This window comes from Salvelinus fontinalis, chromosome 3 (genome assembly GCF_029448725.1).
Source record: "Salvelinus fontinalis isolate EN_2023a chromosome 3, ASM2944872v1, whole genome shotgun sequence".
NCBI classification, from domain to species: domain Eukaryota; kingdom Metazoa; phylum Chordata; class Actinopteri; order Salmoniformes; family Salmonidae; genus Salvelinus; species Salvelinus fontinalis.
Genome location: NC_074667.1, coordinates 71,018,442 through 71,090,159, shown reverse-complemented (window position 1 = coordinate 71,090,159; position 71,718 = coordinate 71,018,442). Strand labels below are relative to the sequence as shown.

Here is a 71,718-nt window from a genome sequence, read left to right as displayed (position 1 = left end):
TAAAGTTGTCTCTAGACACAGTAGCTCCGACTACGCCGTAGATTCTGAGGTTGTCTTGTCTCTAGACACAGTAGCTCCGACTACCCCGTAGATTCTGAGGTTGTCTTGTCTCTAGACACAGTAGCTCCACTACCCCGTAGATTCTGAGGTTGTCTCTAGACACAGTAGCTCCGACTACCCCGTAGATTCTGAGGTTGTCTCTAGACACAGTAGCTCCGACTACCCCGTAGATTCTGAGGTTGTCTCTAGACACAGTAGCTCCGACTACCCCGTAGATTCTGAGGTTGTCTTGTCTCTAGACACAGTTGCTCCGACTACCCCGTAGATTCTGAGGTTGTCTTGTCTCTAGACACAGTAGCTCCGACTACCCCGTAGATTCTGAGGTTGTCTTGTCTCTAGACACAGTAGCCCCGACTACCCCGTAGATTCTGAGGTTGTCTCTAGACACAGTAGCTCCGACTACGCCGTAGATTCTGAGGTTGTCTCTAGACACAGTAGCTCCGACTACCCCGTAGATTCTGAGGTTGTCTCTAGACACAGTAGCTCCGACTACCCCGTAGATTCTGAGGTTGTCTCTAGACACAGTAGCTCCGACTACCCCGTAGATTCTGAGGTTGTCTTGTCTCTAGACACAGTAGCTCCGACTACGCCGTAGATTCTGAGGTTGTCTTGTCTCCAGACACAGTAGCTCCGACTACGCCGTAGATTCTGAGGTTGTCTCTAGACACAGTAGCTCCGACTACGCCGTAGATTCTGAGGTTGTCTCTAGACACAGTAGCTCCGACTACCCCGTAGATTCTGAGGTTGTCTCTAGACACAGTAGCTCCGACTACCCCGTAGATTCTGAGGTTGTCTTGTCTCTAGACACAGTAGCTCCGACTACCCCGTAGATTCTGAGGTTGTCTCTAGACACAGTAGCTCCGACTACGCCGTAGATTCTGAGGTTGTCTCTAGACACAGTAGCTCCGACTACGCCGTAGATTCTGAGGTTGTCTCTAGACACAGTAGCTCCGACTACGCCGTAGATTCTGAGGTTGTCTCTAGACACAGTAGCTCCGACTACGCCGTAGATTCTGAGGTTGTCTCTAGACACAGTAGCTCTGACTACCCCGTAGATTCTGAGGTTGTCTCCAGACACAGTAGCTCCGACCTACGCCGTAGATTCTGAGGTTGTCTTGTCTCTAGACACAGTAGCTCCGACTACCCCGTAGATTCTGAGGTTGTCTCCAGACACAGTAGCTCCGACTACGCCGTAGATTCTGAGGTTGTCTTGTCTCTAGACACAGTAGCTCCGACTACCCCGTAGATTCTGAGGTTGTCTTGTCTCTAGACACAGTAGCTCCGACTACGCCGTAGATTCTGAGGTTGTCTCTAGACACAGTAGCTCCGACTACCCCGTAGATTCTGAGGTTGTCTCTAGACACAGTAGCTCCGACTACCCCGTAGATTCTGAGGTTGTCTCTAGACACAGTAGCTCCGACTACCCCGTAGATTCTGAGGTTGTCTTGTCTCTAGACACAGTAGCTCCGACTACCCCGTAGATTCTGAGGTTGTCTCTAGACACAGTAGCTCCGACTACGCCGTAGATTCTGAGGTTGTCTCTAGACACAGTAGCTCCGACTACCCCGTAGATTCTGAGGTTGTCTCTAGACACAGTAGCTCCGACTACCCCGTAGATTCTGAGGTTGTCTTGTCTCTAGACACAGTAGCTCCGACTACGCTGTAGATTCTGAGGTTGTCTCTAGACACAGTAGCTCCGACTACCCCGTAGATTCTGAGGTTGTCTTGTCTCTAGACACAGTAGCTCCGACTACCCCGTAGATTCTAAAGTTGTCTCTAGACACAGTAGCTCCGACTACCCCGTAGATTCTGAGGTTGTCTCTAGACACAGTAGCTCCGACTACCCCGTAGATTCTGAGGTTGTCTCTAGACACAGTAGCTCCGACTACCCCGTAGATTCTGAGGTTGTCTCTAGACACAGTAGCTCCGACTACCCCGTAGATTCTGAGGTTGTCTCTAGACACAGTAGCTCCGACTACCCCGTAGATTCTGAGGTTGTCTCTAGACACAGTAGCTCCGACTACCCCGTAGATTCTGAGGTTGTCTTGTCTCCAGACACAGTAGCTCCGACTACCCCGTAGATTCTAAAGTTGTCTCTAGACACAGTAGCTCCGACTACGCCGTAGATTCTGAGGTTGTCTTGTCTCTAGACACAGTAGCTCCGACTACCCCGTAGATTCTGAGGTTGTCTTGTCTCTAGACACAGTAGCTCCGACTACCCCGTAGATTCTGAGGTTGTCTCTAGACACAGTAGCTCCGACTACGCCGTAGATTCTGAGGTTGTCTCTAGACACAGTAGCTCCGACTACGCCGTAGATTCTGAGGTTGTCTCTAGACACAGTAGCTCTGACTACCCCGTAGATTCTGAGGTTGTCTCCAGACACAGTAGCTCCGACCTACGCCGTAGATTCTGAGGTTGTCTTGTCTCTAGACACAGTAGCTCCGACTACCCCGTAGATTCTGAGGTTGTCTCCAGACACAGTAGCTCCGACTACGCCGTAGATTCTGAGGTTGTCTTGTCTCTAGACACAGTAGCTCCGACTACCCCGTAGATTCTGAGGTTGTCTTGTCTCTAGACACAGTAGCTCCGACTACGCCGTAGATTCTGAGGTTGTCTCTAGACACAGTAGCTCCGACTACCCCGTAGATTCTGAGGTTGTCTCTAGACACAGTAGCTCCGACTACCCCGTAGATTCTGAGGTTGTCTCTAGACACAGTAGCTCCGACTACCCCGTAGATTCTGAGGTTGTCTTGTCTCTAGACACAGTAGCTCCGACTACCCCGTAGATTCTGAGGTTGTCTCTAGACACAGTAGCTCCGACTACGCCGTAGATTCTGAGGTTGTCTCTAGACACAGTAGCTCCGACTACCCCGTAGATTCTGAGGTTGTCTCTAGACACAGTAGCTCCGACTACACCGTAGATTCTGAGGTTGTCTCTAGACACAGTAGCTCCGACTACCCCGTAGATTCTGAGGTTGTTTTGTCTCTAGACACAGTAGCTCTGACTACGCCGTAGATTCTGAGGTTGTCTCTAGACACAGTAGCTCCGACTACCCCGTAGATTCTGAGGTTGTCTTGTCTCTAGACACAGTAGCTCCGACTACGCTGTAGATTCTGAGGTTGTCTCTAGACACAGTAGCTCCGACTACCCCGTAGATTCTGAGGTTGTCTTGTCTCTAGACACAGTAGCTCCGACTACCCCGTAGATTCTAAAGTTGTCTCTAGACACAGTAGCTCCGACTACGCCGTAGATTCTGAGGTTGTCTCTAGACACAGTAGCTCCGACTACGCCGTAGATTCTGAGGTTGTCTCTAGACACAGTAGCTCCGACTACGCCGTAGATTCTGAGGTTGTCTCTAGACACAGTAGCTCCGACTACCCCGTAGATTCTGAGGTTGTCTCTAGACACAGTAGCTCCGACTACCCCGTAGATTCTGAGGTTGTCTCTAGACACAGTAGCTCCGACTACCCCGTAGATTCTGAGGTTGTCTCTAGACACAGTAGCTCCGACTACCCCGTATATTCTGAGGTTGTCTCTAGACACAGTAGCTCCGACTACCCCGTAGATTCTGAGGTTGTCTTGTCTCCAGACACAGTAGCTCCGACTACGCCGTAGATTCTGAGGTTGTCTCTAGACACAGTAGCTCCGACTACGCCGTAGATTCTGAGGTTGTCTCTAGACACAGTAGCTCCGACTACCCCGTAGATTCTGAGGTTGTCTCTAGACACAGTAGCTCCGACTACACCGTAGATTCTGAGGTTGTCTCTAGACAAAGTAGCTCCGACTACCCCGTAGATTCTGAGGTTGTCTTGTCTCTAGACACAGTAGCTCTGACTACGCCGTAGATTCTGAGGTTGTCTCTAGACACAGTAGCTCCGACTACGCTGTAGATTCTGAGGTTGTCTCTAGACACAGTAGCTCCGACTACACCGTAGATTCTGAGGTTGTCTCTAGACACAGTAGCTCCGACTACGCCGTAGATTCTGAGGTTGTCTCTAGACACAGTAGCTCCGACTACGCCCTAGATTCTGAGGTTGTCTCTAGACACAGTAGCTCCGACTTCCCCGTAGATTCTGAGGTTGTCTTGTCTCTAGACACAGTAGCTCCGACTACCCCGTAGATTCTGAGGTTGTCTCTAGACACAGTAGCTCCGACTACGCCGTAGATTCTGAGGTTGTCTTGTCTCTAGACACAGTAGCTCCGACTACACCGTAGATTCTGAGGTTGTCTTGTCTCTAGACACAGTAGCTCCGACTACCCCGTAGATTCTGAGGTTGTCTCCAGACACAGTAGCTCCGACTACGCCGTAGATTCTGAGGTTGTCTCTAGACACAGTAGCTCCGACTACGCCGTAGATTCTGAGGTTGTCTCTAGACACAGTAGCTCCGACTACGCCGTAGATTCTGAGGTTGTCTTGTCTCTAGACACAGTAGCTCCGACTACACCGTAGATTCTGAGGTTGTCTTGTCTCTAGACACAGTAGCTCCGACTACACCGTAGATTCTGAAGTTGTCTTGTCTCTAGACACAGTAGCTCCGACTACCCCGTAGATTCTGAGGTTGTCTCTAGACACAGTAGCTCCGACTACCCCGTAGATTCTGAGGTTGTCTCTAGACACAGTAGCTCCGACTACCCCGTAGATTCTGAGGTTGTCTCTAGACACAGTAGCTCCGACTACCCCGTAGATTCTGAGGTTGTCTTGTCTCTAGACACAGTTGCTCCGACTACCCCGTAGATTCTGAGGTTGTCTTGTCTCTAGACACAGTAGCTCCGACTACCCCGTAGATTCTGAGGCTGTCTTGTCTCTAGACACAGTTGATCCGACTACCCCGTAGATTCTGAGGTTGTCTCTAGACACAGTAGCCCCGACTACCCCGTAGATTCTGAGGTTGTCTCTAGACACAGTAGCTCCGACTACGCCGTAGATTCTGAGGTTGTCTCTAGACACAGTAGCTCCGACTACCCCGTAGATTCTGAGGTTGTCTCTAGACACAGTAGCTCCGACTACCCCGTAGATTCTGAGGTTGTCTCTAGACACAGTAGCTCCGACTACCCCGTAGATTCTGAGGTTGTCTTGTCTCTAGACACAGTTGCTCCGACTACCCCGTAGATTCTGAGGTTGTCTCTAGACACAGTAGCTCTGACTACGCCGTAGATTCTGAGGTTGTCTCTAGACACAGTAGCTCCGACTACGCCGTAGATTCTGAGGTTGTCTTGTCTCTAGACACAGTAGCTCCGACTACGCCGTAGATTCTGAGGTTGTCTCTAGACACAGTAGCTCCGACTACCCCGTAGATTCTGAGGTTGTCTTGTCTCTAGACACAGTAGCTCCGACTACCCCGTAGATTCTGAGGTTGTCTTGTCTCTAGACACAGTAGCTCCGACTACGCCGTAGATTCTGAGGTTGTCTCTAGACACAGTAGCTCCGACTACCCCGTAGATTCTGAGGTTGTCTCTAGACACAGTAGCTCCGACTACGCCGTAGATTCTGAGGTTGTCTCTAGACACAGTAGCTCCGACTACCCCGTAGATTCTGAGATTGTCTCTAGACACAGTAGCTCCGACTACCCCGTAGATTCTGAGGTTGTCTCTAGACACAGTAGCTCCGACTACCCCGTAGATTCTGAGGTTGTCTCTAGACACAGTAGCTCCGACTACGCCGTAGATTCTGAGGTTGTCTCTAGACACAGTAGCTCCGACTACGCCGTAGATTCTGAGGTTGTCTCTAGACACAGTAGCCCCGACTACCCCGTAGATTCTGAGGTTGTCTCTAGACACAGTAGCTCCGACTACCCCGTAGATTCTGAGGTTGTCTCCAGACACAGTAGCTCCGACTACCCCGTAGATTCTGAGGTTGTCTTGTCTCTAGACACAGTAGCTCCGACTACGCTGTAGATTCTGAGGTTGTCTTGTCTCTAGACACAGTAGCTCCGACTACCCCGTAGATTCTGAGGTTGTCTTGTCTCTAGACACAGTAGCTCCGACTACCCCGTAGATTCTGAGGTTGTCTTGTCTCTAGACACAGTAGCTCCGACTACCCCGTAGATTCTGAGGTTGTCTCTAGACAACGTAGCTCCGACTACCCCGTAGATTCTGAGGTTGTCTCTAGACACAGTAGCTCCGACTACCCCGTAGATTCTGAGGTTGTCTCTAGACACAGTAGCTCCGACTACCCCGTAGATTCTGAGGTTGTCTCTAGACACAGTAGCCCCGACTACCCCGTAGATTCTGAGGTTGTCTCTAGACACAGTAGCTCCGACTACGCCGTAGATTCTGAGGTTGTCTCTAGACACAGTAGCTCCGACTACGCCGTAGATTCTGAGGTTGTCTCTAGACACAGTAGCTCCGACTACCCCGTAGATTCTGAGGTTGTCTCCAGACACAGTAGCTCCGACTACCCCGTAGATTCTGACGTTGTCTTGTCTCTAGACACAGTAGCTCCGACTACGCTGTAGATTCTGAGGTTGTCTTGTCTCTAGACACAGTAGCTCCGACTACCCCGTAGATTCTGAGGTTGTCTTGTCTCTAGACACAGTAGCTCCGACTACCCCGTAGATTCTGAGGTTGTCTCTAGACAACGTAGCTCCGACTACCCCGTAGATTCTGAGGTTGTCTCTAGACACAGTAGCTCCGACTACCCCGTAGATTCTGAGGTTGTCTCTAGACACAGTAGCTCCGACTACCCCGTAGATTCTGAGGTTGTCTCTAGACACAGTAGCCCCGACTACCCCGTAGATTCTGAGGTTGTCTCTAGACACAGTAGCTCCGACTACGCCGTAGATTCTGAGGTTGTCTCTAGACACAGTAGCTCCGACTACGCCGTAGATTCTGAGGTTGTCTCTAGACACAGTAGCTCCGACTACCCCGTAGATTCTGAGGTTGTCTCCAGACACAGTAGCTCCGACTACCCCGTAGATTCTGACGTTGTCTTGTCTCTAGACACAGTAGCTCCGACTACGCTGTAGATTCTGAGGTTGTCTTGTCTCTAGACACAGTAGCTCCGACTACCCCGTAGATTCTGAGGTTGTCTCTAGACACAGTAGCTCTGACTACCCCGTAGATTCTGAGGTTGTCTTGTCTCTAGACACAGTAGCCCCGACTACCCCGTAGATTCTGAGGTTGTCTCTAGACACAGTAGCTCCGACTACCCCGTAGATTCTGAGGTTGTCTCTAGACACAGTAGCCCCGACTACCCCGTAGATTCTGAGGTTGTCTCTAGACACAGTAGCTCCGACTACCCCGTAGATTCTGAGGTTGTCTCTAGACACAGTAGCTCCGACTACCCCGTAGATTCTGAGGTTGTCTCTAGACACAGTAGCTCTGACTATGGTCCAGGTCTAACCTCTGTTCTCTCTGTGGTTCTATGGTCCAGGTCTAACCTCTGTTCTCTCTGTGGTTCTATGGTCCAGGTCTAACCTCTGTTCTCTCTGTGGTTCTATGGTCCAGGTCTAACCTCTGTTCTCTCTGTGGTTCTATGGTCCAGGTCTAACCTCTGTTCTCTCTGTGGTTCTATGGTCCAGGTCTAACCTCTGTTCTCTCTGTGGTTCTATGGTCCAGGTCTAACCTCTGTTCTCTCTGTGGTTCTATGGTCCAGGTCTAACCTCTGTTCTCTCTGTGGTTCTATGGTCCAGGTCTAACCTCTGTTCTCTCTGTGGTTCTATGGTCCAGGTCTAACCTCTGTTCTCTCTGTGGTTCTATGGTCCAGGTCTAACCTCTGTTCTCTCTGGTTCTATGGTCCAGGTCTAACCTCTGTTCTCTCTGTGGTTCTATGGTCCAGGTCTAACCTCTGTTCTCTCTGTGGTTCTATGGTCCAGGTGTACCAGATGGATACGGGCCACTATCTGTGCAGGAACAAGTACTACGGCCGCAGCCTGTCCATCGAGGGTTTCCGCCACGCCCTCCACCAATACCTGCACAACGGGGCGTCGCTCAGGAAGGACCTGTTTGAGCCCATGCTGTGTAAACTACGTAGCCTGAAGGCCGTTCTGGAGAGACAGATCACCTACCGTTTCTACTCATCCTCCCTGCTCATCATCTATGAGGGGAAGGAGCCTGAGCTGGCCCACGTCTGGCAGAAAGCACCACGGCTTGTACCACAGCCAGCCGCTGAGATGCCCTCCGAGAAGGAGGAGGTGGTGCTGGTCAAACCAGGAGTTGGAATGAGTGTCCAGGGACCGGGGTTACTATTGGGTCTCCAAACGGTCCAGAGACCGATCGAAGAACCCCTCCAGCTCCCGCAGTCTCTCCTACCACCACCACACTGCCCCACCACCCCTCCACAGCCACAGCAGCCTCTCTCGGACCCTCACCGCCCACCTCGTCCTCAAACCCGCCCCTCCAGCCCTAGCATCAGTGTGGACGTCCGCATGATAGACTTTGCCCACAGCACCTTCAAAGGTTTCCGTGACGACCAGACGGTGCACGACGGGCCGGACCGAGGCTACGTGTTTGGTTTGGAGAGCCTCATCAAGATCTTGGAGGGCATAAAGGAGGAGAACCTGTAGCAGTAGAACCTGTAGCGGTAGAACCTGTAGCGGTAGAACCTGGGACTGACACATTGGATGTGTCTCAAAGGGTATTCCCTATTCCCTTTATAGTGCACTACTTTTGACCAGGGCCCACGGGGCTCTTTGACCAGAGCCCACGGGGCCCTTTGACCAGGGCCCACGGGGCTCTTTGACCAGGGCCCACGGGGCTCTTTGACCAGGGCCCACGGGGCTCTTTGACCAGGGCCCACGGGGCTCTTTGACCAGGGCCCACGGGGCTCTTTGACCAGGGCCCACATGGCTCGGGTCAAAACAAGTGCACTGTGTAGGGAATAGGGTACCATTTGGAACGTACCAATGGCCTTCGTTCAGGAGAAGAGAACCCGTAGCGGTAACCTGACACATCTTCATCCTGCGTCTTCAGATCTGTCCACCCTCCTCATCCTCCTCCTCTCCTAAAGTGCTACTACCCCTATCCTTGATGATGACATTTGGAGAAGGAAAGAAAAGGTCAGAATGAATATGAAAACAAGAAGAACCTGGGTGATGGAGTGGAGTCTGACTGTAAAGGTTAAAGGTCATGACCGTAGGCTGTAAAGGTCACTCCTCTCTGACTGTTGTGCTCCTTCTAGATTAGACTCATGAGAAACGTACAGGGAGCATCTACAGTCCTGTTATATCCTCTCTGCTAGATTAGACTCATGAGAAACGTACAGGGAGCATCTACAGTCCTGCTATATCCTCTCTGCTAGATTAGACTCATGAGAAACATACAGGGAGCATCTACAGTCCTGTTATATCCTCTCTGCTAGGTTAGACTCATGAGAAACGTACAGGGAGCATCTACAGTCCTGTTATATCCTCTCTGCTAGATTAGACTCATGAGAAACGTACAGGGAGCATCTACAGTCCTGTTATATCCTCTCTGCTAGATTAGACTCATGAGAAACGTACAGGGAGCATCTACAGTCCTGTTACGTCCTCCTGCACAGAGATGGCTGCCATTCCTCTGAAGGAAAAACAGAGGGAAAATGTCTGTTTGCCTTGTGGGTTTGTCGCCGCTATGTGGCCAGCTGAAGTATTGCAGGGTTTGGTTTGAAAGTAAAGCAGCTACTGCTCAGGGCAAGTCCAGGTCCAGGGCCTTTTCTTTGTCTCAAATGTCAACCCTATTCCCATTATAGTGTGCTACTTTGGACCAGGGCCCATAGGGAAACCCATAAGGCTCTGGTCTAAAGTAGTGAACTATATAGGGAATAGTGCCATTTTTGCCCGTCTCTGGTGTGGGACTGGTACAGGGAAGAGGTACCCGTCTATCTGTGTGTGTTGAGGGTTGGTGGGGACAGTGGGTGGGTGGGTTGGGTTAGCGTGGGGTCTTGGGGAAAGGGACTTAGCTAAGTCCCTTACAGCAGTATTCCTATCAGGGCTTAAAAAGAAAAAGGAGCTTTCTTACAGGCTGATGTTAGAGATAAGAGCTTTACTGTAAAACAAAGAAAGGAGCTTACAGGTTGCTGTTAGAGATGAGAGCTTTACTGTAAAACAAAGAAAGGAGCTTACAGGTTGCTGTTAGAGATGAGAGCTTTACTGTAAAACAAAGAAAGGAGCTTACAGGTTGCTGTGAGAGATGAGAGCTTTACTGTAAAACAAAGAAAGGAGATTTCTTACAGGCTGCTGTTAGAGATGAGAGCTTTACTGTAAAACAAAGAAGGGAGCTTTCTTACAGGCTGCTGTTAGAGATGAGAGCTTTACTGTAAAACAAGGAAAGGAGCTTTCTTACAGGCTGCTGTGAGAGATGAGAGCTTTACTGTAAAACAAGAAAGAGCAGATTTCTTACAGGCTGCTGTGAGAGATGAGAGCTTTACTGTAAAACAAAGAAGGGAGGTAAAGGGTTAATACTTGGCTCTGCCTCTGGATAAAATAAGTTTAAAAATAAATACAACCCATGTGTGGCTGAAATAGCACCCTATTCCCTATCTAGTGCACTACTTTTGACCAGAGCCCTATGGGTTTCCCTATGCCCTATGGGACCTGGTCATAAGTAGTGACCTACATGGGTAATAGGGTGCAATTAAGGGACGCAACCTTCAGGCTGAAATACCACACTGCTCTGTCTGTCTGCCTGTCTGTCTGTGTCTGCCTGTCTGTGTCTGTCTGCCTGCCTGCCTGTTTGTCTGTCTGCCTGTCTGTGTCTGTCTGTGTCTGTCTGTCTGTCTGCCTCTGTCTGTCTGTCTGCCTGTGTCTGTCTGTCTGTCTGTCTGCCTGTCTCTGTCTGTCTCTGTCTGTCTGTCTCTGTCTGTCTCTGTCTGTCTCTGTCTGTCTGCCTGTCTGCCTGTCTGTGCCTGTCTGTCTGTGCCTGTCTGTCTGTCTGTCTGTCTGTCTGTCTGTGTCTGCCTGTCTGCCTGCCTGCCTGTCTGCCTGTCTGTCTGTGCCTGTCTGTCTGTCTGTCTGTGTCTGCCTGCCTGTTTGTCTGTCTGCCTGTCTGTCTGCCTGTCTGTCTGTCTGCCTGTCTGTCTGCCTGTCTGTGTCTGTCTGTGTCTGTCTGTGTCTGTCTGCCTCTGTCTGTCTGTCTGCCTGTCTGTCTCTGTCTGTCTGTCTCTGTCTGTCTCTGTCTGTCTGTCTGTGCCTGTCTGTCTGTGCCTGTCTGTCTGTGCCTGTCTGTCTGTCTGTGTCTGCCTGTCTGCCTGCCTGTCTGTCTGCCTGTCTGCCTGTCTGTCTGCCTGTCTGTCTGTCTGCACACGGTCATCTAATTTAGAAACTGGTCTGTTATATGTTGTTGCTTTTTATACTCATCTCTCTTATTCCAAAAGAGTAACCGACCGTTTCATTTTAAAGAATATTATTATTTAAATATATTTTCTTCCTGATCTTGGTCAGTCCCTCCCTCTACCAGTGTCTGGTATTTAGGCCGGTCCCAGCCCAGGTATGCCATTGGGACTCCGTCATCTTTACAACTTTCTCTGATTTTATGATCCTGAAAATATCAAATATCTCTTTCCTTTTTTTTCTTTCTTTTTTTCACTGTTGAAGGTGAATTGAAAGCATCAAAGCATGATTATTTTAATATATTTTTTTAAATGTTATAGTACTTATTTTCTTCTGGGGGCGTTTAAGTCACGTCAAGGGGCGGATTTATCGCCAGACCTGGGTTCAAATGATTTCATATACTTTAAGCAGGGCTTGATTGAGCTTGCATGGTAAAATTAAACAAATAGAATAGTCACAAAAGTGCAAACCCTACCCGTGATCTGGAACAACAGGCAGACTGAAGTAAACACTCAAAGCATTTAAAATATTTTCAAGTAGTATATGAACCCAGGTTTGCTAGTCTCTCACCACCGATACACAGTGAACCCTTGTCCTCCATTTTAGTGTAGCAAAAAGTTAGTAAGAGACTGTCCACTCTTCCCTCACCACTCTCTCTCTCTTCTCGTCCTCTTCTGTGTCCTCCCTTTGTCCCCCAGCCTACTCACCATGGAGTGTGAGGCAGTCATTTGGTTAGGATGTCTCTCTGTCTAGATTGGTTGTAGAATGTTGCACTGTAGCCATGAATCATAACAGTTCATGTGGATCATTGTTCGCCCTCTGCTCTGGCAGGATGCAGGTCTGGTCTTTTTTCAGTTGAATATCACTGATAGGTGTGTACATTTCTGGTAACTTTCCCCAAATGTGTGAAGAACAGGAAGGCCCTCACACACTGTTGATGCTCCCACAGCTTTATTGACAACGTTTCAATCCGACACAGCCCAGCAACGACGGTTTAAAGACGTGCGTATGACCACAAACCTTTCTAATAAACGTTCCCAAAATTCCCAGGTTTTCGAGAAATTCCAGTTGGAAGGTTCCCAGAATCAAGATGGCGTAAGCAGGAAATCAGGAATCCTCCTATCAATAGTTCTGGAAAAACCTTTGGGTTTTTTGAGGAAGTTACCAGAACTTTGCAAACCCTACTGTGACTAAAAGCACTACTGTGCTATAATATTTTATTATTAAGTCTATCTATGCTCTAATTCTACACAAGCACATGATCTGACTTTTTGATGTGGCCAGAATTGTAAAAAGCACTTATTACTACTGCAGTAGTAACAAAACAGAACTGTTGAATCACTGACTAAGGTTTAGAGATGAATATACTACATTCTATTCTGATTCTAGAACCAATTCTATCTACTACATTCTATTCTGATTCTAGAACCAATTCTATCTACTACATTCTATTCTGATTCTAGAACCAATTCTATCTACTGCGTTCTATTCTGATTCTAGAACCAATTCTATTGGGTTCTATTTGTGTTTAGATTTGTGATCCCTTGTTTCTGGATAATGCCATTTAAAGTCAAGTCACTCTCCGCCACAACTGTTTAAAGAGCTGCGTCATCGTCTGCTGACCCCCAGAGTTCCAAACTCATTCTTATTTATTCAATACCTTTTTTTCTTCATACTCTTATTAATATGGGAAAAATATGATAATGGCATTTCCACCTGTTGGTGAAGGAAGACCTGTCTATCAGTCTACTTGGCAGGGCTTTGTAATGTGTTATCGTCCAGAAACACATTGTTCTGGTTCATTAACCCAAAGAAATGCTTTGGGGGAATAACATGGGTTTAGATGGAAGGAAAAAACAATTTCAAGATGCCCAAAGAAATGTATTTTCAAAGCAGCTTGCTAGACATATATTACCATCTTCCAACAAAAAAAAAGAAAAGGAAAAAGTGTTATCTTAATTTGTTTTAACCTTTTAAAAAAGGGGGTATTTGCCTAAAATGAAGTTTCCTCAAGGAAAATGTGTTTTTAGTTTGCAGCCAAACAAACCACCAGAGACGACTTCTGCGTCCCAAATGGTACCCTATTCCCTATATAGTGCACTACTTTAGACCAGAGCCCTATTCCCTATATAGTGTACTACTTTAGACCAGAACCCTATTCCCTATAGTGTACTACTTGTATTTTATTTATTTAACCTTTATTTAACTAGGTAAGTCAATTAAGAACAAATTCTTATTTACAACGAAGGCCAAACTCGGACGACGCTGGGCCAATTGTGTGCCGCCCTATAGGACTCCCAATCACGGTCGGTTGTGATACAGCCTGGAATCGAACCCGGGTCTGTACTGACACCTCTTTAGCACTGAGATGCAGTACCACTCGGGAGCCCAATGGTCCCTGGTCTAAAGTAGTGCACTATATAGGGAATAGGGTGCCCATTTAGAACAAAGATAATGGAATATACTAATCAAAAATGTTATAAAAGAATGTAAGAAGAATCCACATGAGTCTATAAAGGGATCTGGAAGAAGTAGTGAGAATTCTTCCTCTGTGGTTGATGTTATCAGTGTTTCCATAGATCTGAGAAATTACTTGTAGAAGAAAATATATATATATTACCCGAGAGTATCTTTTTCCTTCTGTTGTTGTTGCATGGATGGATATTTTTTTAAGAATTATAATATGACCTCTTTATGACAACATTGAATGTGAGCTATAAAACATTTATTTAAGAAACAAATGTTTCTGTGTCGTTTTTTTGTCTCTTATTTTGTATTTCATTCTTACTGTCTAAAAACAACTGCTACACGTTTCAACTGCTAGAGTCTTCTTCGTGCTGCTAGAGTCTTCTTCGTGCTGCTAGAGTCTTCTTCGTGCTGCTAGAGTCTTCTTCGTGCTGCTAGAGTCTTCTTCGTGCTGCTCGAGTCTTCTTCGTGCTGCTAGAGTCTTCTTCGTGCTGCTAGAGTCTTCTTCGTGCTGCTCGAGTCTTCTTCGTGCTGCTAGAGTCTTCTTCGTGCTGCTCGAGTCTTCTTCGTGCTGCTCGAGTCTTCTTCGTGCTGCTCGAGTCTTCTTCGTGCTGCTCGAGTCTTCTTCGTGCTGCTCGAGTCTTCTTCGTGCTGCTAGAGTCTTCTTCGTGCTGCTAGAGTCTTCTTCGTGCTGCTAGAGTCTTCTTCGTGCTGCTAGAGTCTTCTTCGTGCTGCTAGAGTCTTCTTCGTGCTGCTAGAGTCTTCTTCGTGCTGCTAGAATCTTCTTCGTGCTGCTAGAGTCTTCTTCGTGCTGCTCGAGTCTTCTTCGTGCTGCTCGAGTCTTCTTCGTGCTGCTCGAGTCTTCTTCGTGCTGCTCGAGTCTTCTTCGTGCTGCTCGAGTCTTCTTCGTGCTGCTCGAGTCTTCTTCGTGCTGCTCGAGTCTTCTTCGTGCTGCTCGAGTCTTCTTCGTGCTGCTCGAGTCTTCTTCGTGCTGCTCGAGTCTTCTTCGTGCTGCTCGAGTCTTCTTCGTGCTGCTCGAGTCTTCTTCGTGCTGCTCGAGTCTTCTTCGTGCTGCTCGAGTCTTCGTCGTGCTGCTCGAGTCTTCGTCGTGCTGCTCGAGTCTTATTCGTGCTGCTCGAGTCTTATTCGTGCTGCTCGAGTCTTATTCGTGCTGCTCGAGTCTTATTCGTGCTGCTCGAGTCTTATTCGTGCTGCTCGAGTCTTCGTCGTGCTGCTCGAGTCTTCGTCAGGCTGTCTTATTCATGCTGCTAGAGTCTTATTCGTGCTGCTAGAGTCTTCATCATGCTGCTAATCTTCACGCTGCCTGAAGACTAGCAGTCAAAATGCATTGCAGTTGTGTGTCCTGATTTGAAACATACCATAGGCTGATCTGAACCTTCTATAAGTACAGTTGAAGTCGGAAGTTTACATACACCTTAGCCAAATACATTTAAACTCAGTTTTTCACAATTCCTGACATTTAATTGAATGGTCAGTTAGGATCACCACTTTATTTTAAGAATATGAAGTGTCAGAATAATAGTAGAGAGAATTATTTATTTCAGCTTTTATTTCTTTCATCACATTCCCAGAGGGTCAGAAGTTTACATATACTCAATTAGTATTTGGTAGCATTGCCTTTAAATTGTTTAACTTGGGTCAAATGTTTCTGGTAGCCTTCCACAACCTTCCCACAATAAGTTGGGTGAATTTTGTCCCATTCCTCCTGACAGAGCTGTTGTAACTGAGTCAGGTTTGCAGGCCTCCTTGCTCGCACACGCTTTTTCAGTTCTGCCCACAAATCTTCAATAGGATTGAGGTCAGGGCTTTGTGATGGCCACTCCAATACCTCGACTTTGTTGTCCTTAAGCCATTTTGCCACAACTTTGGAAGTATAATTGGGGTCATTGTCCATTTGGAAGACCCATTTGCGACCAAGCTTTAACTTCCTGACTGATGTCTTGAGATGTTGCTTCAATATATCCACATAATTTTCCTTTCCTCATGATGCCATCAATTTTATGAAATCAAATCAAAGTTTATTTGTCACGTGCGCTGAATACATCAGGGTAGACCTTAGAGTGAAATGCTTACCTACAGGCTCTAACCAATAGTGCAAAAAAGGTGTTATGTGAACAAAAGGTAGGTAAAGAAATTAAACAACAGTAAAAAGACAGGCTATATACAGTCGAGAGGCTATATACAGTAGAGAGGCTATATACAGTAGCGAGGCTATATACAGTAGCGGGGCTATATACAGTAGCGGGGCTATATACAGTAGCGAGGCTATATACAGTAGCGAGGCTATATACAGTCGAGAGGCTCTATACAGTCGAGAGGCTCTATACAGTCGAGAGGCTCTATACAGTCGAGAGGCTCTATACAGTCGAGAGGCTCTATACAGTCGAGAGGCTCTATACAGTCGAGAGGCTCTATACAGTCGAGAGGCTACATACAGTCGAGAGGCTACATACAGTAGAGAGGCTACATACAGTAGAGAGGCTACATACAGTAGAGAGGCTACATACAGTAGAGAGGCTACATACAGTAGAGAGGCTCTATACAGTAGAGAGGCTCTATACAGTAGAGAGGCTCTATACAGTAGAGAGGCTCTATACAGTAGAGAGGCTCTATACAGTAGAGAGGCTCTATACAGTCGCGAGGCTCTATACAGTAGCGGGGCTCTATACAGTAGCGGGGCTCTATACAGTAGCGGGGCTATATACAGTAGCGGGGCTATATACAGTAGCGGGGCTATATACAGTAGCGGGGCTATATACAGTAGCGGGGCTATATACAGTAGCGGGGCTATATACAGTCGAGAGGCTCTATACAGTCGAGAGGCTCTATACAGTCGAGAGGCTCTATACAGTCGAGAGGCTCTATACAGTCGAGAGGCTCTATACAGTCGAGAGGCTCTATACAGTCGAGAGGCTACATACAGTCGAGAGGCTACATACAGTCGAGAGGCTACATACAGTCGAGAGGCTACATACAGTCGAGAGGCTACATACAGTCGAGAGGCTACATACAGTCGAGAGGCTACATACAGTAGAGAGGCTCTATACAGTAGAGAGGCTCTATACAGTAGAGAGGCTCTATACAGTAGAGAGGCTCTATACAGTAGAGAGGCTCTATACAGTAGAGAGGCTCTATACAGTAGAGAGGCTCTATACAGTAGAGAGGCTCTATACAGTAGAGAGGCTCTATACAGTAGAGAGGCTCTATACAGTAGAGAGGCTCTATACAGTAGAGAGGCTCTATACAGTAGAGAGGCTCTATACAGTAGAGAGGCTCTATACAGTAGAGAGGCTCTATACAGTAGAGAGGCTCTATACAGTCGAGAGGCTCTATACAGTCGAGAGGCTCTATACAGTCGAGAGGCTCTATACAGTCGAGAGGCTCTATACAGTCGAGAGGCTCTATACAGTCGAGAGGCTCTAGACAGTCGAGAGGCTCTAGACAGTCGAGAGGCTCTAGACAGTCGAGAGGCTCTAGACAGTCGAGAGGCTCTAGACAGTCGAGAGGCTCTAGACAGTCGAGAGGCTCTAGACAGTCGAGAGGCTCTAGACAGTCGAGAGGCTACATACAGTCGAGAGGCTACATACAGTCGAGAGGCTACATACAGTCGAGAGGCTACATACAGTAGAGAGGCTCTATACAGTAGAGAGGCTCTATACAGTCGAGAGGCTATATACAGTCGAGAGGCTATATACAGTCGAGAGGCTCTAGACAGTCGAGAGGCTCTAGACAGTCGAGAGGCTCTAGACAGTCGAGAGGCTATATACAGTCGAGAGGCTATATACAGTCGAGAGGCTATATACAGTCGAGAGGCTATATACAGTCGAGAGGCTACATACAGTCGAGAGGCTCTATACAGTAGTGAGGCTCTATACAGTAGAGAGGCTCTATACAGTAGAGGCTATAGACAGTCAAGAGGCTATATACAGTCGAGAGGCTAGATACAGACACTGGTTAGTCAGGCTGATTGAGGTAGTATGTACATGTAGATATGGTTAAAGTGACTATGCATATATGATGAACAGAGAGTAGGTAGCGTAAAAGAGGGGTTGGCGGGTGGTGGGTGGGACACAATTTATTTTGTTTTTTTATTTCACCTTTATTTAACCAGGTAGGCTAGTTGAGAACAAGTTCTCATTTGCAACTGTGACCTGGCCAAGACAAAGCATAGCAGTGTGAACAGACAACAACACAGAGTTACACATGGAGTAAACAATAAACAAGTCAATAACATGGTAGAAAAAAAGAGAATCTATATACAATGTGTGCAAAAGGCATGAGGTAGGCAATAAATCGAATAATTACAATTTAGCAGATTAACACTGGAGTGATAAATCATCAGATGATCATGTGCAAGAAGAGATACTGGTGTGCAAAAGTGCAGAAAAGTAAAATAAATAAAAGCAGTATGGGGGTGAGGTAGGTAAATTGGGTGGGTAGTTTACAGATGGACTATGTACAGCTGCAGCGATCGGTTAGCTGCTCGGATAGCAGATTTTTAAAGTTGTTGAGGGAGATAAAAGTCTCCAACTTCAGAGATTTTTGCAATTCGTTCCAGTCGCAGGCAGCAGAGAACTGGAAGGAAAGGCGTCCAAATGAGGTTTTGGCTTTAGGGATGATCAGTGAGATACACCTGCTGGAGCGCGTGCTACGGGTGGGTGTAGCCATCGTGACCAGTGAACTGAGATAAGGCGGCACTTTACCTAGCATAGCCTTGTAGATGACCTGGAGCCAGTGGGTCTGACGACGAACATGTAGCGAGGGCCAGCCGACTAGGGCATACAGGTCGCAGTGGTGGGTCGTATAAGGTGCTTTAGTAACAAAACGGATGGCACTGTGATAAACTGCATCCAGTTTGCTGAGTAGAGTATTGGAGGCTATTTTGTAGATGACATCGCCGAAGTCGAGGATCGGTAGGATAGTCAGTTTTACTAGGGTAAGTTTGGCGGCGTGAGTGAAGGAGGCTTTGTTCCGGAATAGAAAGCCGACTCTAGATTTGATTTTGGATTGCCCGGTTAGCCAATGAAGTGCACCAGTCCCTCCTGCAGCAAAGCACCTCCACACCATGATGCTGCCACCCCCCTGCTTCACGGTTGGGATGGTTTTTTTCGGCTTGCAAGCCTCCCCCTTTTTCCTCCAAACATAACGATGGTCATTATGGCCAAACAGTTCTATTTTTGTTTCATCAGACCAGAGGACATTTCTCCAAAAAGCACAATCTTTGTCCCCATGTGCAGTTGCAAACCGTCATCTGGCTTTTTTATGGCGGTTTTGGAGCAGTGGCTTCTTCCTTGCTGAGCGGCCTTACAGGTTATATCGATATTGGACTCGTTTTACTGTGGATATAGTTACTTTTGTACCTGTTTCCTCCAGCATCTTCACAAGGTCCTTTGCTGTTGTTCTGGGATTGATTTGCACTTTTCGCACCAAAGTACGTTCATCTCTAGGAGACAGAACGCGTCTCCTTCCTGAGCGGTATGACGGCTGCGTGGTCCCATGGTGTTTATACTTGCGTACTATTGTTTGTACAGATGAACGTGGTACCTTCAGGCCTTTGGAAATTGCTCCCAAGGATGAACCAGACTAATGTCTCTAAAAACATTTCTGAGGATTTGGCTGATTTATTTTCATTTTCCCATGATGTCAAGCAAAGAGGTACTGAGTTTGAAGGTAGGCCATGAAATACACCCACAGGTACACCTCCAATTGACTCAAATTATGTATATTAGCCTATCAGAAGCTTCTAAAGCCATGACATAATTTTCTCGAATTTTCCAAGCTGTTTAAAGGCACAGTCAACTTAGTGTATGTAAACTTCTGACCTACTTGAATTGTGATACAGTGAAATAATCTGTCTGTAAACAATTGTTGGAAAAATTACTTGCATCATTCACAAAGTAGATGTCCTAACCGACTTGCCAAAACTATAGTTTGTTAACAAGAAATGTGTGGAGTGGTTGAAAAACGAGTTTTAATGACTTCAACCTAAGTGTATGTAAACTTCCGACTTCAACTGTATATCACATTAAATATACCATAGGCTGATCTGATCCTTCTAGAAGTATCCTGATTAAGCAATAATACATGAAGCCATTCATGAAATGTCATTCTTTCACCAGAAGATAAGCAGGTTTTAGGAAAGGTCAGTCAGAGTGACCCGTAGGGGCTTTGTTTTTGATTCCCTGCATCTCGACAGAGCAGAAGAAGAAGCATTGTGGCTTTATAAATGATCAGGATCTGAATCAGAGAGCTTTGATAAAAGCAAAGCACCAATAAAAGGTGTTCATATCTGGAGTCTTGTTGGACATTGTGATTAGTTGCATCCGTAATGGGTTTGCAACCAAACGACCACCCCTCATCACTGTCAAACGCTCCCTACAACACTTCTGCGAGCAGGCCTTTCTCATTGACCTGGCTGGGGTATCCTGGAATGACAATGACCTCATCCCGTCAGTAGATGATGCCTGGCTATTCTTTAAAAGTGCCTTCCTCACCATCTTAAATAAGCATGCCCCATTCAAAAAATGTAGAACTAGGAATAGATATAGCCCATGGTTCACTCCAAACCTGTCTGCCCTTGACCAGCACAAAAACATCCTGTGGCGCACGGCATTAGCATCGAATAGCCCACACGATATGCAACTTTTCAGGGAAGTCAGGAACAAATATACACAGGCAGTTAGGAAAGCTAAGGCTAGCTTTTTCAAACAGAAATTTACATCCTGTAGTACTAACTCAAAAAAGTTCTGGGACACTGTAAAGTTCATGGAGAATAAGAGCACCTCCTCCCAGCTGCCCACTGCACTGAGGTTGGAAACACAGTCACCACCAATAAATCCACAATAATTGAGAATTTCAATAAGCATTTCTCTACGACTGGCCATGCTTTCCACCTGGCTACTCCTACCCCGGTCAACTGCCTGGCACCCCACACAGCAACTCGCCCAAGCCTCCCCCATTTCTCCTTCACCAAATCCAGATAGCTGATGTTCTGAAAGAGCTGCAAAATCTGGACCCATACAAATCAGCCGGGCTAGACAATCTGGGCCCTCTCTTTCTAAAAATATCTGCCAAAATTGTTGCAACCCCTATTACCAGTCTGTTTAAACTCTCGTATCGTCTGAGATTCCCAAAGATTGGAAAGCTGCCGCGGTCATCCTGCTCATCAAAGGGGAGACATTCTAGACCCAAACTGCTACAGACCTATATCTATCCTACCCTGCCTTTCTAAGGTCTTCGAAAGCCAAGTTAACAAACAGATTACCGACCATTTCGAATCCCACCGTACCTTCTCTGCTATGCAATCTGGTTTCAGAGCTGGTCATGGGTGTGCACCTCAGCCACACTCAAGATCCTAAACGACATAACTGCCATCGATAAGAGACATTACTGTGCAGCTGTATTCATCGACCTGGCCTAGGCTTTCGACTCTGTCAATCACCACATTCTTATCGGCAGACTCGACAGCCTTGGTTTCTCAAATGATTGCCTTGCCTGGTTCACCAACTACTTCTCAGATAGAGTTCAGTGTGTCAAATCGGAGGGCCTGCTGTCCGGACCTCTGGCAGTCTCTATGGGGGTGCCACAGGGTTCAATTCTCGGGCCGACTCTTTTCTCTGTATACATCAATGATGTTGCTCTTGCTGCTGGTGATTCTCTGATCCACCTCTACGCAGACGACACCATTCTGTATACTTCTGGCCCCTCTTCGGACACTGTGTTAACTAACCTCCAGACGAGCTTCAATGCCATACAACTCTCCTTCCGTGGCCTCCAACTGCTCTTAAACGCAAGTAAAGCTAAATGCATGCTCTTCAACCGATCACTGCCCGCACCTGCTCGCCCGTCCAGCATCACTACTCTGGACGGCTCTGACTTACAATACGTGGACAACTACAAATACCTGGGTGTCTGGTTAGACTGTAAACTCTCCTTCCAGACTCACATTAAGCATCTCCAATCCAAAGTTAAATCTAGAATCGGCTTCCTATTCCGCAACAAAGCCTCCTTCACTCATGCTGCCAAACATACCCTCGTAAAACTGACCATCCTACCGATCCTCGACTTCGGTGATGTCATTTACAAAATAGCCTCCAACACTCTACTCAACAAATTGGATGCAGTCTACCACAGTGCCATCCGTTCTGTCACCAAAGCCCCATACACTACCCACCATTGCGACCTGTACGCTCTCGTTGGTTGGCCATCGCTTCATACTTGTCGCCTAACCCACTGGCTACAGGTTATCTACAATTCTCTGCTTGGTAAACCCCCTCCTTATCTCAGCTCACTGGTCACCATAGCAGCACCCACTCGTAGCACGCGCTTCAGCAGGTATATTTCACTGGTCACCCCCAAAGCCAATGGTTGTCTTTCCTTTCAGTTCTCTGCTGCCAATGACTGTAACGAACTGCAAATCTCTGAAACTGGAGGCTCATATCTCCCTCACTAGCTTTATGCACCAGCTGTCAGAGCAGCTTACAGATCACTGCAACTGTACATAGCCCATCTGTAAACAGCCCATCCAATCTACCTCATCCCCATACTGTTTTTATTTATTTATATATCTTGCTCCTTTGCACCCCAGTATCTCTACTTGCACATTCATCTTCTGCACATCTACCATTCCAGTGTTTAATTGCTATATTGTAATTACTTCGCCACCATGGCCTATTTATTGCCTTAATTGTTTATGGTTCATTGAACAAGCATGGGAAACAGTGTTTGAACCCTTTACAATGAAGATCTGTGAAGTTATTTGGATTTTTACGAATTATCTTTGAAAGACAGGGTCCTGAAAAAGGGACGTTTCTTTTTTTGCTGAGTTTATTTGTCTAGCCATTTAACTGCATGAGAAATTCATAAAACTGTTCTAAGCATTCTTTGGCTTTTATAAACGGACAGTCAAGCTTGCTAGTTAAATAGCTAGCAAACTTAGAAGGTGAACCTTAGCGTTCTTGATGTGTCATTTAGCAGACACTCTTATCCAGAGTGACTTACAGGAGCAATTAGAGTTAAGTTTACTTACTCAAGGGCACAGACAGATTTTTTCACCTAGTTGGCTCAGGGATTCAAACCAGCAACCTTTTTGATTACTGGTTACTGGGGGTGCCTGAGTCTCATCACCTTTCAACTAGGGGAGGTACTTCCTCCATATTGCTGTCCTCTGGTTGGCTTGGAGGTGTTTCCTCCATATTGCTCTCCTCTGGTTGGCTTGGAGGTGTTTCCTCCATATTGCTGTCCTCTGGTTGGCTTGGAGGTGTTTCCTCCATATTGTTCTCCTCTGGTTGGCTTGGAGGTATTTCCTCCATATTGTTCTCCCCTGGTTGGCTTGGAGGTGTTTCCTCCATATTGCTGTCCTCTGGTTGGCTTGGAGGTGTTTCCTCCATATTGCTGTCCTCTGGTTGGCTTGGAGGTACTTCCTCCATATTGCTGTCCTCTGGTTGGCTTGGAGGTATTTCCTCCATATTGCTGTCCTCTGGTTGGCTTGGAGGTGTTTCCTCCATATTGCTGTCCTCTGGTTGGCTTGGAGGTACTTCCTCCATATTGCTGTCCTCTGGTTGGCTTGCAGGTACTTCCTCCATATTGCTGACACCTTACCCTTCCTTTCAGATCTACACAAGTGTCCAAGGATTAGAGGCTAGCCAGGCCACACACACTGTAACCACACGTTTACACATACGTCCCACCAGAGGGCGCCTCAGGACAAGCAGAAGAACAGGACTTTACACGCAGTAGGAATCCAGAGCATCAGCTTTGCCTTTTAGATCAAAATTAATAAGATTCTATGGACAGGACCTGATCCTAGATCAAGTTTATGAATACATGCCCTGTTCTAACCTGATTTAAATGGACAGGACCTGATCCTAGATCAGGTTTATGAATACATGCCCTGTTCTAACCTGATTTAAATGGACAGGACCTGATCCTAGATCAGGTTTATGAATACATGCCCTGTTCTAACCTGATTTAAATGGACAGGACCTGATCCTAGATCAGGTTTATGAATACATGCCCTGTTCTAACCTGATTTATATGGACAGGACCTGATCCTAGATCAGGTTTATGAATACATGCCCTGTTCTAACCTGATTTAAATGGACAGGACCTGATCCTAGATCAGGTTTATGAATACATGCCCTGTTCTAACCTGATTTATATGGACAGGACCTGATCCTAGATCAAGTTTATGAATACATGCCCTGTTTTAACCGGTCATTGCTCTGTGTACATTTACATTTTACATTTAAGTCATTTAGCAGACGCTCTTATCCAGAGCGACTTACAAATTGGGTCTCTCCAGGACCTTACAGCCAAATTGGGTCTCTCCAGGACCTTACAGCCTCGGGCCCAACTTGACCATCGGGGTGGGGGGTGGTTCTGGAGGAACGAGGTCAGGATAAAGACATGTACGGTACTGAAGGGGTCAAGGGTCAGGTCACACTCCTGGCTAGAGTCCTGCGTCGTAGGGTGGCGCTCCTCCTTAGGACAGTGGGTAAACAGAGAAGGACACACTCACTCTAATATATTTAGTTTGATATGGTCATATCATAAGGCAAAAGATTATTATGGTGAGTAGAGGACATACTGCCTTATCATCACGGTTCACTGCTCTGATGGGAATACATAGTGTAGCCTGGAGGCAGATATCATCGCACAGTACATGACACAATGGAATAGTCCCAAATGGCCAAATTAAGCGTACCTCAAACATGTTTTTAATAGTATTTCACAAACAAACGGAGTGTACAAAACATTTAAGGACACCTTCCTAATATTGAGTTGCACCCCTTGTTTTCTGTCAGAACAGCCTCCATTCGTCGGGGCGTTGGGACTCGACAAGATGTCGAAAGCGTTCCACAGGGATGCTGGTCCATGTTGACTCCCAATGCTTCCCACTGTTGTGTCAAGTTGGCTGGATGTCCATTCTTGATCAACACGGGAAACTGTTGAGTATGAAAAATCCAGCAGCATTGCAGTTCTTGACCCAAACCGGTGCGCCTGGCATCTACTACCATATCCCATTCAAAGGAACTTAAATCTTTGGTCTTGCCTATTCACCCTCGGATTGTATATGTGTCCCCTTCAATGTCTCAAGGCTTAAAAGTCCTTCTTTAACCTGTCTCCTCCCCTTCATCTACACTGATTGAAGTGGATTTAACAAGTGATATCAATAAAGGATCATAGATTTCACCTGGATTCACCTGGTCAGTCTGTGTCATGGAAAGAGCAGGTGTTCTTAATGTTTTGTCCACGATGTACATACAGCATGTGAGCCAGGTCTGATTGATCTATAACTGAATATCTAGTCAAATAAAACAGAAAATATGATGTTTCTTCCTGTCTTAATCATGTCTGTGTAGCGCTTTCTGTCCCTCACTGTCCTTGAAATCATTTTGAAAGTATTTCTCGTAATGTCCAGTAGCGCGACCCAGATCGGGGAGTAATGATTACTCCAACGTCAAGCCAAATCATCAAATGCACCTCTGCTCGATTGAAATATATTCTATCAATATATTGAATGTATTTTCCATTTCTACAGTATGTGACCCAGGTGTATGTCTTCTCTCTCAGGTGCGTATGGAGAACGTGACGGTCCTGGGGGAGGCTGTTATCGGGAACGATGAGCTCTACTTCAACGGTGCAAACGTGCAACGTAGGACCTCGGCACTTCAGTAGATCAGAAACAATTGGATGTTACAAGAAATATGGCGTCAGCTCCACCCCCGGACAATATGGCTGTACAGAAACCCAGCCTAAAACCCCAAACAGCAAGCAATGCAGGTGTAGAAGCACGGTGGCTAGGAGAAACTCCCTAGAAAGGCCAGAACCCAGGAAGAAACCTAGAGAGGAACCAGGCTCTGAGGGGTGGCCAGTCCTCTTCTGGCTGTGCCGGGTGGAGATTATAACAGAACATGGCCAAGATGTTCAAAATGTTCATAAATGACAAGCATGGTCAAATAATAATAATCACAGTGGTTGTGGAGGGTACACCAGGTCAGCACCTCAGGAGTAAATGTCAGTTGGCTTTTCATAGCCGGTCACTCAGAGTTAGAGATAGCTGGTGCGGTAGAGAGAGTCCAAAACAGCAGATCCGGGACAAGGTAGCACGTCCGGTGAACAGGTCAGGGTTCCTGAGGCATGGTCCCAGGGCTCAAGTCCTCTGAGAGGAAGAGAATTAGAGAGAGCATACTTAAATACTTAAATTCACACAGGACACTGGATAAGACAGGAGAAATATTCCAGATATAACAGGCAATACTGTGGTTATATAGTGTCTGAGAGGAGAGAGTTATATACAAAACATTAAGAACACCTGCTCTTTCCATGACACAGACTGACCAGGTGAAATATATGATCCCTTATTGATGTCACTTGTTAAATCCACTTCAATCAGTGTAGATGAAGGGGAGGAGACGGGTTAAAGAATGATTTTTAAGCCTTGAGACAAGTTGCCTTGGGGAGTTTACTGTTCAAATGTTCCTGTTGTCTTTATTGTCAGCTTCCCAAATGGCACCCTATTGCCTATGCACTACTGTTGGGCCCTGGTCTAAAGTAGTGTACTATATAGGGAATAGGGCCCTGGTCAACAGTAGTGCACTATATAGGGAATAGGGCCCTGGTCAACAGTAGTGCACTATATAGGGAATAGGGCCCTGGTCAAAAGTAGTGTACTATATAGGGAATAGGGCCCTGGTCAAAAGTAGTGTACTATATAGGGAATAGGGCCCTGGTCTAAAGTAGTGTACTATATAGGGAATAGGGCCCTGGTCTAAAGTAGTGCACTATATAAGGAATAGGGCCCTGGTCTAAAGTAGTGTACTATATAGGGAATAGGGCCCTGGTCTAAAGTAGTGCACTATATAGGGAATAGGGCCCTGGTCAAAAGTAGTGTACTATATAGGGAATAGGGCCCTGGTCTAAAGTAGTGTACTATATAGGGAATAGGGCCCTGGTCTAAAGTAGTGTACTATATAGGGAATAGGGCCCTGGTCTAAAGTAGTGCACTATATAGGGAATGTGGTTCTGTTTAGGATGCGTTCTCTATGCTCTGATGCCAACCTCTTGTTCGGTTGCCAGTTTCTTTCCTCTGTTGATTTGGACCATCATTGGTGAAAACAATAGAAGACTGTTTTGATCGTATGTCTTCTGTTGAGCTGGTGTTTTAGTCCAACAGTGTCTGAAACCGGCGCCTGCCAGACATTCTCGTGAGCCATTTCCATTTCCTGATCCGAAAAGGATGCATCTTATAAAAAGTCCTTCCTCCAATTTCCTCTCGTCCTGTCTCGCATAACGTCTGACATTTTTGAGAAAGAGCTGAGAAGAGGAAGTGAGAAAGAGCTGAGAAGAGGAAGTGAGAAAGAGCTGAGAAGAGGAAGTGAGAAAGAGCTGAGAAGAGGAAGTGAGAAAGAGCTGAGAAGAGGAAGTGAGAAAGAGCTGAGAAGAGGAAGTGAGAAAGAGCTGAGAAGAGGAAGTGAGAAAGTCCAGGAACGCCGTTTGAGATTCATCCCGTCTCAACATCTTTTTAGAAGCCAGTATTTTTTGGGGGTTTGTCTCTTTTAGATGTAATGTTTTCAGATCTTATTGTCCACCACACCTAAATATATAAATCAATCTTTCAGGGTGCCTCTTGGGATGGGTAACTATGTGACTAGAGCATTCCTGGGGCCTGATATTGCATCCTCACTCACCAGTGAGGTCATGTCTCTATCTGTTCCAGACAATGGGTGTTCCCAATGCGTAGGAAAGAGAGAGGGGAAGAAGAAGGAGGGGGAAAAAAAGTGGGAGGAGGAGGGAAAATACCACTTGAATTCTATTGGTTGTGGGGTGTTTTTACTTTTGCTGTGATTGGGTTGGCACGAGTGTTCCAGGGAATCCCAGCGGCCAGTCATTTAAGCCTTCTTTGTCAGACTCGTGTGCAGCAGAAAACCATAGTAGTGGAGTTGACCACAGTTCTCTGAAGAGAGCAGAGCTATCCAAAACACTCCTTCAGGATAGGCTCCATTTCTCTCTGGAACTGTTTCTCAGCCCTTCAACTTGAGGACTATGGATTTGACCTCTGGAATAGAGAAGGTGAGTGAAACGCACTTTGTAAATGTTTTCGTAAAAAAAAAAAAAAGTGTAGCAGCAACCATAAAAAAATCTATGCATAATCTTCCATATTTCCTGTAGTGTTTTCCACTGCTGTCTGTACTAGTCTGTTAGTGTAACCTGTTCACTTCTTGAACTCTGTCAGTTTTTGTATGGAACGGTGGTGATTGCTCTTCTTATAGGAATGCAAAACTTTATATTCTGACCAGTAAATCCTCCAAACCCCTTTTTTTAAACATCAGTCTGTCTCCCTAAATATATATATGTGTGTGTTCAGAAATATATATATATATATATAATGTACACACACACATATATATATAATGCATTCAAAAAGTATTCAACCCCTTTCCCTTTTTTCCACATTCTGTTACGTTACAGCCTTGTATTTTTGTCCCCCTCATCAATCTCAACACACTACCCCATAATGACAAAGCAAAAACACAGAAATACATTTTTATTTATTCAGACCCTTTGCTATGACACTTGACATAATTGAGCTCAGGTGCATCCTGTTTCCATTGATCATCCTTGAGATGTTTCTACAACTTGATTGGATGAGATGTTTTATACAACTTGGAGTACACCTGTGGAAAATTATATTGATTGGACATGATTTGGAAAGGTCCAGACACCTGTCTATATAAGGTCCCACAGCATGTCAGAGCAAAGACCAAGCCACGGTGAAGCATGGTGGTGGTGGTGGTGGTCGCAGCAGCATTATGTTGTGGGTTAGTTTTTTCAGGGACTGGGAGACTAGTCAGGATGGAGGGAAAGATGAACGGAGAAAAGTACAGAGAGATCCTTGATGAAAACCTGCTCCAGAGTGCTCAGGACCTCAGACTGGGGTGAAGGTTCACCTTCCAACAGTACAAACGACCCTAAGCACACAGCCAAGACAATGCAGGAGTGGTTTCAGGACAAGGCTCTGAATGCCCTTGAGTGGCCCAGCCAGAGCCCGTACTTCAACCCGATCGAACATGTCTGGAGAGACCTAAAAATAGCTGTGCAGCGACTCTCCCCATCCAACCTGACAGAGCTTGAGAGGATCTGCAGAGAAGAATGGCAGAAACTCCCCAAATACAGGTGTGCCAAGCTTGTAGCGTCATACCTAAGAAGACTTGAGAATGTAATCGCTGCCAAAGGACTGAGTAAATGGTCTGAATACTGATATCTGTTATTTTATAAATTTGCAGAAATCTATAAACTTGTTTTTTTTCTTTGTCATTTATTGGGTATTGTGTGTAGATTGATGAAGTGGGGGATAGAAACAATTTAATCCAATTTTAGAATAACGCTGTAACGTAACAAAATGTGTAAGTCATGGGGTCTTAATACTTTTCAAAGGCACTGTAGTGCATTTATTTTGACCAGACCTCTATGGGTCATTTCAGACACAGCTTAACTATTTAATGGAAGACCTACTAAAAGAAAGGGAAAGAATTTGTCTGGCCACGGTATGCATGTGTTGAATGGTGACATCTTAGTCTGATATTGGAACAGCGGGAACGAGCAACACAAAACATAGACCCAGACACATGCATACTATACACACGATAACACACGCACTATACACACACACACAACATACGCCCACACACACACAGCACGACACGCACGACACACACACACAACATACGCCCACACACACACAGCACGACACACACACACAACATACGCCCACTCACACGCACTATACACACACGTACACATGGATTTAGTGCTGTAGATATGTGGTAGTAGAGTATGGGCTTAAGGTCACACAGTATGTTGTGAAATCTGTGAATGTACTTTTTTTTAAATTGTAATAACTGCCTTAATTTAGCTGGACCCCAGGAAGAGCAATGGGGATCCCATAATAAATACAAATATTGAACGCAGTGGTCCTCTAACAAAGCCTGTTCACTGGCTACGGGTATTGCGCGTGTTGAAAGGTCTTAGTCTGATCTTGAAAGCCGTGTCCTCTAACAATCACCTGTCTATGGTGAGCTGCTTTAGACGGTTTTGAAATACCAAAACTAAACCCTCGACCTTTCTGAAACGATCTCTGAAATAGCTTGACCGTCTCTCTTAAGCTTACTTGACCGTCCCTACGGCTTTATCCTGAATTCACACATTGTTGCACTGCAGATGATTCCAGCCAACAATACCTCCGCCTCCCTGTGAGAGGTGTCCTACTGTTGACTAGAGCCCTATGCCTCCTGGTTAAAGAAGTAGTGCACTAGATAGGGAATAGGGTTCCATAGGGCTCTGGTCTAAAGTAGTGCACTAGATAGGGAATAGGGTTCCATAGGGCTCTGGTCTAAAGTAGTGCACTAGATAGGGAATAGGGTTCCATAGGGCTCTGGTCTAAAGTAGTGCACTAGATAGGGAATAGGGATCTGGTCTAAAGTAGTGCACTAGATAGGGAATAGGGTTCCTTTTGGGGATGGAGTCTTGGTCTGTTTCTGTGTCACAGCTATTCCTCCTGTCACACTAAAGAGAGACGAAGACGGATCGCATCAATCCAATAGGACAGGCCCGTTTTAAAATACTTGACTACATTTCAACAACAAACCCACAACCCTGTTCCTGTACTCCCACAATGTTGTCATATTGACGAGGTGAGGCATTTTTTAACAAACTCAAACGGTTCTGAACCCTACGCTGAAGTACTCGACTCTACACTAGGGAAGGAAGGGTTAACGAAAGACCACAGTGTTTTCAGAAACAAACTATTCCACAGTCAATAAACTGAGTTTGAGAAGTAAATTATAATGTTATTACAAAAAAAGGACAGTATTTTATTAATCTACAATCGTCTATTTATAGTTGATTGGATGTGTCAACGTGTGCTTATTGAAGACGAGAGAGGCTCTTGAGCTGACCCACTTCAGTTTAGCTGTGGCCTCCTCCATCCAAGTCTTTCCCAGAGCTATTAGGCCCTTCAGTTCCCCTCCCGGCTCTGGCTGAGTTCCTAACTTCATACTTAACGTGTTTAGAATGACAGAGCCGTTACAACGTTACAGCCCTTATCCTTTTTACAATGAAAAATACATCCTCCACACTTCCTTTTGCTTTGCTCATTCTTCCCGTCCGACTAAAGCAACATTGGTTTTTAAGGCAGCAGCACACTTTCTTATTTTCACACCCTAATGTGGTTGCAATGAAAGACTATTTACTTTGTATTTATTTTCATAGCAACACTATTTACGGAGAAATATGTAGCTAGCATATCTCACTATTTATGGAGAAATATGTAGCCAACATCTCATTATTTAGGCAGAAATATGTAGCTAGCATATCTCACTATTTACGGAGAAAAATGTAGCCAACATCTCATTATTTAGGCAGAAATATGTAGCTAGCATATCTCACTATTTATGGAGAAATATGTAGCCAACATCTCATTATTTACGCAGAAATATGTAGCTAGCATATCTCACTCGTTATGTATTTATATTCTAAGCATAAAGACTGACTGGGTGATTGTGGCTCTATAAATCACACCATTTTGTTTTCTGGTTTGAGAGAACCTGCAGCTTCTCGCGTGTGATCGTCTGTGAGGCGTTAGTGCGCCACCTCTTGAGTGAACAACATGGTCATTCAGACAGTTGTTTACTTGGGCGGTCTCATTAGTGCATAACAGACGTGGAACAGTCTGCCAAGCCGACTTGGCTGTCTCACCCTGCCTGGGTTGACACCTATTTACCCTGATCGACGGCCATCAGAGCTGTGGATTACAAAGGGATTTGATACCATGGTTGCCCTCCTAGTTTGTTTTGTTTGCTCTCCTGTTTCTAATGCTCTCTGCTTAACCTTTTCAACAGACACTTTCAGAACAGAAGTGCTGCTTGGGGAATGGCACCCCTATGAGCTCTGGTCAAAAGTAGTGCCCTATATAGGGGTTAGGGTACCATTTTGGACGGGCCTTCCGTCCTTTGTGTCCTTGTCTCTGTCATGTCTCTTCTCTGTATTCCTGTGAAGGACAGCGTGATCGATGATGGTGCTTTGTACATAAAGCAGAGCTGGCTTTGGCAGTCTACTCTGCAACATCATGGATTATAAATAGGCCGGGACCAGAGGGAGGGGAGGGGTCAGGCGCACCATGCTCTACTCATTGGTCCATCTTCAGAAAAGCCTCTCCGAGTAGGAGATCAATCTCAATGAATAGGATTAGTGGCTTGCGAAAGTATTCACCCCCTTGGCATTTTTCCTATTTTGTTGCCTTAAAACCTGGAATAAAAATTGATTTTGTTTTTATCATTTGATTTAATCAACATGCCGACCACTTTGAAGATGCTAAATCTTTTTTTGAGAAACAAACAAGAAAATAAGAACTTGAGAATGCATAACTATTCACCCCCTTAAAGTCAATACTTTGTAGAGCCACCTTTTGCAGCAATTACAGCTGCAAGTCTCTTGGGGTATGTTTCTATAAGCTTGGCACATCTAGCCACTGGGATTTTTGTCCCATCTTCAAAGCAAAACTGCTCCACCTCCTTCAAGTTGGATGGGTTCCGCTGGTGTACAGCAATCTTTAAGTCATATAACAGATTCTCAATTGGATTGGCCATTCCAAGGCCATTCCAAGACATTTAAATGTTTCCCCTTAAACCACTCAAGTGTTGCTTTAGCAGTATGTTTAGGGTCATTGTCCTGCTGGAAGGTGAACCTCCGTCCCAGTCTCAAATCTCTGGAAGACTGAAACAGGTTTCCCCCTAGAATTTCCCTGTATTTACCGCCATCCATCATTCCTTCAATTCTGACCAGTTTCCCAGTCCCTGCCAATGAAAAACATCCCCACAGCATGATGCTGCCTGATGCTGGGATGGGGTTTTCGGGGTGAGGAGAGGTGTTGGGTTTGCGCCAGACATAGCATTTTTCTTAATGACCAAAAAGCTACATTTGTGTCTCATCTGACCAGAGTACCTTCTTCCATATGTTTGGGGAGTCTCTCGCATGCCTTTTGGCGAACACCAAATGTGTTTGCTTATTTTTTTTCTTTAAGCAATGGATTTTTTTCTGGCCACTCTTCCGTAAAGCCCAGCTCTGATTAATGCCCTCCTTGCCTGGTTCGTGAGTTTTGGTGGGCGGCTCTCTCTTGGCAGGTTTGTAGTGGCGCCATATTCTTTACATTTTTTTTATAATGCTCAGTGGGATGTTCAAAGTTTCGCATATTTATTTTATAACCTCCACAACTATGTCCCTGACCTGTTTGGCGTGCTCCTTGGTCTTCATGGTGCCCCTTGCTTAGTGGTGTTGCAGACTCTGGGGCCTTTCAGAATAGGTGTGTTATTTATTTGTATATATTACTGAGATCATTTGACACTTAGGTAGCACACAGGTGGACGTTATTTAACAAATTATGTGACTTCTGAAGGTAATTGGTTGCACCAGATCTTATTTAGGGGCTTCATAGCAAAGGGGGTGAAATACATACGCACACACCACTTTTCAGTTGTTTTTTAATTACATGAAATCCATTCAAATGACAGGTTGTAATGCAACAAAATAGGAAAAACACCAAAGGGGGTGAATACTTTTGCAAGACACTGTATATGGGGGGAGGCCTGATTCTAGATCAGCATGCTTTTGGCCATAGTCTCTCAGAACAAGGACCCCCCCCCCCCCCCCCCCCCCCCAAAACAGGCTTTGTCCAATAGAGAGAGACCAAAACAACCTGGCTCTTGTCCCAAGTTAAAATAAACATCTTAAAGTCTCTAAGCCGTTCATTCATGAGCTTGTTGTTTAGACTGAGTTGAAGCATTAGGGAAGAGTTGGCTTATAGTCAGACACACACACTACAGAATTATATTGGAGGATCACGCAGTCAGACACACACACACACACACACACAGGATACACAGGACAAGGCTGCTTCATCACAGGGATCGTCCCTGTACAAACGGCACAAACACACACACACACACACACACACAGTTTGTAGGTAGTTTTTTTTTCTCTCAATGCTTTTAGGTTACTATTGGATATAATTGTGTCCTCAAATGTCATGAAGAATTTTTTGTTTTTTTTTAGCTGTCTCAATGACATCATTCTAGTCGTGGGAGAGTTTCGGCACAGTGTATCTGTAATCCGTGACATCACTCTGCTCAAACTTCTAATGTTTTAGGAGTCTGAAATTGTGGCTATTTGAGGAATCTCAAATGTAAAATATATTTCGATTAACACTTTTTGGGTTACTACATGATTCCATATGTGTTATTTCACAGTTTTGATGTCTTCACTATTATTCTGTGTGTGTTTGTGTGTGTGTGTACGGCCCTGTCAGTGTGTTTCTATATGATGTTCTAATGATCTGCCACTGGTGTTAAACAAAGCATGTGTGTCCGTGTACGCTGATGATTCAACCACATACACATCAGCAACCACAGCTAATGAAGTCACTGAAACCCTTAACAAAGAGTTGCAGTCTGTTTTGGAACGGGTGGCCAGTAATAAACTGGTCCTGAACATCTCTAAAACTAAGAGCATTGTATTTGGTACAAATCATTCCTTATTAAGTTCTAGACCTCAGCTGAATCTGGTCATGAATGGTGTGGCTGTTGAACAAGTTGAGGAGACTAAATTACTTGGTCTTACCTAAGATTGTAAACTGTCATGGTCAAAACATATAGATGAAATGGTTGCGAAGATGGGGAGAGGACTGGCCGTAATAAAGAAATGCTCCGCTTTTTTTTTTTTTTGACAACGCATTCCACAAAGAAAGTCCTGCTCTAGTTTTGTCTTATCTTGATTATTGTCCAGACGTGTGGTCAAGTGCTGCAAAGAAGGAGCTAGTTAAGCTGCCGCCGGCCCAGAACAGAGCGTTTTGCTCTTCATTGTAATCAGAGGGCTGTACATCAAGGAAACGTACAGTATTATACAGAGACATGAATGCAAGGAGCTCCTTTACAGCGAACCTGGTTTTACAAGTAAACGGATAAAGCAACACGACAACGCCTCTCCTCATGTTACCTACTTGTGTGTGTTTATACTGCATGTTCATGTTTTTAAATGTACGTAAAGTATTTTTGTCTGTCTATTTCGTTATGTGACCTCGGTAAGACTAGCCGTTGGCTTTTTATTTATTTCACTTTTTTTATTTTTTTTACCAGGTCGGCCAGTTGAGAACAAGTTCTCATTTACAACTGAGACCTGGCCAAGATATATAAAGCAAAGCAGTGCGACACACAACAACAAGAGTTACACATTGGAATAAACAAACCTACAGTCAGGGCTAATGAGGATCCTAATAAATCGCATCAAAGAGGTGTCTGTATGCTTTATGAGTTGAGGATACGGAGCTTTCAAAGGGCTCTGAGGCTCAGGTCTGTGTCCACGGAGTGTTTCCCTCCCTGTATATTCCTTGTCTAATAAATTGTCCCCCTTTCTGTCTGTCTCCTCTTATCTCTCCTCCTCTCCTCTCTCCCCAGATGTGGTCAGCAGCTCTAGTAGGGAAGGGTGCAACGTGTCTGTCATGTAAAGGGATCTGCTCTGGATTCCTCCCACATTCCTGGAGGTAATTTATCCCCAACGTTAACACACAACACAGTGGTGTAAAGCAGGACTGCGTCCTAACTTTTCCTAGTTCCCTTTAGTTCTCCCCTAATGGTTCTGGAATGTTTTGCTCCGTTTGCCTCGACTGCTTCTCTGCCGCCGATGGCCATAATGGAGTGTTTTTATTTGGAGTGATATATATATATATATAATGTCTAGTGGAAGATGAATGGTCCTGAAATATTGTCCTTATACCAAATGGCACCCTTTCCCCCTTCTGACCAGAGCCCCCCCAAGGGTCTGGGCTAACAGTGGAACCCCCCCAAGGGTCCAGGCTAACAGTGGAGCCCCCCACCCCCCTACCCCCTAAGGGTCCAGACTAACAGTGGTGCATTATATAGGGAACAGGGGCTATTTGACACTCAGTCACTGACTAATTGATGATAAACACACCGTTCTAAAACTACCCAGAATCCACTGCTCCCATTCAACTCTTCCTAAGATAAGTTCCAGTATTTTATGTGTTTTCATTTTTTAGCTTTAGGACTAAACACAACTTTTGATAGTTGTTCAGCTGAACCAAACAAAAATGATATTTTGTTTTATTGCTGTGGATATGGAGAGGTACTTCCTGTAGATATTGTAGTTGGAAAACTTGAAGGTTGAGTCCAGAATGCTTCTAATATCCCATAACTCTTTACATAAATGAGGAAAGTTCTAGACATGAATCAGTTTATTTTCCAAAAAGCTTGTGAATGTGACTTGTTCTAACCTATGTCTTCAACCTAGGCCAGGGGTATTGAAATCCTACACTATGAGTTCCGGAGCACTGCTGGTTTTCTGTTCTACTTGATAATAAATTGCAGACACCTGGTGTCCCGGGTCTAAATCAGTCACTGATTAGAGGGGAATCACCCACCTGGTGTCTAAATCAGTCCCTGACTAGATGAGAATCACCCACCTGGTGTCCCAGGTCTAAATCAGTCCCTGACTAGAGGGGAATCACCCACCTAAACCAGTCCCTGACTAGAGGGGAATCACCCACCTGGTGTCCCAGGTCTAAATCAGTCCCTGACTAGAGGGGAATCACCCACCTGGTGTCCCAGGTCTAAACCAGTCCCTGACTAGAGGGGAATCACCCACCTAAACCAGTCCCTGATTAGAGGGGAATCACCCACCTGGTGTCTAAATCAGTCCCTGATTAGAGGGGAATCACCCACCTGGTGTCCCAGGTCTAAACCAGTCCCTGACTAGAGGGGAATCACCCACCTGGTGTCCCAGGTCTAAACCAGTCCCTGACTAGAGGGGAATCACCCACCTGGTGTCCCAGGTCTAAACCAGTCCCTGACTAGAGGGGAATCACCCACCTGGTGTCCCAGGTCTAAACCAGTCCCTGATTAGAGGGGAATCACCCACCTGGTGTCTAAATCAGTCCCTGACTAGAGGAACAAAAAACAGATACATTGGAGAGATCAAGTAGATCCAAAGGTTGCTGGTTCTGATCGAAGGACCAATCAGAACCGAGCACACACCCACCCATCGCAAAGAGTGGAAGTGTTTTGTACAAGAATGTTTGTTAGCTATTTTGTATCAACTGCCCTGCTCTGCCCTGTTCTGCTCTGCCCTGCCCTGCCCTGCTCTGCCCTGTTCTGCTCTGCCCTGTTCTGTTCTACTCTGCCCTGTTCTGCTCTGCCCTGTTCTGCTCTGCCCTGTTCTGTTCTACTCTGCCCTGTTCTGCTCTGCCCTGTTCTGCCCTGTTCTGCCCTGTTCTGCTCTGCCCTGCCCTGCTCTGCCCTGTTCTGCTCTGCCCTGTTCTGCTCTGCCCTGTTCTGCTCTGCCCTGTTCTGCTCTGCCCTGTTCTACTCTGCCCTGTTCTGCTCTGCCCTGTTCTGTTCTACTCTGCCCTGTTCTGCCCTGTTCTGCTCTGCCCTGTTCTGCCCTGTTCTGCTCTGCCCTGCCCTGTTCTGCCCTGTTCTGCTCTGCCCTGTTCTACTCTGCTCTGCTCTGCCCTGTTCTGTTCTACTCTGCTCTGCCCTGTTCTGCTCTGCCCTGTTCTGCTCTGCCCTGTTCTACTCTGCCCTGCTCTGCTCTGCCCTGTTCTGCTCTGCCCTGTTCTGTTCTGCCCTGTTCTGTTCTGCCCTGTTCTGCTCTGCCGTGTTCTGCCCTGATCTGTTCAGCCCTGATCTGTTCAGCCCTGATCTGTTCAGCCCTGTTCTGCTCTGCCCTGTTCTGCCCTGTTCTGCCCTGTTCTGCCCTGTTCTGTTCTGCCCTGTTCTGTTCTGCCCTGTTCTGTTCTGCTCTGCCGTGTTCTGCTCTGTTCTAATCTGCCCTGTTCTGCCCTGTTCTGCTCTGCCCTGCCCTGTTCTGCCCTGTTCTGTTCTACTCTGTTCTGCTCTGCCCTGTTCTGCTCTGCCCTGTTCTGCTCTGCTCTGCTCTGCCCTGTTCTGTTCTACTCTGCTCTGCCCTGTTCTGCTCTGCCCTGTTCTACTCTGCCCTGTTCTACTCTGCCCTGCTCTGCTCTGCCCTGTTCTGCTCTGCCCTGTTCTGTTCTGCCCTGTTCTGTTCTGCTCTGCCGTGTTCTGCTCTGTTCTACTCTGCCCTGATCTGTTCAGCCCTGTTCTGTTCAGCCCTGTTCTGCTCTGCCCTGTTCTGCCCTGTTCTGCCCTGTTCTGCTCTGCCCTGTTCTGTTCTGCCCTGTTCTGTTCTGCCCTGTTCTGTTCTGCCCTGTTCTGTTCTGCTCTGCCGTGTTCTGCTCTGTTCTGCTCTGCCCTGTTCTGCCCTATTCTGCTCTGCCGTGTTCTGCTCTGTTCTGCTCTGCTCTGTTCTGCTCTGCCCTGTTCTGCCCTGTTCTGTTCTGTTCTGCCCTGTTCTGCTCTGCCCTGTTCTGCCCTGTTCTGCCCTGTTCTGCCCTGTTCTGCCCTGTTCTGCCCTGTTCTGCCCTGTTCTGCTCTGCCGTGTTCTGCTCTGTTCTACTCTGGCCTGATCTGTTCAGCCCTGTTCTGCTCTGCCCTGCTCTGCCCTGTTCTGCCCTGTTCTGTTCTGCTCTGCCCTGTTCAGCCCTGTTCTGCTCTGCCCTATTCTGCCCTGTTCTGCTCTGCCCTGTTCTGTTCTACTCTGTTCTGCTCTGCCCTGTTCTGCTCTGCCCTGTTCTACTCTGTTCTGCTCTGCTCTGCTCTGCCCTGCCCTGTTCTGCCCTGTTCTGTTCTGCCCTGTTCTGTTCTGCCCTGTTCTGTTCTGCTCTGCCCTGTTCTGTTCTGCTCTGCCCTGTTCAGCCCTGTTCTGCTCTGCCCTGTTCTGCCCTGTTCAGCCCTGTTCTGCTCTGCCCTGTTCTGCCCTGTTCTGTTCTGTTCTGCTCTGCCGTGTTCTGCTCTGTTCTACTCTGCCCTGATCTGTTCAGCCCTGTTCTGCTCTGCCCTGCTCTGCCCTGTTCTGCCCTGTTCTGTTCTGCTCTGCCCTGTTCAGCCCTGTTCTGCTCTGCCCTGTTCTGCTCTGCCCTGTTCTACCCTGTTCTGCTCTGCCCTGTTCTGTTCTACTCTGTTCTGCTCTGCCCTGTTCTGCTCTACTCTGTTCTACTCTGCCCTGTTCTACTCTGCCCTGTTCTGCTCTGCCCTGTTCTGCTCTGCCCTGTTCTGCTCTGCCCTGTTCTGTTCTGCCCTGTTCTGCTCTGCCGTGTTCTGCCCTGTTCTGTTCTGCTCTGCCCTGTTCAGCCCTGCTCTGCCCTGTTCTGCTCTGCCCTGTTCTACCCTGTTCTGCTCTGCCCTGTTCTGTTCTACTCTGTTCTGCTCTGCCCTGTTCTGCTCTGCCCTGTTCTACTCTGTTCTGCTCTGCCCTGTTCTACTCTGCCCTGTTCTGCTCTGCCCTGTTCTGCTCTGCCCTGTTCTGCTCTGCCCTGTTCTGCTCTGCCCTGTTCTGCTCTGCCGTGTTCTGCTCTGTTCTACTCTGCCCTGATCTGTTCAGCCCTGTTCTGCTCTGCCCTGTTCTGCCCTGTTCTGCCCTGTTCTGCCCTGTTCTGCCCTGTTATTTTCTGTTCTGCCCTGTTCTGTTCTGCCCTGTTCTGTTCTGCCCTGTTCTGCTCTGCCGTGTTCTGCTCTGTTCTGCTCTGCCCTGTTCTGTTCTGCTCTGCTCTGTTCTGCTCTGCCCTGTTCAGCCCTGTTCTGCTCTGCCCTGTTCTACTCTGCCCTGTTCTGCTCTGCCGTGTTCTGCTCTGTTCTACTCTGCCCTGTTCTGCTCTGCCCTGCTCTGCCCTGTTCTGCCCTGTTCTGCTCTGCCCTGTTCAGCCCTGTTCTGCTCTGCCCTGTTCTGTTCTACTCTGTTCTGCTCTGCCCTGTTCTGCTCTGCCCTGTTCTACTCTGTTCTGCTCTGCCCTGTTCTACTCTGCCCTGTTCTACTCTGCCCTGCTCTGCTCTGCCCTGTTCTGCTCTGCCCTGTTCTGCTCTGCCCTGTTCTGTTCTGCCCTGTTCTGCTCTGCCGTGTTCTGCCCTGTTCTGTTCTGCTCTGCCCTGTTCAGCCCTGTTCTGCTCTGCCCTGTTCTGCTCTGCCCTGTTCTACCCTGTTCTGCTCTGCCCTGTTCTGTTCTACTCTGTTCTACTCTGTTCTGCTCTGCCCTGTTCTACTCTGCCCTGCTCTGTTCTGCCCTGTTCTGCTCTGCCCTGTTCTGCCCTGTTATTTTCTGCTCTGCCCTGTCATGCCCTGTTCTGCCCTGTTCTGTTCTGCCCTGTTCTGTTCTGCCCTGTTCTGCTCTGCCGTGTTCTGCCCTGTTCTGCTCTGCCCTGTTCTGTTCTGCTCTGCCCTGTTCTGCTCTGCCCTGTTCAGCCCTGTTCTGCTCTGCCCTGTTCTGCTCTGCCCTGTTCTACTCTGCCCTGTTCTGCTCTGCCCTGTTCTGTTCTGCCCTGTTCTGCTCTGCCGTGTTCTGCTCTGTTCTACTCTGCCCTGATCTGTTCAGCCCTGTTCTGCTCTGCCCTGTTCTGCCCTGTTCTGTTCTGCTCTGCCCTGTTCAGCCCTGTTCTGCTCTGCCCTGTTCTGCCCTGTTCTGCTCTGCCCTGTTCTGTCCTGTTCTGCCCTGTTCTGTTCTGCTCTGCCCTGTTCAGCCCTGTTCTGCTCTGCCCTGTTCTGCCCTGTTCTGCTCTGCCCTGTTCTGCTCTTCCCTGTTCTGCCCTGCCCTGCTCTGCCCTGTTCTGCCCTGTTCTGCCCTGTTCTGCTCTGCCCTGTTCTGCTCTGTTCTACTCTGCCCTGCCCTGTTCTACTCTACTCTGTTCTGCCCTGTTCTGCTCTGCCCTGTTCTGCCCTGTTCTGCCCTGTTCTACTCTGCCCTGCCCTGTTCTACTCTACTCTGTTCTGCCCTGTTCTGCTCTGCCCTGTTCTGCCCTGTTCTGCCCTGTTCTGCTCTGCCCTGATCTGTTCAGCCCTGTCCCCCCCCCATCAGGGAAGCATGCAGGGTGTCCGGACCCTGGAGGATGACTCTACCTTTTTATATGATCTATTCCCTGCCTCCAGAAAAGCCTGTACCCAGTGTGGCTGCAGTGTGGAGGACCACGGTCACAGCTCAGACCTAGAGGACGATCACAAGATGGGTCGTCTCCTCGCCGACTCCAAATACGTCCACCTGACCGCCAAGGTGATCTTTTGATTTGACCATTTAAAAAAAAAACACAAGTCAGGTGGATACACTGCATTTCATATCACATCAAGGAGATAAAGTTATTCTGCATCCCGGGTAAAAGAGGTCTTCTGACGTCAATGGGACTTCATCAAGGTTAAATAGTAATTATTTTATTGGATAGAATAGAGCAGGCCTGGGCAATTCCAGTCCTCGGGGGGGGGGCTGATTGGTGTCACCCCCCCCCATCCCTAGCAAACACACCTGATTTTAAACTATTTGCATTTTCAACTAAAGATCATGATTAGTTGATTATTGGAGTTTGGTGTGTTAACTGGGGCTTGGGGGACAAAAAGCGTGACACCAATCAGTCCCCCCGAGGCGTTGCCCAGACCTGGTATAGAGTGACATGAAAGATAGAGGAGAGAGTGAAATAGCAGAGGGGCCCGGCGTTGAGCCCAGAATGCATCAGCTTCGACCCTCTGACCACCCGAGGCCATAAATACTGTACATTTCCATTGTGTTACAGGTGAAGGGCATCCGAGTGTACAAACGTAACCGCATGGTCATCACCACCCCTGTGGTGTCCAGGAAGGACCCCACCTTCAATACCATCACCTACGACTGGGCCCCGCCAGGACTCACACAGAAACTGGTGAGGGGGAAGGAAGGAAGGAAGGAAGGAAGGAAGGAAGGAAGGAAGGAAGGAAGGAAGAGAGACTACTTTACCTGATTGAGTTAATAAAAGTGCGAAGCTATACTGCATTGAATTTAAATGACCACTTTGCCTGTGAAGTTCAAATTCCATGGTGGAGGACAGATGTCTGTCCTATTCTGGCGCTCGGAAAGGAAAGAGGAAATTTTAAAAAACACAGCAGCTGAAATTAAATAATAATTCCACGTCCCCATGAGAGAGAGGGGGGGGGAGGGGGGAAGGTTTTACCCTGACACACAGTGGGCACACTTCCTGCCTGTCAGCCGACGGAAGAATCACAAGGTTTATTTCCAGACCTTATGTGTTTCTGTCCCGCTAACGCGCTCTGCTCTGACACGAGGCGCCAAGGGTCCCTGTGGACAAAAGGCCCGGTCAGACCTGGTCCAGCTCCTACATTTTAAAGATTTGCTCTCTTCCAGAATAGGACCTGACGGTAACAGCACAGTGAGCCTCAGCCAGAGGCAGCATTGAGGTGTGATGTAGTAGAGGTCAACATAGTTCCAGGACTGGCATTTCCCACCTTTAGTCAGTCAGAACTGATGGTCCGTCCACAGCCACCATCACCACAGAGACATATGTTTAGAGTTTGGCTCTTTTTAGATACATTTTCTTCTTATTGTAGATATTTAGTTACATAGCATTTTGTTTTCTTCTTATTGTAGATATTTAGTTACATAGCATGTTTGTTTTTCTTCTTATTGTAGATATTTAGTTACATAGCATGTTTGTTTTTCTTCTTATTGTAGATATTTAGTTACATAGCATGTTTGTTATATTCCCCATTTAATGTTTATGCGGAGCTCAGTGGTGGAAAAAGTACCCTGTTATATACACCATAAACTCAAGTATTTGATCAGTTAAGTTGGCTAATGTTGCTCAACATTTCTCTGGCTAGCTAACGGAGAATTCGATCCAGCTAGCAAGATACTTAACACTACTCACCTCAAAATGTCCAAATGCCAGTTGTTTTTTGGTTACAGCTCATGAAGTATGATTCATCACCTTCTCACACCTGTCTCCATGGTCAGGCTTCACCTACCTCTTCGCTATCGTTCAGGGGACGCGCTGCTGTAACTGACAAGCTGTTTTTCCAGAGTGCGCGCTGATGCTGTAACTAGCAAATTGGTTGTCTCTTCTCCCTTCAGTCACGTGCTGCATTCTGTTATGTAAACGATTGGCTGAGCCTTGGATACAGCCAGTATTGGTCCAATCGCATCCCTCGATCGCTTACAGCCAGTAGCGATCCAAATCCCCCCCCCCCCTTCCTTCTCATGGGATCTACACGAATCACCTAGGTCACCTATTTTTGGATTCAAAATGGCGAATGTCACTGAAAGGTGACTAGTTTTCTTCCCTGACAGATACCCTTAAAAAACGACTTAAGTAAAAGAAAATACTTTTAAGTACTACTTAAGTACTTTATACCACTGGGGGAGCTAGCATGGCTGCTATACAATGTTGTAGTGTCATGTAAATGCATCATAACGTCGAAACCTTAATGTGCCGACTGTAGAACGCCTCTGCATCACCTAGTCTGACCTACACAACAGAGAACTACATAAGATCAAGGTTTTATATTGGATTGAGAGTTTCATTCATCTGTAAAACGATCTCAGTGTAGTCTTTGCTATGTCTTTTTTTTCTGACACGGTACAGCTAATGTATCTTCTGTTAGTGGGACAGTAAATATTAGTGGTCTCTCTATCAGAATACCTCAGCGTTGTATGATGCAGCGAGGAACATGATCCAGCCTGCTTGCTAAAGCCTGCGTGTGTGTGTGTGTGGGCCTCTCTCCTGCTTGTCTCCATCATGCTCTTAAAGCCAGGGCCAGCCTTCCAGGAAACCTTCACCAGGACACGCTAATGACAGGGTGAGCTTTACCCCGAGGATTGTAGAGTGGTGGAATGATGAGTGGTGAGCTTTACCCCAAGGATTGTAGAATGTGAGGCAGGCAGAGAGTGGTGAGCTTTACCCCAGGATTGTAGAGTGTGAGGCAGGCAGAGAGTGGTGAGCAGAGCTTACCCCTTAAAGAGCGCTGTAGCCCACCCGATCCGCCCTGTTTGTGCTTACAAAGAAAACCTCAGTCGTATTGGGTTTTCTGACGGAGGTTTTACTATTTACTGAGGCTGTTAGGAATGTGCTTGATGACATCTGTTATTAGGGGAGAGATGATTGGCTGTTTTGAGAGACTAGCTTGATACGCATTTTTGTTAGAGACGGAGGAATAGAGTGGTGTGCCAGGTCACAGAGTGCTGACAGAAGAGTAGTAGGGTTGTCCTAGGTCACAGCTGTGGTTTGCTAGGCCTAGGTCACAGCTGTGGTTTGCTAGGCCTAGGTCACAGCTGTGGTTTGCTAGGCCTAGGTCACAGCTGTGGTTTGGTAGGCCTAGGTCACAGCTGTGGTTTGCTAGGCCTAGGTCACAGCTGTGGTTTGCTAGGCCTAGGTCACAGCTGTGGTTTGGTTGTCCTAGGTCACAGCTGTGGTTTGGTTGTCCTAGGTCACAGCTGTGGTTTGGTTGTCCTAGGTCACAGCTGTGGTTTGGTTGTCCTAGGTCACAGCTGTAGTTTGCTAGGCCTAGGTCACAGCTGTGGTTTGGTTGTCCTAGGTCACAGCTGTGGTTTGCTAGGCCTAGGTCACAGCTGTGGTTTGCTAGGCCTAGGTCACAGCTGTGGTTTGCTAGGCCTAGGTCACAGCTGTGGTTTGCTAGACCTAGGTCACAGCAGTGGTTTGCTAGGTCTAGGTCACAGCTGTGGTTTGGTAGGCCTAGGTCACAGCTGTGGTTTGGTAGGCCTAGGTCACAGCTGTGGTTTGGTAGGCCTAGGTCACAGCTGTGGGTTGGTTGGCCTAGGTCACAGCTGTGGGTTGGTTGTCCTAGGTCACAGCTGTGGGTTGGTTGTCCTAGGTCACAGCTGTGGGTTGGTTGTCCTAGGTCACAGTTGTGGGTTGGTTGTCCTAGGTCACAGCTGTGGTTTGGTTGTCCTAGGTCACAGCTGTGGTTTGGTTGTCCTAGGTCACAGCGGTGGTTTGGTTGTCCTAGGTCACAGCTGTGGTTTGGTAGGCCTAGGTCACAGCTGTGGTTTGGTTGTCCTAGGTCACAGCTGTGGTTTGGTTGTCCTAGGTCACAGCTGTGGTTTGGTTGTCCTAGGTCACAGCTGTGGTTTGGTTGTCCTAGGTCACAGCTGTGGTTTGGTTGTCCTAGGTCACAGCTGTGGTTTGGTTGTCCTAGGTCACAGCTGTGGTTTGGTTGTCCTAGGTCACAGCTGTGGTTTGGTTGTCCTAGGTCACAGCTGTGGTTTGGTTGTCCTAGGTCACAGCTGTGGTTTGGTTGTCCTAGGTCACAGCTGTGGTTTGGTTGTCCTAGGTCACAGCTGTGGTTTGGGTGTCCTAGGTCACAGCTGTGGTTTGCTAGGCCTAGGTCACAGCTGTGGTTTGCTAGGCCTAGGTCACAGCTGTGGTTTGCTAGGCCTAGGTCACAGCTGTGGTTTGCTAGGCCTAGGTCACAGCTGTGGTTTGCTAGGCCTAGGTCACAGCGGTGGTTTGCTAGACCCAGGTCACAGCGGTGGTTTGCTAGGCCCAGGTCACAGCGGTGGTTTGCTAGGCCTAGGTCACAACTGTGGTTTGCTAGGCCTAGGTCACAACTGTGGTTTGCTAGGCCTAGGTCACAGCTGTGGTTTGCTAGGCCTAGGTCACAGCTGTGGTTTGCTAGGCCTAGGTCACAGCTGTGGTTTGCTAGGCCTAGGTCACAGCTGTGGTTTGCTAGACCTAGGTCACAGCTGTGGTTTGGTAGACCTAGGTCACAGCTGTGGTTTGGTAGACCTAGGTCACAGCTGTGGTTTGCTAGACCTAGGTCACAGCTGTGGCTTGTTAGGCCTAGGTCACAGCTGTGGCTTGTTAGGCCTAGGTCACAGCTGTGGGTTGGTAGGCCTAGGTCACAGCTGTGGTTTTGTTGGCCTAGGTCACAGCTGGGGTTTGGTAGGCCTAGGTCACAGCTGGGGTTTGGTAGGCCTAGGTCACAGCTGGGGTTTGGTTGTCCTAGGTCACAGCTGTGGTTTGGAAGGCCCAATAGTTGTGTTGGTTGGCTTGATTAGGGAAGGATGGATGGAAGGCTCTGCTAGCGAGGTAACATTGTGTTGACAGCAGCCTGAAGGCTGTAGGAGAGAGTGATGGTCCCCCAGCTCTCTCACAGCACTGTGGAACCACTCTGGAATGTGTGTGTTTGTGTGCTCCCCCCCCCCCCAAATAAAAATAAAAATGTCTGCCAAGAAGTTTTATTTGTCATATAACGCTAGTTAAACTGCTGTTAAAGTGGCGGTGTTAAACATCACCATAAAGGCTGCTCTGTTAATAACAACGAGTCAGTGTTGCAGCGTGGGTAATGCGGTCTGCTGCGGTGTGGGTGTGTATGGGGCAGCACAGGGAGAAGGGCCTCAGGGAACTACAGTATGAAGGGACCTCTCTGTGCTCTGTTCCCCAACAGGGACCCTGTAGACTAGAGCAGTGGTTCCCAACCAGGGGTAATACGGACCCCTGGGGCCACTTGGTCTAGCCACAGGGGGTAAAATGCACACGAGAGGGGGGTAATCTGGGCAGAGCAAAAATTCCATTGGTGGTACAGTAACCGATTTTTTTTTTTTTAAAGGTTAGGAACCACTGAACTAGAGGTGGTGTTTCTCCACTACCGGAAATGGGGTAACACACCAAGGTTGTCTCCCATATGGCCCTGGTCTAAAGTCGTTCACCACGTAGGGAACAGGGGGCTCTTTAGGTGGCGCCGTAGGGTGTAGCTCAGTTTAACACTTCTCTCGTGTTAAAGGAACTAATCTCAGGTCCCAAAGCCACTTATCGCTGCTGCTGATTACAGTCCTTATTGTGACGAACCGTACTTCTCTCTTCTTACTCCCTCTTTCTGTCTTCTCTCCATCCCTACCTGTCTCTGTCTCTTCCTCTCTCTCCTTACTCCCTCTTGCTGTCTTCCCTCCGTCCCTACCTGTCTCTTTCCCTCTCTCTTCTTACTCCCTCTTTCTGTCTTCTCTCCGTCCCTACCTGTCTCTGTCTCTCCCTCTCTCTCCTTACTCACGCTCTCTTTTCTCCTCTCTCCGTCCCTTCCTGTCTCTGTCTCTCCCTCTCTTACTCCCTCTTTCTGTCTTCTCTCCATCCCTACCTGTCTCTGTCTCTCCCTCTCGCTCCTTACTCACTCTCTCTTTTCTCCTCTCTCCGTCCCTACTTCTGTCTCTCTCTCCTTACTCCCTCTTTCTGTCTTCCCTCCGTCCCTACCTGTCTCTGTCTCTCCCTCTCTCTCCTTACTCACTCTTTCTGTCTTCCCTCCGTCCCTACCTGTCTCTCCAGGCAATGCTGTATATGGAGTTGCTCCCAGAAGAAAAGCGTCCTGTAGCAGGGACTGAGGGAGCGATGTACAGGCGCAGGCAGCTGATGAGACAGCTACCTGTCTACGATCAGGACCCCTCCCAGTGCCACGGGCCACTACCAGAGGATCAGGTTACATTTTGATTTGATACACTTCTTCTCCAAATAAATATATCCTCTGTTTAAACCTCAATTTTTGGATTTGTCCACATGTTTGATAGTGTGTTCCATCTCTTCAATCGGGTTCTTATTTTCAAACCTCACACACCTGTAACAGACACTATTTGATATGAAGTACCTTTTAACCTCTAATTCCTTCCAAACCCGGATCCGGGAGCACCCCCCTCAGTAAAAACGCTGACTAGTATAGCCTAGCATAGCGTCACAAGTAAATACTAGCATCTAAATATCATTAAATCACAAGTCCAAGACACCAGATGAAAGATACACATCTTGTGAATCCAGCCATCATTTCTGATTTTTAAAATGTTTTACAGGGAAGACACAATATGTAAATCTATTAGCTAACCACGTTAGCAAAAGACACCACTTTTTTTTTACTCCACCCTTTTTTTACTGCATCAGTAGCTATCACAAATTCGACCAAATAAAGATATAAATAGCCACTAACCAAGAAACAACTTCATCAGATGACAGTCTGATAACATATTTATTGTATAGCATATGTTTTGTTCGAAAAATGTGCATATTTCAGGTGTAAATCATAGTTTACCATTGCAGCCACCATCACAACTCTCACCAAAGCGACTAGAATAACTATAGAGAGCAACGTGAATTACCTAAATACTCATCATAAAACATTTCAGAAAAATACACAGCATACAGCAAATGAAAGACAAACATCTTGTGAATCCAGCCAATATTTCAGATTTAAGTGTTTTACAGCGAAAACACAATATAGCATTATATTAGCTTACTACAATAGCCAGAAACACAACACCATTTACCAGCAGCAAAGGTTAGCGATCGTAACAAGCAAGCAAAAGATATATAATTTGACTAACCTTCATAAACTTCTTCAGATGACAGTCCTGTAACATCATATTACACAATGCATATAGGATTTGTTCGAAAATGTGCATATGTAGCGGCACAAATCGTGGTTATACAATGTGAGTATTGGCCAAACTTCAAGCAATCTGTCCGGCGCCATCTTGGAGAGGCACCTAATCTAATCGAAAACTATTCATAAACTTGACAAAAAAATACAGGTTGGACAGCAAATGAAAGATACATTAGTTTTTAATGCAACCTCTGTGTTAGATTTTTAAAATTAACGTTACTGCGCATACAGCGTGCGCTAAAGCGAGACCGCACCGAAATTCATGGCGGAATTATTGTTTAACATTTGTCAACATGAATACGAATTAACAGGATAAAGACTTCTTTCCATTTGACGAGCTTCCATCAGAATCTTGGGCAAGGTGTCCTTTCTCCAGAACAATCGTCTTTTGGTTGAAAGATGTCCTCTTCTCCTGTAGAAATAGCAGCTAACGCTAGCTATGTGCAGGAGAGGTGTCCAACTCGTGAAAGCGCGTGACTAAGAATTCCAGAAAATCGCAATAAACTGATATAAACTGCTATAAGTCGGTTTAAATTAACTACCTTATGATGTCTTTAACACCTATAACAAATAAAAACATGACCGGATATATCTAAAGGCCTATAACCGGAGCGTTCTAGAGCCACAGCCAGATGTCCTCCTTGCGTCAGAGCGAAGTGAAAAATGGGCGGACACTTTGTTCCGAGGTCTTTTATAAGCTCTCAGTTCTGCCTAGCAACCCCATTTCAACTCTCACTATTCGCTGACACCCAGGGGAAGACGTATGCAGTGCATCTCAACCAATAGAAGACAGGCAGATTTATAAACAGATCTCAGAACAGCAAGAAGATTTCTGCATTCTCACATCCTCATAGGAAAAATGCTCTAACTCGAGTTCTGTTGCACTCACAGATATAATTCAAACGGTTTTAAAAACTAGAGTGTTTTCTATCCAATATTAATAATAATATGCATATTGTACGAGCAAGAATTGAGTACGAGGCAGTTTAATTTGGGAACGAAATTATTACAAAGTGCAAATAGCACCCCCTATTGACAAGAAGTTTTAAAGAGCGTAGACAGCTACCCATCTATTTCTTCAACATACATTTGACATGATTTTATTATTTAATTAATAAATATTAATCTTCACTAGCAGTAATAAACATTACATTCATTAAACCATAGTTGAGGATGGAATATAGACTGAACGCTTATTTCCCATCGTTGGTCTTGTTCCTTCCACCAGCTCCAGGCCATGTCTGTCTTCATGAAGCGCTATAAGGAGGAGGCTCTAGGAGTAGGGGAGGTGGCGCTGCCTGGGGAGGGAGGCGCTAACCCTCCGCCCGTCGTCAAGGGAGACAAGCAGAAGAACGGAACTGGGAATGGGCAGGCCACCAATGTCCAGCCAGACCCTGTTGATACTCCTGCCACCAATGGGACTGACTGCTGTAAAAGTGAATATGTAAGTCTCATTGTCCAGCCAGACCCTATTTATACTCTGATCACCAATGGGACTAACTGCTGTAAAAGTGAATATGTAAGTCATTGTAATATGTAAGTCATTGTAATATGTAAGTCATTGTATCTACAATATTTACAGGAGCGTTTGCTTTAGCTTGCCTGACGTGTCAGATGGGCGGGGTTTGCAGTTTTTTTTGGGGGGGGGAGTAACTATTCTATTGGTTCCATTAAGCCAGGCATGCTCAATCAAGCACAGATTAAGTATTTTAAATTATTTCTAATAGTACTTGAACCCAGGTCTGTTTTGACCCCGGCATTTATAGGACAGATATAGGACAGATGTAGGACAGATATATATATGTATATATATATATATACTGTCAAATGTTATTAGTCACATGTGCCCAATACAACCGGTAAAGACCTTACAGTGAAATGCTTACTTACAAGCCAATAACCAACAATGCTGAATAAAAAAATACGAATAATAATAAGAAATAAAAGTTACAAGATATTAAAGAGCAGCAGTAAAATTGAAAATAGTAGTATTATATACAGGGGGTACCGGTGTAGAGTCAATGTGCGGAGGCACTGGTTAGTTGAGGTAATTGAGGTAATATGTACATGTAGGTAGATTTATTAAAGTGACTATGCATAGATAATAACAGAGTAGCAGCAGCTTAATAGAGGGGGCGTGGGGGGCACTACAAATAGTCTGGGTAGCCATTTGATTAGATGTTCGGGAGTCTTATGGCTTGGGGGTAGAAGCTGTTTAGAAGCCTCTTCGACCTAGATTTGGTGATCCGGTACCGCTTGCCGTGCGTTAGCAGAGAGAACAGTCTATGACTAGGGTGGCTGGAGTCTTTGACGATTTTTAGGGCCTTCCTCTGACACCGCCTGGTATAGAGGTCCTGGATGGCAGGAAGCTTGTCCCCAGTGATGTACTGGGCCATACGCACTACCCTCTGTAGCGCCTTGCGGTCTGAGGCCGAGCAGTTGCCATACCAGGCAGTGATGCAACACGTCAGGATGCTCTCGATGGTGCAGCTGTAGAACCTTTTGAGGATCTGGGGACCCAATCCAAATCTTTTCAGTCTCCTGAGGGGGAATAGGTTTTGTGGTGCCCTCTTCACGACTGTCTTGATGTGTTTGAACCATGTTAGTTTGTTGGTGATGTGGACACCAAGGAACTTGAAGCTCTCAACCTGCTCCACTGCAGCCCCATCGATGAGAATGGGGGTGTGCTTGGTCCTCTTTTTCCTGTAGTCCACAATCATCTCCTTTGTCTTGATCACGTTGAGGGAGAGGTTGTTGTCCTGGCACCACACAGCCAGGTCTCTGACTTCCTCCCTATAGGCTGTCTCATCGTTGTCAGGTCTCTGACCTCCTCCCTATAGGCTGTCTCATCGTTGTCAGGTCTCTGACCTCCTCCCTATAGGCTGTCTCATCGTTGTCAGGTCTCTGACCTCCTCCCTATAGGCTGTCTCATCGTTGTCAGGTCTCTGACCTCCTCCCTATAGGCTGTCTCATCGTTGTCAGGTCTCTGACCTCCTCCCTATAGGCTGTCTCATCGTTGTCAGGTCTCTGACCTCCTCCCTATAGGCTGTCTCATCGTTGTCAGGTCTCTGACCTCCTCCCTATAGGCTGTCTCGTCGTTGTCAGGTATCTGACCTCCTCCCTATAGGCTGTCTCATCGTTGTCAGGTCTCTGACCTCCTCCCTATAGGCTGTCTCATCGTTGTCAGGTCTCTGACCTCCTCCCTATAGGCTGTCTCATCGTTGTCAGGTCTCTGACCTCCTCCCTATAGGCTGTCTCATCGTTGTCAGGTCTCTGACCTCCTCCCTATAGGCTGTCTCATCGTTGTCAGGTCTCTGACCTCCTCCCTATAGGCTGTCTCATCGTTGTCAGGTCTCTGACCTCCTCCCTATAGGCTGTCTCATCGTTGTCAGGTCTCTGACCTCCTCCCTATAGGCTGTCTCGTCGTTGTCAGGTCTCTGACCTCCTCCCTATAGGCTGTCTCGTCGTTGTCAGGTATCTGACCTCCTCCCTATAGGCTGTCTCGTCGTTGTCAGGTCTCTGACCTCCTCCCTATAGGCTGTCTCGTCGTTGTCAGGTCTCTGACCTCCTCCCTATAGGCTGTCTCATCGTTGTCAGGTCTCTGACCTCCTCCCTATAGGCTGTCTCATCGTTGTCAGGTCTCTGACCTCCTCCCTGTAGGCTGCCTCATCGTTGAGGGAGGGGTTGTTGTCCTGGCACCACACAGCCAGGTCCACTGTGGTGTCACTGGAAAACTTAATGATGGTGTTGGAGTCGTGCCTGGCCGTGCAGTCATGAGTGAACAAGGAGTACAGAAGGGGACTGAGCACGCACCTCTGAGGGGCCCCCCTGTTGAGGGTCAGCGTGGCAGATGTGTTGTTACCTACCCTTACCACCTGGGTGGCGGCCCGTCAGGAAGTCCAGGATCCAGTTGCAGAAGGAGGTGTTTAGTCCCAGGGTCCTTAGTTCAGTGATGAGCTTTGAGGGCACTATGGTGTTGAACGCTGAGCTGTAGTCAATGAATAGCATTCTCACATAGGTGTTCCTTTTGTCCAGGTGTGAAAGGGCAGTGTGTGCAATAGAGATTGCATCATCTGTGGATCTGTTTGGGCGGTATGCAAATTGGAGTGGGTCTAGGGTTTCTGGAATAATGGTGTTGATGTGAGCCATGACCAGCCTTTCAAAGCACTTCATGGCTACAGACGTGAGTGCTATGGGTCGGTAGTTATTTAGGCAGGTTACCTTACTGTTCTTGGGCACAGGGACTATGGTGGTCTGCTTAGAACATGTTGGTATTACTGCTTAGAACATGTTGGTATTAGATTGCACAGAGGTGGACTTTATTTAACTAATGATGTGACTTCTGAAGGTAATTGGTTGCACTAGATCTTATTTAGGGGCTGCATTGCAAAGGGGGTGAATACATACACTCACCAGTTTTCCATATTTTTTATTTATTTTTAACTTCACCAATTTGGACTATTTTGTGTGTGTCCATTACATGAAATCAAAATATATTTAAATGACAGGTTGTAATGCAACAAAATAGGAAAAACACCAATAGAAATTAATACTTTTGCAAGGCACTGTATATTAGCCATTTGATGATACATCAGTAGCAATACAAGGATATAACATCTATAGAAGAGACAGGAATGCTTATGAGGGAGGTGTTACTGTATATATTCAGAGCCATATCCCTGTAATGCTTATGGGGAGGTGTTACTGTATATATTCAGAGCCATATCCCTGTAATGCTTATGGGGGAGGTGTTACTGTATATATTCAGAGCCATATCCCTGTAATGCTTATGGGGGAGGTGTTGCTGTATATATTCAGAGCCATATCCCTGTAATGCTTATGGGGGAGGTGTTACTGTATATATTCAGAGCCATATCCCTGTAATGCTTATGGGGGAGGTGTTGCTGTATATATTCAGAGCCATATCCCTGTAATGCTTATGGGGGAGGTGTTACTGTATATATTCAGAGCCATATCCCTGTAATGCTTATGGTGGAGGAGTTGCTGTATATATTCATTCGGTCTACTTTCTCAGGGACCTGAATATTGACTGGTTTTCATCAAGCTGTCCGCTCAAGAGGAAGCTTCTTACTGTAACCGGTGCTTGTAATCTGGTTCAGGTTATTAATCAACCTACCAGAGTGTTTACAAACACTACAGGAACAAGATCATCCACATGTATTGATTACATTTGTACTAATACTGGAGAACTTTGTTCTAAAGCTGTATCTGTACCCATTGGATGCAGTGATCACAATAGAGTGGCTATATCCAGGAAAGCCTGTAATCAAACTCACAAATGCTGATGCTCCAGATACTCAACTAGTCTAACGAAGGCCAGTTTTATTGCTTCTTTAATCAGCGGAACAGTTTTCAGCCCTGCTAACATAATTGCCAAAGGGTTTTCTAATGATCAATTAGCATTTTAAAAATGATGAAGTTGGATTAGCTAACACAACGTGCCATTGGAACACAGGAGTGATGGTTGCTGATAATGGGCCTCTGTACGCCTATGTAGATATTCCATAAAAAATCAGCCGTTTCCAGCTACAATAGTCATTTACAACATTAACAATGTCTACACTGTATTTCTGATCATAACATTTTTTATGTTATTGGACAAAAGTGCTTTTCTTTCAAAAACAAGGACATTTCTAATTGTCCCCAAACTTTTGAACGGTAGTGTGTGTGTATATATTAATTAGGCTCATAATCAACAACTTATGATATCATATCATATAGATGACATACAAGTTTGTTATTAATAAGGCACATGAAAGATCAAATGTTCCAGGAGGCATTTCTGCCCCAAAAAACGCATTTGGATAAAAAAAAAAAACTTTCAAATGCCTCTCCTATGAAGTCATGACTTGCGACATACACACAGTTTCCTGAAACTAGTCACTTTTTTTTAAATAGACAGGTGTGTGTGCCTTTCCAAATCATGTCCAATCAATTGAATTTACCACAGGTGGACTCCAATCAAGTTGTAGAAACATCTCAAGGGTGATCAATGGAAACAGAATGCACCTGAGCTCAATTTCGAGTCTCATAGCAAAAGGTCTGAATCCTTATGTAAATAAGGTATTTCTGTCTTTGTAATTTGCAAAAAATGTCAACCTGTTTATATTGAATGAGGAAAACAATTATTGTAATCCATTTTAGAATAAGGCTTTAATGTAAATAAAATGTGGAAAAAAAGTCAAGGGGTCTAAATGCTTTCCGAACGCTTCGTATGTAGTTCTGTCCGTGAGATGTTCTTGTCTATTAATGTTCTGTATTATGTCATGTTCTATGCGATAGCAGCAGCTAATGGGGATCCTAATTTAAAATGGCCGATACCAAATGGGACATTACAAAACAACGCCTATCAAGCCTTTTCAGAATGACAGTTATACTAAAGTGTAACATTTTGACAAGAAATATATATAATTTTTGGGGGGCTTATTTTTGTATTGTGGACAATAATTTTGGTAACAGGCATATACAGCAAATGGATGCAAGTAGTTCACCTCTGAAACAGTCACGAGACACGCTGTCTTCTAGCGTTGCTGGCAGATGAAAACGTCTCCTCTCCAAACCAGAACGTTTTTACACGTAGTTCGTGTTTTTCTCAATACCTACGACGGTGAAGATGGGCAAAGCCCAGGCGGGATTCTTAAACCCATATAAGAAGGAAGCGGTGAATGGGTTGTATTCACACACTGAGGTCCAAATGGTTCCCTTTTATAGTGCACTACTTTTGACCAGGGCCACGGGGCTCTTTGGCCAGGGCCCACGGGGCTCTTTGGCCAGGGCCCACGGGGCTCTTTGACCAGGGCCCACGGGGCTCTTTGGCCAGGGCCCACGGGGCTCTTTGGCCAGGGCCCACGGGGCTCTTTGGCCAGGGCCCACGGGGCTCTTTGACCAGGGCCCACGGGGCTCTTTGACCAGGGCCCACGGGGCTCTTTGACCAGGGCCCACGGGGCTCTTTGACCAGGGCCCACGGGGCTCTTTGACCGACCAGGGCCCACGGGGCTCTTTGACCGACCAGGGCCCACGGGGCTCTTTGACCGACCAGGGCCCACGGGGCTCTTTGACCGACCAGGGCCCACGGGGCTCTTTGACCGACCAGGGCCCACGGGGCTCTTTGACCGACCAGGGCCCACGGGGCTCTTTGACCGACCAGGGCCCACGGGGCTCTTTGACCGACCAGGGCCCACGGGGCTCTTTGACCGACCAGGGCCCACGGGGCTCTTTGACCGACCAGGGCCCACGGGGCTCTTTGACCGACCAGGGCCCACGGGGCTCTTTGACCGACCAGGGCCCACGGGGCTCTTTGACCGACCAGGGCCCACGGGGCTCTTTGACCGACCAGGGCCCACGGGGCTCTTTGACTCTCTTTAAGTGCCTGTAGGGCCCTTGTCTTTTCCCTCTTGTAAATGCCTTTGTGGATGGTGATAACACCAAGGATTTATAACTCAGTGAGGCAGTCTGTGTTCAGCTGCTAGGAAAGGACGTGTTAATGCCCTGTTAAAATATCAACTGAATAAACCCTGCAGGCTACAAATGTCTTACAAATGTGGGAGTGGGAGTTCTGTTCTCTCTTTGCTTGTCTTTGTCTCCATCTGTCTTTGTCTCCATCTGTCTGCTTCTCTCTCTGTCTTTGTCTCTGCTTCTCTCTCTGTCTCCGTCAGCTCAAGTGTGTACAATCCTTTGGCTTCAGATGTTAGTCTCACTACAAAGTGACTGTACGTTGACATTGTTTTCAACTGAATGTCATTGTGGCTCCATCGAGAACGCTATCTTTAGAAAGTCTTCAATATAGTACATACAGGCCATCATTACGAGAGAGGACGACAGAGACAAACAGACAGAGCAGTATGAAAACAATTAAAGGCTGACTAAACATCTGAATTTGATTGCTTATATCATAACAGGAATGCACCATGTTTCGGGCCTGGCTTTGGCGCGGTAGTGATGTGGGCTTTGAGAGAGGGTAATGCACTATTATCATGTTGTGTGGATGGGACAGTATACTGGCTAGTGGGTTACCCCCCCACCCACCCCCAATTCCTGTGGTATCAATTTGCTCAGTGTAGTTTTTTTTTGTCTCCCCCTGTTCCCTCTCATTCCACATCTTTGCCCCCCCGCCCCCGCCCCCCCCCCCCCCCCCCATCTCCCTCGACTCTCCCCTCCTACAGCATTGCAGTGGTTGCGGGGAACTCGCTCCCCTGGACAGGCCTGTGGTGTATGCAGAGTGGGCGGGTTATGACAAGCAGTGGCACCCGACCTGCTTCGTGTGTTCAGAGTGTGGAGAGGCTCTGGTGGATCTAGTGTACTACTGGATGGAGGGAGAGCTGCTTTGTGGAAGACACTACTGCCAGAGGACCAGACCACGATGTTCAGGCTGTGATGAGGTGAGGGGAGAGGGGGCAGAGCGGAGAGGAAGGGGGGGGCTAGTCTGTGGAAGACACTACTGCCAGAGGACCAGATCACGCTGTTCAGGGTGTGACGAGGTGAGGGGAGACACCAGACCTCGCTGTTCAGGGTGTGACGAGGTGAGGGGAGACGCCAGACCTCTCTGTTCAGGGTGTGACGAGGTGAGGGGAGACACCAGACCTCTCTGTTCAGGGTGTGACGAGGTGAGGGGAGACGCCAGACCTCGCTGTTCAGGGTCTGACGAGGTGAGGGGAGACGCCAGACCATGTTGTTCAGGGTGTGACGAGGTGAGGGGAGACGCCAGACCTCTCTGTTCAGGGTCTGACGAGGTGAGGGGAGACGCCAGACCTCGCTGTTCAGTGTGTGACGAGATGAGGGGAGACGCCAGACCTCTCTGTTCAGGGTGTGACGAGGTGAGGGGAGACGCCAGACCTCTCTGTTCAGGGTCTGACGGGGTGAGGGGAGACGCCAGACCTCTCTGTTCAGGGTGTGACGAGGTGAGGGGAGACGCCAGACCTCTCTGTTCAGGGTCTGACGGGGTGAGGGGAGACGCCAGACCATGTTGTTCAGGGTGTGACGAGGTGAGGGGAGACACCAGACCATGTTGTTCAGGGTGTGACGAGGTGAGGGGAGACGCCAGACCTCGCTGTTCAGGGTGTGACGAGGTGAGGGGAGACGCCAGACCTCGCTGTTCAGGGTGTGACGAGGTGAGGGGAGACGCCAGACCATGTTGTTCAGGGTGTGACGAGGTGAGGGGAGACGCCAGACCTCTCTGTTCAGGGTCTGACGAGGTGAGGGGAGACGCCAGACCTCGCTGTTCAGGGTGTGACGAGGTGAGGGGAGACACCAGACCATGTTGTTCAGGGTGTGACGAGGTGAGGGGAGACGCCAGACCTCGCTGTTCAGGGTGTGACGAGGTGAGGGGAGACGCCAGACCATGTTGTTCAGGGTGTGACGAGGTGAGGGGAGACGCCAGACCTCGCTGTTTCATGTTGTGACGAGGTGAGGGGAGACGCCAGACCTCGCTGTTCAGGGTGTGACGAGGTGAGGGGAGACGCCAGACCATGTTGTTCAGGGTGTGACGAGGTGAGGGGAGACGCCAGACCTCTCTGTTCAGGGTCTGACGAGGTGAGGGGAGACGCCAGACCTCGCTGTTCAGGGTGTGACGAGGTGAGGGGAGACACCAGACCTCTCTGTTCAGGGTGTGACGAGGTGAGGGGAGACGCCAGACCTCGCTGTTCAGGGTCTGACGAGGTGAGGGGAGACGCCAGACCATGTTGTTCAGGGTGTGACGAGGTGAGGGGAGACGCCATACCTCGCTGTTCAGGGTGTGACGAGGTGAGGGGAGACACCAGACCATGTTGTTCAGGGTGTGACGAGGTGAGGGGAGACGCCAGACCTCGCTGATCAGGATGTGACGAGGTGAGGGGAGACACCAGACCTCTCTGTTCAGGGTGTGACGAGGTGAGGGGAGACGCCAGACCTCGCTGTTCAGGGTGTGACGAGGTGAGGGGAGACGCCAGACCTCGCTGATCAGGGTGTGACGAGGTGAGGGGAGACACCAGACCTCTCTGTTCAGGGTGTGACGAGGTGAGGGGAGACGCCAGACCTCGCTGTTCAGGGTGTGACGAGGTGAGGGGAGACACCAGACCTCTCTGTTCAGGGTCTGACGAGGTGAGGGGAGACGCCAGACCTCTCTGTTCAGGGTGTGACGAGGTGAGGGGAGACACCAGATCACGCTGTTCAGAGTGTGACGAGGTGAGGGGAGACTCATGGAAATAGAATAGGATAGGTTGAACATTAATGTCACAACGAGAAAATTGTCTTTGAGACACAGAACTGCTGTATACAAAATACACTGTACATTTCACACTAGACATAATACATTAATTGAATGAGGGACGCCAGTTCTATTCATTCTGATTCTATGGGGAGACAACCGTAGATGCTGTGTCTGACTGTAGAGATGCTGTGTCTGACTAGAGATGCTTTTTCTCTGCAGTCAGATATAATATCTATACAGTATCTCTGCAGTCAGCTATTACATCTCTGCAGTCAGATATAACATCTCTGCAGTCTGATATAACATCTCTGCAGTCAGATATAACATCTCTGCAGTCAGATATAACATCTCTGCAGTCAGATATAACATCTCTGCAGTCAGATATAACATCTCTGCAGTCAGCTATAACATCTCTGCAGTCAGATATAACATCTCTGCAGTCAGATATAACATCTCTGCAGTCAGATATAACATCTCTGCAGTCAGATATAACATCTCTGCAGTCAGATATAACATCTCTGCAGTCAGATATAACATCTCTGCAGTCAGATGCAGTATTTTGATCTGTGTCTAAGGGGGAGTTTTTTCGTATCCATAGAGAAACATTTGATCCAATAAAGAACCCTTAAACGCATCCTATCTTTTCTCCTCCTGTTTCCAGCTGATCTTCTGTGAGGACTACAAGAAGGGGGCAGATGGCCTGGCGTGGCACCAGGACCATTACTGCTGCTGGCGGTGTGGCCAGAGTCTTGACAGCCCCTGTTCCTGCCCCCAAACACCCAGCCCCATGCCTGTTTAGGCCCTCCACCACCCAGCCGTAACCAAGATCGCTTCTGACTGTTCCTGTCACCAAACACCAAGACCGGTTTAAGACAGGCCCGTGCTCTTTACACCAAGACCGGTTTAGACCCCCCTTTACCCTTCCACCAGCAAACCCATTACACCAAGGCTGGCCATCTTCTAGAGATGAAAAATCACATAATATGTATGTGATAATGATTTATTACATAACATATCATTCTATGTGACTGGGCCAACGCTTCTCTCGGGGACCTACAAGTACCCATGCAGGATTTCCATTCATTTCCTTATAAACTGTTTAATAAAGTCTTCAGTGATTGGTTGTGAACTAAGGGCTCTTTTCTTAGAGGCTGAAACACGTACATGAATAGTCATGGGTGCCATTGTAGAATGCAGTAACTACCTTATATTGGCTAAGTATTAAGTAGTCTTTAGGAAGGTCCACCACTAAACATTATCCAGAAATACACTATATACACTGCTCAAAAAAATAAAGGGAACACTTAAACAACACAATGTAACTCCAAGTCAATCACACTTCTGTGAAATCAAACTGTCCACTTAGGAAGCAACACTGATTGACAATAAATTTCACATGCTGTTGTGCAAATAGAATAGACAAAAGGTGGAAATTATAGGCAATTAGCAAGACACCCCCAAAAAAAGAGTGATTCTGCAGGTGGTGACCACAGACCACTTCTCAGTTCCTATGCTTCCTAGCTGATGTTTTGGTCACTTTTGAATGCTGGCGGTGCTCTCACTCTAGTGGTAGCATGAGACGGAGTCTACAACCCACACAAGTGGCTCAGGTAGTGCAGTTCATCCAGGATGGCACATCAATGCGAGCTGTGGCAAAAAGGTTTGCTGTGTCTGTCAGCGTAGTGTCCAGAGCATGGAGGCGCTACCAGGAGACAGGCCAGTACATCAGGAGACGTGGAGGAGGCCGTAGGAGGGCAACAACCCAGCAGCAGGACCGCTACCTCCGCCTTTGTGCAAGGAGGTGCACTGCCAGAGCCCTGCAAAATGACCTACAGCAGGCCACAAATGTGCATGTAATTTAACTAGTCAAGTAAGTTAAGAACAAATTCTTATTTACAATGACGGCCAAACCCGGACGACGCTGGGCCAATTGTGCGCCTCCCTATTGGACTCCCAATCACGGCCGGGTGAGATACAGCCTGGATTCAAACCAGGGACTGTAGTGAGCCTCTTGCACTGAGATGCAGTGCCTTAGACCACTGCGCCACTCGGGAGCAGTATAAACTGTTGCGCATGATAAAGTTGTCAAAGATATAAAAAGGGAAGTATAGATACACCAAAAAATGACTTAAGTAAAAATACTTGAAAGTACGACTTAAGTACTTTACACCACTGTGAAGCAGCATGTCCTAACTTGTGTTAACTGCCTGCAACTTAAAGCTCCTCCATGCAATCCCTCTGAAGTCCTGTCCTGATGTTCTGATGTTCTGATGTTCTGAAGTCCTGTTCTGATGTTCTGAAGTCCTGTTCTGATGTTCTGAAGTCCTGTTCTGATGTTCTGAAGTCCTGTTCTGATGTTCTGAAGTCCTGTTCTGAAGTCCTGTTCTGATGTTCTGAAGTCCTGTTCTGATGTTCTGAAGTCCTGTTCTGATGTTCTGAAGTCCTGTTCTGATGTTCTGAAGTCCTGTTCTGATGTTCTGAAGTCCTGTCCTGATGTTCTGAAGTCCTGTTCTGATGTTCTGAAGTCCTGTCCTGATGTTCTGATGTTCTGAAGTTCTGTCCTGATGTTCTGCAGCCCAACCCAGAGTAGAGCCTGCGTCCTTATTGGACCAGATTCCCTTACCCAGAGCCTTGGGCAAAAGTTGTGCACTATACTCTGAGTATATAAAACATGAACACAAGCACTCATGTCTGTCTGTCTGTCTCTGTCTGTCTCTGTCTCTGTCTCTGTCTGTCTGTCTGTCTGTCTGTCTGTCTGTCTGTCTCTGTCTGTCTGTCTGAGTTGTAGAGAAACGGTATTTCTGCCTCTCAGTCATGAGGTTGCCCATTGTGTATCTTTATGATGTGATGAAACAATTTTAAGAACATGATTTTAATATTAATGTTAGAGAAATAAAAACGTTATTTTTGTAGAGCACCCCTCCAGCCTTCTCACGTGTAGTTTTACTTCCATTAGAATGATCATTACAGTCCAGAGATGAAAGAAGGTAATTATCCTGATGTGGATCTATTTAAAGATCAAATACACTTCCTCTCTGGTTCAGTAGTTAGTAAGTCTTGCCAGACATGGTCTATAATGTTGTAACAGGCTTGTTCTCGCTTGCCCTCTCATGTGCCTACTGCACTCTCACACACACACACTCAGCGGCTGTGGGTAGAGAATATAGAGTAGTTAGTAGGCCTGGGATGACGTAGAGTAGTTAGTAGGCCTGGGATGACGTAGAGTAGTTGGTAGGCCTGGGATGATGTAGAGTAGTTAGTAGGCCTGGGATGATGTAGAGTAGTTAGTAGGCCTGGGATGACGTAGAGTAGTTGGTAGACCTGGGATGACGTAGTTGGTAGACCTGGGATGACGTAGAGTAGTTAGTAGACCTGGGATAATGTAGAGTAGTTAGTAGGCCTAGGATGATGTAGAGTAGTTGGTAGACCTGGGATGACGTAGAGTAGTTGGTAGACCTGGGATGACGTAGTTGGTAGACCTGGGATGATGTAGATGTAACGGATGTGAAATGGCTAGCTAGTTAGCGGGTACGCGCTAATAGCGTTTCAATCGGTTACGTCACTTGCTCTGAGACTTGAAGTAGGGTTGCCCCTTGCTCTGCAAGGGCCGCGGCTTTTGTGGAGCGATGGGTAACGATGCTTCGTGGGCGACCGTTGTTATTGTGAGCAGAGGGTCCCTGGTTCGCGCCCGGGTCGTGTCGAGGGGACGCCGTAAAGTTAAACTGTTACATAGAGTAGTTAGTAGACCTGGGATGATGTAGTTGGTAGACCTGGGATGATGTAGTTGGTAGACCTGGGATGATGTAGTTGGTAGACCTGGGATGATGTAGTTGGTAGACATGGGATGATGTAGTTGGTAGACCTGGGATGATGTAGAGTAGTTAGTAGACCTGGGATGATGTAGTTGGTAGACCTGGGATGATGTAGAGTAGTTAGTAGACCTGGGATGATGTAGTTGGTAGACCTGGGATGATGTAGAGTAGTTGGTAGACCTGGGATGATGTAGAGTAGTTAGTAGGCCTGGGATGATGTAGAGTAGTTAGTAGGCCTGGGATGACGTAGAGTAGTTAGTAGACCTGGGATGATGTAGTTGGTAGACCTGGGATGATGTAGAGTAGTTAGTAGGCCTGGGATGATGTAGAGTAGTTAGTAGGCCTGGGATAATGTAGAGTAGTTAGTAGGCCTGGGATGATGTAGTTGGTAGACCTGGGATGATGTAGAGTAGTTAGTAGGCCTGGGATGACGTAGAGTAGTTAGTAGACCTGGGATAATGTAGAGTAGTTAGTAGGCCTGGGATGATGTAGAGTAGTTAGTAGGCCTGGGATGATGTAGAGTAGTTAGTAGACCTGGGATGATGTAGAGTAGTTAGTAGGCCTGGGATGATGTAGAGTAGTTAGTAGGCCTGGGATGATGTAGAGTAGTTAGTAGACCTGGGATGATGCAGAGTAGTTAGTAGACCTGGGATAATGTAGAGTAGTTAGTAGACCTGGGATAATGTAGAGTAGTTAGTAGACCTGGGATGATGTAGAGTAGTTAGTAGACCTGGGATGATGTAGAGTAGTTAGTAGACCTGGGATGATGTAGTTAGTAGGCCTGGGATGATGTAGTTGGTAGACCTGGGATGATGTAGAGTAGTTGGTAGACCTGGGATGATGTAGTTGGTAGACCTGGGATGATGTAGTTGGTAGACCTGGGATGATGTAGAGTAGTTAGTAGGCCTGGGATGACATAGAGTAGTTAGTAGACCTGGGATGACAGAGTAGTTAGTAGACCTGGGATGATGTAGAGTAGTTAGTAGGCCTGGGATGACAGAGTAGTTAGTAGACCTGGGATGATGTAGTTGGTAGACCTGGGATGATGTAGTTGGTAGACCTGGGATGATGTAGTTGGTAGACCTGGGATGATGTAGTTGGTAGACCTGGGATGATGTAGTTGGTAGACCTGGGATGATGTAGTTGGTAGACCTGGGATGATGTAGAGGAGTTAGTAGGCCTGGGATGACATAGAGTAGATAGTAGACCTGGGATGATGTAGAGTATTTGGTAGACCTGGGATGACGTAGAGTAGTTAGTAGGCCTGGGATGATGTAGAGTAGTTAGTAGGCCTGGTTTGTGTCCCAAATGGCACCTTATTCCCTATAGACGGCTCTAAAGTAGTGCACTATGTAGGGAATAGGGTGCCTGCCCTGGTCTAAAGTAGTGCACTTTATAGGGAATAGGGTGCCTGCCCTGGTCTAAAGTAGTGCACTATGTAGGGAATAGGGTGCATGCCCTGGTCTAAAGTAGTGCACTATGTAGGGAATAGGGCCCTGGTCTAAAGTAGTGCACTATATAGGGAATAGGGCCCTGGTCTAAAGTAGTGTACTATATAGGGAATAGGGTGTGATTTGGGAGCCCAACTTGTGTTCATAAAACTGGAATTACGTGGTAGACACCTGGAATTCCCCAAAGCAGAACATTTCTTTAAAAGTAATGTAAGTTATTTGACTGCACTATCATGTTTTAGGATCATAATGTGTTGTGATGATGTTTTTTTCTCCAGGAGTGTTCGTATGGATAGGGACTAAACGAACATCTAACTGTCTTGGATGGGCTTCTGCTTTCAGAGAAGGCTTCTAATATGTAATAGAAGTATAATTAAAGTCATATTTTTATTAAAACTTAGTTCTATGGCTAGTTATCTTGTTAGATAATAGTTAATATGTTGTTGAAACTTAGTTCTATGGCTAGTTATCTTGTTAGATAATACAGTTAATATGTCGTGGTGTTTGTTTTAAAACAGATGTGAGCTCTTTTTGCAATTTGACAATGAGTACGTTTACATGCACACTAATGATTTGATATTAAATGGATTATAGTAGAAAGCAGAGTATGGCATTAGTCATGTAAACGCCTTATTCTGCCTCTCTTAATTAATCGGCGTCAGGTCAAAGTTCAAAGTAAGCACACACCGATTAAACCACCTGGGTTTTCTGAACAATCTTTCAAATGATTGGAACAAGTAAACGTTTTAATCGGTGTTCCCGTGGTGCGTTTGAGCTGCACGTGTGTCAACGTCAGCATCGCAAGCCTCTTTATGTGCGAGTAAAGAGAGTTGGTGAAAAACTGAATGTACAAGTATTCACCTTTTTCATAAATAGTTATCACATACAAAACTTGATATATGTCCGAACTCAGAATCAAATATTAGTCACAAAAAAATAACATTGTCACTGTGGCGGAACGTTTTTTATTTTGATTGGACTTTTGATAAATGCAGAAAATTGACAAATCAGTAGACTGATTTTCAAATGTCGTTCTTCTTGCAAAGCATGTAAAAGGTTTTAAAAAACTATTTATATTAACCTGATTATCCCAAATAATAATGTCATTATTGTTTGCATGTAACCGTGCTCATTATCTGCCTTGTTTAAGTCGATGATTTTGTTAATTTTTTCATGTACTTTCTTATTACATCTATACATATAGTAAGTATTTTTCCTCTTGGTTTTTTTATTTTTATTATAGATAATATAAAACTATTTTGATCCCGTCTGTTTGATTCGATTTTCTTGGTGTTATAAATGTCAGTGTGTCAGAATACAGTCTTATTGGTCAGACTTTTTATTCATTGTTCCACAAATGTTTATTGTTCATACACACGCAATTAAACATCAATCCCTAGAGCTATAAAGGTATTGGAGAGAGTGGGTCTTCAGTGTCCGGGGGGGGGGGCTTTTTAAAAAAAATTTCATTAGATAAAAGTAGAGACTCAGAGCTACAAAATGGTAGATCATACACTAGAGTTGAGGAACAATGGGAAAGTAATTCTGTTTTGAAAGTTGATGAACTTGGAACCTCACTGTTGGGGAAACGGCCATTTTGAATGTTTTGGTTAATTCTATTGGAGAGCCCTTTCTTTGTCGACATTCAGCATTAAGCCTGAGCCCCACCCATCTCTTTAAGGATTTGAGGCCATGTACAGAACATCCCAAGATTTTAAGTCGAAAGGCTGATTTATACCAACTGTATACAGTTATCGCAGTGACATCTAATCAAATTTCATTTGTCACATGTGCCAAATACAACAGGTGTAGGTAGATAGCAATCCAAGATGGCGTAGCAGTGTAGACGTGTTTCTTTAGTCCTCTCGTGTACGTTTGTATTTTTTCGTATTTCTTGTATATATTTTAACATTTTATTTCTATCTCTTTTCGATTTTTAATTCGATTATACCTTCCGGTAACCTACCTCACCCAATGTGATACGGAATCGCTATTATTTTTTAACTTTGGAACACTTTCAAGAACCCCCAGTAGCTAATCAGCTACAAGCTTGTCCCCAACGCTCTAGGCGACCAGTTTTGATAGCCTTTAGCCGCACCCTCATCCTACTACTCCTCTGTTCCTCGGGTGATGTGGAGGTAAACCCAGGCCCTGCATGTCCCCAGTCACCCTCATTTGTTGACTTCTGTGATCGAAAAAGCCTTGGCCTCATGCATGTCAACATCAGAAGCCTCCTCCCTAAGTTTGCCTTACTCACCGCTTTAGCACACTCTGCCAACCCTGATGTCCTTGCCGTGTCCGAATCCTGGCTTAGGAAGGCCACCAAAAATTCTGAGATTTCCACACCCAACTATAACACTTTCCGTCAAGATAGAACTGCCAAAGGGGGAGGAGTTGCAATCTACTGCAGAGATAGCCTGCAAAGTTCTGTCATACTTTCCAGGTCTATGCCCAAACAGTTCGAACTTCTAATTTTAAAAATTAATCTCTCCAGAAATAAGTCTCTCACTGTTGCCGCCTGCTACCGACCCCCCTCAGCTCCCAGCTGTGCCCTGGACACCATCTGTGAATTGATCGCTCCCCATCTAGCTTCAGAGTTTGTTCTGTTAGGTGACCTAAACTGGGATATGCTTAACCTGTCTAGGATCAGCGTGGCGCTAGCGGCACCCCCCCCCCCCCCCCCACTGAAAAACCAGTGCCGCGAAATTCAAAAAAAATATTTTTTTAAAATATTTAACTTTCACACATTAAAGTCCAATACAGCTAATGAAAGACACAGATCTTATGAATCCAGTCAACATTTCCGATTTTTAAAATGTTTTACAGGGAAGACACAATATGTAAAGATGTACATCTATTACCTAAAAACACATTAGCATAATCCACCATCTTTTATTTGTCCACCAACACCAGTAGCCATCACCAATTCGGCTAAACTAAGATATTTATAGCCCCTAACCAACAAAAAAACTCATTAGATGACAGTCTGATAACATATTTATGGTATGGGATAGGTTTTGTTAGAAAAAAGTGCATATTTCAGGTATATGGCATAGTTTACAATTGCACCCACCATCACAAATGGACTAGAATAATTACAATGAGCAACGTGTTTACCTAACTACTAATCATCAAACATTTCGTAAAAATACACAGCATACACGAATCGAAAGACACAGATCCTGTGAATACAGACAATATTTCAGATTTTCTAAGTGTCTTACAGCGAAAACACAATAAATCGTTATATTAGCTTAGCACATAGCAATTAGCAGCCCAGCATTGATTCTAGCCAAAGTGAGCGATAAAAGTCAACATCGCCAAAAGATATTAATTTTTTCACTAACCTTCTCAGAATTCTTCCGATGACACTCCTGTAACATCACATTACAACATGCATATACAGTTTGATCGAAAATGTTTATATTTAGCCACCAAAATCATGGTTAGACAATGTGAAATGTAGACAAGCTGGTAAAGAAAACGTCCTTGCGCCACTTAGACAGTGATCTACTCTTATACATAAATACTCATAAACGTGACTAAAAAATATAGGGTGGACAGGGATTGATAGACAATTTAATTCTTAATACAATTGCGTTATTACATTTTTTAATTTATCCTTACTTTTCAATACAGTTTGCGCCAAGCGAAGCTACGTCAAAAAACATGGCGTCCTAAGCCACTAAAATGTTTCGACAGAAACACGATTTATCATAATAAAAATGTCCTACCTTGAGCTGTTCTTCCATCAGTATCTTGGGCAAAGGATCCTTTCTTGGGAGAAATCGTCTTTTGGTGGAAAGCTGTCCTCTTGCCATGTGGAAATGTCAACTACGTTCGGGATGAACTGAAAAGCGTGCCCAACTTTTCACATCGTTGCAAAAATAAATGTCCCAAAATCGCACTAAACGGATATAAATTGCTATAAAACGCTTTAAATTAACTACTTTGTGATGTTTGTAACTCCTATAACGAGTGAAAAGATGACCGGAGAAATATAACAGGCTAAACTAACGCTTGGAACAGGAGAGGGTCGGTGTCTTCCACGCGCGTTACGCAGCAAGAAAAGACTTGCTAGCTAAAGGTTTTTTTCATTTGTAGGGCCTGTGAACGAGCAATCGAGCCCGTTGGAATCGTCATCACGTAAAGGCATCCAGGGGAAGACGTAAGAAGTGTCCGTATAGTCATAGCAACGACAGAGCCCTTTTAAATGACTTCAGAAAAGTGGCCAACGTTTCTCAAATCTGACTCCATGTCAGGGAAATTGCTGTAGAATGGGCTCTGTTCCACTTAGAGACAAAATTTCAACTCCTATAGAAACTATAGACTGTTTTCTATCCAATAATAATAATAATATGCATATTGTACGATCAAGGATTTTGTGGGAAGCCGTTTAAAAAATTAGCCACATTAGCATAAATAGTCTAAACAGCGCCCCCATCCCCAACAGGTTAACCTGTCTAGGATGAGTGTGCCGCTAGCGGCACTCCCCCCCCACCCCCACTGAAAAACCAGTGCCGCGAAATTCAAAAAAAATATATTTTTTAAATATTTAACTTTCACACATTAAAGTCCAATACAGCTAATGAAAGACACAGATCTTGTGAATCCAGTCAACATGTCCGATTTTTAAAATGTTTTACAGGGAAGACACAATATGTAAAGATGTACATCTATTACCTAAAAACACATTAGCATAATCCACCATCTTTTATTTGTCCACCAACACCAGTAGCTATCACCAATTCGGCTAAACTAAGATATTTATAGCCCCTAACCAAGAAAAAAACTCATCAGATGACAGTCTGATAACATATTTATGGTATGGGATAGGTTTTGTTAGAAAAAAGTGCATATTTCAGGTAGATGGCATAGGTTACAATTGCACCCACCATCACAAATGGACTAGAATAATTACTATGAGCAACGTGTTTACCTACTTACTAATCATCAAACATTTCGTAAAAATACACAGCATACACTAATCGAAAGACACAGATCCTGTGAATACAGACAATATTTCAGATTTTCTAAGTGTCTTACAGCGAAAACACAATAAATCGTTATATTAGCATAGCACATAGCACATAGCAGCCCAGCATTGATTCTAGCCAAAGTGGGCGATAACGTCAACATCGCCAAAAATATATTAATTTTTTCACTAACCTTCTCAGAATTCTTCAGATGACACTCCTGTAACATCATATTACACAATCCATATAGAGTTTGATCGAAAGTGTTTATATTTAGCCACCAAAATCATGGTTAGACAATGTGAAATGTAGCTCAGCTGGTCAGAAAATGTCCTTGCGCCACTTAGACAGTGATCTACTCTTATACATAAATACTCATAAACGTGACTAAAAAATATAGGGTGGACAGGGATTGATAGACAATTTAATTCTTAATACAATCGCGGAATTACATTTTTTAAATTATCCTTACTTTTCAATACAGTTTGCGCCAAGCGAAGCTACGTCAAAAAACATGACGTCCTAAGCCACTAACATTTTTCGACAGAAACACGATTTATCATAATAAAAATGTCCTACTTTGAGCTGTTCTTCCATCAGTATCTTGGGCAAAGGATCCTTTCTTGGGAGTAATCGTCTTTTGGTGGAAAGCTGTCCTCTTGCCATGTGGAAATGCCAACTGCGTTCGGGATGAACTGAAAGCGTGCCCAGCTATTCACAGCGTTAAAGAAATAAATGTCCCAAAATCGCACTAAACGGATATAAATTGCTATAAAACGCTTTAAATTAACTACCTTATGATGTTTTTAACTCCTATAACGAGTAAAAACATGACCGGAAAAATATAACAGGCTAAACTAACGCTTGGAAAAATAGCAGGTCGATGTCCTCCACGCGCATTACGCAGCAAGAAAAGAGTTCCTACCTACAGGGTTTTTTTATTTATAGGGCCTGTGAACGCGCAATCGACCCCATTGAAATCGTCATCACGTAAAGGCATCCAGGGGAAGACGTAAGCAGTGTCCGTATAGTCATAGCAAAAACAGTGCCCTTTTAACTGACTCCAGAACAGTGGCCAAAATTTCTGAAATCTGACTCCATGTCAGGGAAATTGCTGTAGAATGGGCTATGTTCCACTTAGAGACAAAATTTCAACTCCTATAGAAACTATAGACTGTTTTCTATCCAATAATAATAATAATATGCATATTGTACGATCAAGGATTTTGTGGGAAGCCGTTTCAAAAATTACACGATTAGCATAAATAGTCTCAACAGCGCCCCCATCCTCAACAGGTTAAAAGTTACTTCCTCACCATATTAGACAAGCATGCTCCGTTCAAAAAATGCAGAACCTAGAACAGATATAGCCCTTGGTTCACTCCAGACCTGACTGCCCTCGACCAGCACAAAAACATCCTGTGGCGAACTGCAATAGCATCGAAGAGCCCCCGCGATATGCAACTGTTCAGGGAAGTCAGGAACCAATACACGCAGTCAGTCAGGAAAGCAAAGGCCAGCTTTTTCAAGCAGAAATTTGCATCCTGTAGCTCTAACTCCAAAAAGTTCTGGGATACTGTAAAGTCCATGGAAAACAAGAGCACCTCCTCCCAGCTGCCCACTGCACTGAGGCTAGGTAACACGGTCACCACTGATAAGTCCGTGATAATCGAAAACTTCAACAAACATTTCTCACTGGCTGGCCATGCCTTCCTACTGGCGACTCCAACCTTGGCCAACAGCCCCGCCCCCCCCCCCCCCCGCTGCTACTCGCCCAAGCCTCCCCAGCTTCTCCTTTACCCATATCCAGATAGCAGATGTTCTGAAAGAGCTGGAAAACCTGGACCCATACAAATCAGCTGGGCTTGACAATCTGGACCCCTATTTCTGAAACTGTCCGCCGCCATTGTCGCACCCCCTATTACCAGCCTGTTCAACCTCTTCTTCGTATCATCTGAGATCCCCAAGGATTGGAAAGCTGCCGCGGTCATCCCCCTCTTCAAAGGGGGAGACACCCTGGACCCAAACTGTTACAGACCTATATCCATCCTGCCCAGCCTAGCTAAGGTCTTCGAAAGCCAAGTCAACAAACAGATCACGGACCATCTTGAATCCCACCGTACCTTCTCCGCTGTGCAATCCGGTTTCCGAGCCGGTCACGGGTGCACCTCAGCCACGCTCAAGGTACTAAACGATATCATAACCGCCATCGATAAAAGACATTACTGTGCAGCCGTCTTCATCGACCTGGCCAAGGCTTTCGACTCTGTCAATCACCATATTCTTATCGGCAGACTCAGTAGCCTCGGTTTTTCTAATGACTGCCTTGCCTGGTTCACCAACTACTTTGCAGACAGAGTTCAGTGTGTCAAATCGGAGGGCATGTTGTCCGGTCCTCTGGCAGTCTCTATGGGGGTACCACAGGGTTCAATTCTCGGGCCGACTCTTTTCTCTGTATACATCAATGATGTTGCTCTTGCTGCGGGCGATTCCCTGATCCACCTCTACGCAGACGACACCATTCTGTATACTTCCGGCCCTTCCTTGGACACTGTGCTATCTAACCTCCAAACGAGCTTCAATGCCATACAACTCTCCTTCCGTGGCCTCCAACTGCTCTTAAATGCTAGTAAAACCAAATGCATGCTTTTCAACCGTTCGCTGCCTGCACCCGCACGCCCGACTAGCATCACCACCCTGGACGGTTCCGACCTAGAATATGTGGACATCTATAAGTACCTAGGTGTCTGGCTAGACTGCAAACTCTCCTTCCAGACTCATATCAAACATCTCCAATCCAAAATCAAATCTAGAGTCGGCTTTCTATTCCGCAACAAAGCCTCCTTCACTCACGCCGCCAAACTTACCCTAGTAAAACTGACTATCCTACCGATCCTCGACTTCGGCGATGTCATCTACAAAATAGCTTCCAATACTCTACTCAGCAAACTGGATGCAGTTTATCACAGTGCCATCCGTTTTGTTACTAAAGCACCTTATATGACCCACCACTGCGACCTGTATGCCCTAGTCGGCTGGCCCTCGCTACATGTTCGTCGTCAGACCCACTGGCTCCAGGTCATCTACAAGGCTATGCTAGGTCAAGTGCCGCCTTATCTCAGTTCACTGGTCACGATGGCTACACCCACCC

At 46.3% G+C, this 71,718-nt stretch overlaps 2 protein-coding genes across 2 annotated transcripts in view; both read left to right on the top strand.

Annotated features, from left to right (window-relative positions):
• Nucleotides 1-9,883, top strand: part of LOC129851377 (inositol hexakisphosphate kinase 1-like) — a 129,460-nt gene extending 119,577 nt beyond the window's left edge. The window contains exon 7 of the mRNA XM_055917880.1: nt 7,877-9,883. Within this exon, the coding sequence (XP_055773855.1) occupies nt 7,877-8,566 (690 nt within the window). The 3' untranslated portion in view covers nt 8,567-9,883. The remainder of the gene's footprint in view (nt 1-7,876) is intronic.
• Nucleotides 9,884-27,686: 17,803 nt separating this feature from the next.
• LOC129851376 (LIM and cysteine-rich domains protein 1-like) lies at nt 27,687-59,457 on the top strand. The gene is made up of 8 exons (XM_055917879.1): nt 27,687-27,868; nt 35,302-35,387; nt 40,859-40,979; nt 41,491-41,616; nt 47,023-47,172; nt 49,353-49,568; nt 56,308-56,523; nt 58,990-59,457. The coding sequence occupies exons 1-8, from the start codon at nt 27,842-27,844 to the stop codon at nt 59,125-59,127; spliced, it is 1,080 nt and encodes a 359-aa protein (XP_055773854.1). The 5' UTR covers nt 27,687-27,841; the 3' UTR covers nt 59,128-59,457.
• Nucleotides 59,458-71,718: the final 12,261 nt, after the last annotated feature.

Coding starts and splice junctions, on each gene's coding strand:
- LOC129851376 (XM_055917879.1), top strand. CDS start 27,842: ATGGATTTGACCTCTGGAATAGAGAAG. Junction 27,869..35,301: donor TGACCTCTGGAATAGAGAAG/GTGAGTGAAACG, acceptor CTCTCTCCCCAG/ATGTGGTCAGCAGCTCTAGT. Junction 49,569..56,307: donor ACTGCTGTAAAAGTGAATAT/GTAAGTCTCATT, acceptor CCCCTCCTACAG/CATTGCAGTGGTTGCGGGGA.